Source organism: Podarcis filfolensis (genome assembly GCF_964270895.1).
Source record: "Podarcis filfolensis genome assembly, chromosome: 6".
Lineage (NCBI taxonomy): Eukaryota > Metazoa > Chordata > Lepidosauria > Squamata > Lacertidae > Podarcis > Podarcis filfolensis.
In genome coordinates, this window is record NC_139609.1 from 80,407,208 (window position 1) to 80,477,967 (window position 70,760).

Genomic DNA, 70,760 nt, shown 5'->3' on the forward strand with positions numbered 1-70,760 from the left:
TTACTTAATTCTTCCAGCAGAAAGTCAGTGCCTAACAATGAAGTGACCAATAAACACCTTCAAGCTATTTTGGAAAGAACTGCAAGGTGATCCTCACTCCTAAGGAAAGGTCCCCATCCCCGGGGGGGGGGGGGGTAAAAACCAACCCTGCAAAGGTCACAGTCCTTACAATGGATGTGCGCCCCAGCTACAAATAGGCCCCTGGTCCCTTGCACAACCTGACCTGAGAGACAGGCATGGAATGCAATCCCAGAAAGAAAGCACCACTATGCTCCTTACTTTTCGGCCACGGTTCTCCATCAGCCCAAGCCTAAGCTGCTTCCAAGGTGCAAGGCCAAAAACAGCGCTCAGAACAGAGGCACGTTTTGTGTGGCAGGGGAGGGGGGTAGATTTAAACGAACAAAACCAGCCTCTAACCCCATTATATAGAGAGAGGGGGGCTGGTTTTCGTGTGTGTGTATGTACATATAAACACACACACACACACACACACACATATATATATATATATATATATATACATATATATATATATATATACACACACATACATCCTTAAACCTATACACACGCACACACATACACATCCTTAAACCTATATATATATATATATATATATATATATATATACACACACACACACACACATCCTTCAACCTAGGAGGAAGGCCAGCGTAAAAAATGCAACTGCAGGGGGTGACCATCTGCCTAGTCCTTCCTCAACTGGGCGGGTGTGTGTGTGAGAGAGAGAAGGGTGGGCGAACAAACGAAGACCTCGGAAATCCTCACAGGCTCCCTTCGCTAAGTACGAGAAGGGACCCGGGGACCCCGGGAAGAGAACCCGCCCGAGGGGGGGAGAAGTACGGGCGAAGTAGGAAGACAACCCCCCCTCACCCGCCGCCGCCGCCTTCCCCTTCGCCCCCACAGCCGGGGGTCGCCTGAGGGCCCCCCTCCTCTCCCCAAGAGGCTTCCCAGTCCTCCTTCGGCCCCCAACCCCGCCCCCCGCCCGCTGTCGCGAAGCGGTACCCACCGACTCTTCTGCCCTCCCTTCGAAATCTCGCGAGGCGCAGCGCGAGAACCCGGCGGTGCTGGCGGCGGCAGCAACTGCCCCTTCTCCTCCTCTTCGCCTCCCACCCTGGACCACAGACCTGCAACCGCCGCGGCCACTTTCGCCAGCCAGGAAGTCGCTCGTGACCCGGACGCGCAACATCCTGTCACTCTCTCTTCCTTGCCCCGCCTCCCAACCGGAAACCGGAAGTGAGCGCGACTCCTGTCTCAAAACCTCCTCTCGCTCTCTCCGTGTGTGCGTCCCTCACACTCGCCCCCCAGAGGGTCCGCATGGGCCTTAAAAAATAAAAAAAAATTCTGTCCCGCGTTCTTTTTCTCTCCCCCCACCCCAAATAAAACCGCAAAAGAGGCTTGTGCTGCGGCGGAGCATTTGAGGAAACTCGGGCCATTTGGGGCGCTGCGGAACTCCCTGCCACTTGAGAACGACGCGGAGGGCGGCGCCTTCCGCGGTGCTCCGCTTAAAAGCGTTATTTGGTTTAAAAAGCGCTTAGGAAGCGGAGGTAATTTTAATCCGTTTTAGTTCTTTGTATGTTTGCGAAGTGAGGGTTGCGGAGTTTTCTCCTCGATTCTAGTTGGGGTGTTTTTAATCTTTTCGTCACCCGCTTTGAGCATTTTTTTGGTTTGGGGTGTGTGGTTTTTTTTAACGATCAAGAAGTGAAGTAAATAAGTGATAAAGTGGGCTGTGCTTTTGTGTGCTTGCGACGCCAGACAGCGGTGGGTTGTATAAAGGGAGGCTGAGGATCCAAACTAGCCTCTGCGTTAACATGCTGTACACGGAATGCCTCGGGGGAGAGCCACAAATTGGGCAGAAATCACATTTTAAAAAAGAAAGTAAGTTGCAACCTAAGTTTGAAATGAGCATAATCTTCTGTTTTTCCCTTTTTTCCTTTTGTTTGGAGGCAGGAAGGCAACTATGCTCGCCACCTAATCCCAGCCATGCAAAAACATACCGATTCCTTCGTTTATTTCTAATTCTAGTTTCCACAGCGTGGCTGGAGGCGTTAGGCTCTTTTGGGGTCTTTCCTCCCCAATCGATGAGTTGCTCTAACGTTTTTTCTAGTATCTATGCGCCTGGCGAGGCGAGTCTTCGAGGGCGCATGCGTCGAATTCTGTGTCTTTAGCTTTTTTATTTTTTATTTAAATAATAAATATTTAAACCCTCATTAGTAGCAGCATGGTACTTACTCACCTTCCTCGCTCCGCCTTTCGCTCTTGCCCGTTTCTTACACCTGGAACACGTCCGTCAGGTGGTGATTCTGGCAGCTGCAAAGATAAGGAAGAAGGGGAGGGGTGGGGAGGGGAGAGAAGGGCTTTTCTTAAGTCGATGGAAACGTCGGGATCAGCGGGAGATTGACGTTCCCTGCACGTGTGTGACGTCATAAACCATGTAAAGACGCGGGATCCCCTCCAAAGCCCAGCAGCTATACTGTTGCATTGCATCAATGCACTTATGAGCAAAATAACTTAAATGGATTTCTGCTAGGCAGTAGGACCTGTAACAAATTGTTGCAGCCTGCAGTAGGGTAGGCAGCTAGGGCACCCCATTCCCTTCTTACATACACAGCCCCCTCCCTACACACTCATCTAATGCAGTACCACAATGTGTTCGGTAATTGTTGGGTTCCTCTTGGGGGGAATGGAGGGCTCCTTCCCCCTCCCCCAAAAAAAGTTATTTGTGCAATTGCAAAAGTTTTTTGTACCACCTCCTACCTCTGTCATGTGTGGGTGATGTCGTTTTCAATCCATTTGATTCAATCCTGCCTTGAATCTGCTGGCTTTCAGAAATCAAAGGCCAGACATTTTAGTAGAATATGGATGGGGTGGTGTGAGGCAGGGTGTGTTAATCCAGAGAGGAATTCCAGCAAAAGATTTTCAGTTCAGAATCTGGAAGTTTCACTACCAGTTCATTGCAGTTAATCTGTAGTGGCTCAGAGCCATCAGTCCACTCCAGGGAACTAGTAGGATACATTTGTTTCACAATAATTAAAACTCAATCACATCAATGAAATTCAGCTATGTCATTAATTTTTAACTCCATGCAACATCTTGTATTGAAAGAAGACAGAGAAGAATAGTCCTATTCTTAAAAAGATCACTATTTTTTCCTCAGTAGCTTTGGACTTCAATGAAGAAGAAAACAGCATGCATTAAATTTTCCTTCTGTACAAAAAGCCTCCAAACCATAAATGACCAATAACATAATAAGTAAAATGTGCTCACATCCTCCAGCCCTGAAGCTAATCTCAGCAAACCCACTCTATCCTGCCTGCTGGCTGTATTATTACTTACTTTCTAGCAGCTTTCTCTGTTTTTAAATGTTTCCCTTGAGGGAAAAAGAAGATTTTAAACAAATGCCGTAATAAGTGCCTGCTTCAACAGTCAGGCTGAGCAAACCTCTCTTCCTTCATGCGTTGCCTGAAGATAGATTTAAAGCCCATATCAGTGCATACATTCCGCTACATGAACCATAATGTTTTCCTTTTGGCTCCCTAATACATAGCCTTAGTTCCGCAGCATCCCTTAGTATGTGCTAATTACGTTCCACGCTATGAATTATATTCAAAGTAGGCTTTTCCCACCCACACCCTTTTGCAAAACCTGAACAAGGCTAATAAATATTTCTAGTTTTCCCCTTGGATGCAGCATTAGTGTAGTGTTTTGGGGGAGAGAGTAGGCTATATGAGATATCCTACCTCCTGGTGCCTGCAAGTGTTAAAATATTATTCAGGCTGGTTTCCTGTGTTGGGGCAATGGCCTGGGTGATGGACCATTAAGAGAACCAAGGAAAGGGGGCTCTGTGTGAGACGGAAAGTGGATTGACTCTTCAACTCTCTCTGCTGCAGCAGAAGCAGAGGTGGAAAGGGGAAGGTCTAAGAGGTTAGTGGGGGGGGGGCAGTGACAGGGACCAGAGGGCGGGGGGTGACGAGGTAGGTGTGGCTGGTGAGCAAAGCAAGCAGGAGCACAGCCTGTAGTATACAGTAGTACCTCGGGTTAAGTACTTAATTTGTTCCGGAGGTCTGTACTTAACCTGAAACTGTTCTTAACCTGAAGCACCACTTTAGCTAATGTGCCTCTTGCTGCCACCACGCCGCCGGAGCCCAATTTCTGTTCTTATCCTGAAGCAAAGTTCTTAACCTGAAGCACTATTTCTGGGTTAGCGGAGTGTGTAACCTGAAGCGTATGTAACCTGAAGCGTATGTAACCCGAGGTACCACTGTACACAAGAAGAGGGGGGCGACTGAGCTGATTTAACAGGCTTGCTGGAATGTCTGTAATGCACTTGATGAAATCTACAGTTCTGCTGGTGAAAGCTCACACAGCTAGGTGAAGAATGTACTGTTAACTGCTTCAGAGACTGGGCTTCTGCCTTCAGCCTTGAGAGCTTGACTCTCGAGTTTCAGTTTCTAAGAAAAAGGATGCATTTATTTCTTTGGAGAAGTGAAACTCTGGATAAATCTTTCCCCCTTGTCAGCCTGTGCAGTTAACATACTAAGTGCTGTGTGAGCACAGTTCTATGAAAAGAACAGAAGCCTTCTGTCACCAGCGTGCAATCCACGCCTTTCCATTTTCTAATTCAGCTAGTTAAGAGATGTTGCTTGGCACATCAGAAGAAACATTTGGCTCCAGAGTTACATTGTGTTCAAACACCCCCACCCCCACCCCCCGCCCAAAAAAACTTCCTACTTTGGCAAGCCTACCACTCCTCTATTTTTCCTTTAACTAAATGCTATTTTCAAAGATTTTAAATGTAAAGATCTGCCTTCCAGAGCAGAAACTAGTACAGTGGTACCTCGGGTTAAGTACTTAATTCGTTCCGGAGGTCCGTACTTAACCTGAAACTGTTCTTAACCTGAAACACCACTTTAGCTAATGGGGCCTCCTGCTGCTGCCGCACCGCTGGAGCACGATTTCTGTTCTCATCCTGAAGCAAAGTTCTTAACCTGAAGCACTATTTCTGGTTAGCAGAGTCTGTAACCTGAAGCGTATGTAACCCGAGGTACCAACGTATTTCACATCTACGGTGCCAGCATAATCATATACTTTCCAACCTGTTCTCTCGTTCGGGGGTGGAGGATCTCAGGCCTGGGGATTGAATGCTACCTTCCATGCCTCTGTAAACTCTCTCCAGGCTTCATTGCACACCAAGAGTTTTTGCAAGGCTGGAATGCGTCTAGAGTGCACGGAAACACTGCTTACCTTTCCACTACTTGTGCTGATATGCTTTTGAACTCTTAGGTTGGCAGGACCTGGGACACAGCAATGGAAGCTCACCCTGTCGCACGGATTTGAACTGCCAACCTTACAATTGGCAAGCCCAAGAGGCTCAGTGGTTTAGACCACAGCAGCACCTGCAACCCTGGGGGGTCTCTGCACGCACGGTACATAGAGATGCATTGCACACACAGGGCGCGTCCTGTTGTTGAGCATCTCTCCTGACACAGTTGCAGGCAGATTTACACAACACTGGCCACTTAATGCCATCTAAGCTCCCTGCAAATAAATGCTCATTATGTCAAAGTGAGTGCTATCCCACACCTTTCAGTGCATTTCCCCATCACTTTCCTTTTGCCAAATTAACTATAATTGTGCAGCATACAATGTTGGCATGTGCTTGAACAGGGGTAGGCAACCTAAGGCCCATGAGCCGGCTGTGGCCCAATCGCCTTCTAGATCCAGTCCACAGATGGTCCTGGAATTAGCGTGTTTTTACATGAGTAGAATGTGTCTTTTTATTTAAAATGCATCTCTGGGTTATTTGTGGGGCCTGCCTGGTGTTTTTACATGAGTAGAATGTGTGCTTTTATTTAAAATGCATCTCTGGGTTTTTTGTGGGGCATAGGAATTCGTTCATTTCCTCCCAAAAAATATAGTCCGGCCCCCCACATGGTCTGAGGCAGTGGACCAGCCCATGACTGGAAAAGGTTGCTGACCCCTGTGCTTGAATCTCACCTGAAAATACTGACAGTCTAGAAGCAAGCACAGATTCCAGGGAACCTTGCAGTGCGAAGTCCCTCCTTTTATCACCCTCCTATTTGAATGATCTTAAGCAGTTTGGTCCTAAATTATAATCACGATAATGAAATTATACACCCCGTTTTGAAGTTCTCCCACACCTACCATATCTTATTTCAGTGATGTTTTGGAACTTCTTCGCCATGCTCCTTATATGAAAGCTGTGTTCAATAGCCTTGATGCATTTATTCCCCTTAGCCTCTTCAACACAGAACAGCCTACGCATAGCTTCTGTTCATATATGAACTGATATGCGACTGTCTTGTGTTCCTTCCCTCACACCTCAAGCAGCAACGTATGGAATCAAAGCATAAATCACCAGAAGGTGACCTGCTGCCAACAGTGACAAATATCCAGTTACTGAAGGAAAAAGAAAATCCCCCATATTGCATGGTGATTAATTCCACCTCCCACTCCAAGCTCTCAGCGTCTGTCTTTGGTACCAATCTCCTGTATGTCACCAATGTATGAAAAATTCTAGTCCAGTGAAAAATGTGTCCCCAGGCATACAGTGTTATTGCACAATTTTAAAGTTGCTGCTGGTCACACAAGGACCTTGTAAAGCAGAGCAAGTTGACCACAAAAATCTTAATAGTAACAGCCCATTTGTTCCTAAATTGCTAATCCCAAGCAAGTGGGGATCTTATGCCAAGTACATCATATGGCTGGGTTCTAGCTAAAGGGGAACCCTTTTATTAGAGTAAAAAAAATGTATTTTTTAAAATTAGTTTTCCAATAAACCCCCACTAATAGCCAAATTATAACAATAACAGTTAATTCCAAAATTATACAATTATCAAAATGCCAATTAACTTCCATTTAATACATTTTAGTTAAAGTGGTTTCCCACATGATGGTTTGGGTGCATTTTTGATCTTATATCACAGTGTTCCATAATCTTAATTGATGTCACTTACATTTCAGTTATAGTAATAATTCCTCAGTCAACATCTACATAATTAATGATTTCCATTTGTGATGCTACAATAGATAAATTTATAAAGCTTCAAATGAGGAACTCAAACTATTATCTTTATTCTGTGAAAACTTTTATATGCATGGAGATTCCTTCTTTATTAGAGTAATTATATTCTAGTGTACAATATTTGCCTGTTTTGCTGCCACCGCTCAGAATGTGATGGAGATTTATTTGTGGCATCACCAGAGAAGCAGAGATTACATTTTTAGTAGCTTGGAAGTTTAAATATCTAGTGCAATACCTAACAGTTGCTAGGCCTTCAGGTCAGGTTTGATGGATGATATCCAATGGATAGCATCACTACCCTTTAATGTACAAAAGTTCTTTAAATGGGCAGGGCTGCAGAAAGTGCAGAAAATCAACAGGTAAGGCTTTCTCCGTCACTGCATCCCTGAGGAAAAAACCCCACATGTATAATTCTTGACTGTGATGAACTGGGATGGAATTATTTTTATAAAAGCTTCCAATCTTACCATTGGAATGCAATAAACTTGCCCCCATTCTTGCCCAACATGTTGCTCCTTTGAGACGCCTGTGAAGTTATTTGGTTGCCTCAGTACATAACTTATAAGGCAGCCGCCAGTGCTCATAAGACAAGGTAGTTGCATTGTGTCTTTGGACAAGTTCTTGTCTGAATACACTTCCTCTTGCAACTGAAGAGGCCATTCCGGAATGGGAAAGACATGCTGCGCTTGTCACATCTGTAAACCACAAGGGGAGAGGTCATGGCTGATGTTTAGCTTCTTATGATCATTCTGGAGTAGTAGGAGTGATTCCCATAAAAGTTGTGCATGGCATCTCTGCAAAATGACCAGATGTTCCTATTGTTTGCCAGAGCCTTCCATCCACTGAGAAATATTTGCCTTGTGTTTGCAAATATTCAGACATCAGAGCTTTGGGTGACCTCTGGGTCTTTTACTATAGGCTCTCTCACCTTTGGTACATGTCCATTTTGAATCTACATAGGCTCAAGTCAGCAGTGCTATCCCTGCTTGAGAGCTAGCGAGATGCAAACTGCTTCTATTTAAATTATAGCATCTATCTTTATATTTGCACCTGTGCCTATAAACTGGGGGGGGGTGTTAGCGATTGCGGTTTTCTATATTTTTAGCTGTTCCTTGTTGTAAAATGCAAGCCGCCTCGAGTCCCTGTCACGCACTTTGTGGTCTGTGTCTACCGTACGGCATTGAGCTTGGTCTAGATTCTCAACCTCGTAAGGGAGACCACGCCTCCTGTGACGAAACGAAAATCGCCGCCACGGCCGCGCAGGCGCATTCGGACCCGGTGGGCGTGGCCTAGGCGGCACTGGCCCTTTTAGGCCGCCGTCGTCCCCGCCGCCTCCTCCCTCCCCTCCGCTCCCGGCTTGTTGGCTAAAGCGTCGCTGCCGTCGCGCTGCCGGCAGAGGCTCTCGGAAGTGGCCTGTGGGAGAAGATGGCGCTGGCTGAGGCGAGCTCCCGGTACGCGGAGGGGGCAACGGCCGCCGCTGAGCGGCTGGACCCGCTGTCCCGCTTCACCTGCCCGGTGTGCCTGGAGGTGTTCGAGAGCCCCGTGAGGGCGCCCTGCGGCCATGTGTGAGTGCGGAACAGGCCGCGGGGGCCGGAGCGGAGATAGGAGGCCGCAGGGGTGGGTGAGGTAACCATGGCAACGAGGGGCTGGGGGGGGCCGCTCCTGGGCGGAGGCCGGTTAGAACTGGACGAGCCGCTTTTTTCTCGCCAGGAGCGCAGCCAGGAGGAGGCCGCCGCCGCCGCGGCTCCGTTCGCTTGTTCTCTCCTCCAGCTGCACCGCCGCCGCCTTGTCTTACCAAAGCTCTGGGCTGCGGCGGAGGCCGGGTTTAAATCGCTAATGCGGTGGGAAACGGGTGTGGGGGTGTTTTTCTGGGGGGGTGTGTTTAATTCCGAGTTTCCCCTTTCATAACAGCTCCCGAGTTAACGTGTTGGGAAGCGGTCGGGTCTCCGCCGGCCTGCCGCTTTTGCAGCCGAAAGGAGCTGCTTGCAAATGAACAGGGCGTGTAGGTTCTTTCCAGAGTTAGAGGGATAGCTTTCGGTTCCATGGGTTTTCTTTGCAGTGTTTACACTTTCTGTTTCGCTTTTGCTCCTCCTCCTGCTGTTGCTGCTGCTGCACGAGCGGCTCGCCCTTCCTTTCACCAATCCCGCACCTAAGGGCAGTGCCAAGCGCACCTCGAAATCTTGCGCCATAGGTTAAAAATTGCTCGTTTCTGGTAGAGCACAGGGTTGAAATGGTGGAAACAAATGAACTAAGTGGCAATTATAAGTGACAGGTAATTAATTATAAGTGGAAGAACAGGTGCTTAATTATAAGTGAAGGAAAAAATTGTAGCCTTTCTGAGGTTTTTAGGAACCAGCATGAGAAATTGGTCGGCCTTAAGAAAATGGGAGTGCTAGCACTTAAAACTTTCAGAGAGCTTTTTCAGAGAGCATATATAATTTTTCCAGCCCTGAAAATGGCCACATGCTCCCAGCAGTGTTACCTTTTGCCATCTATTAACAGGTACATATTGCTGTTAACTTACTGGTGTTGTGTGAACTTCATTGGTCATATAAATGCATTTCTATGTAGCACAGAAGCCATAACGCTTAGACTCGGTTGCAGAAATGCTCTTGTTGGGTAGCCCTGTATACATGAAACAAATATTGTCATCCTGCAGTAGTAGCATGCATTATATCTGTTCTTCCTTGGTCAGTTCTAAAGAAATAAATGAAAGAAATCAAAACTGCACCTGTTGAGCAATTATGCTGCCTGTTTTTATTGGAAGTGTGAATGGTTGTGACAGGTGCAATCCATACTCCCTGACTACTTTTATATGTGTTTTTTATTTTGCCATAATTTGATGCTATGTATATAGCATGCTATGTATACAGCGCTTAGGAATATGATTACTATTGCTAACACTGCTGCTTAGTGAAGTTTATAGCAGCAATATTCACTTTTTATATAAGGTGTGGCTAACTATTCACCAGTGTTATACTTTTGTGACTTCTTCTTGCATGTTATCAAAAGTAAACGTCAACTGTGATTCATCCCGCTATCATTAATGTTGGTTTTACAAGGTCTTTGAGGAGCAGGTTTTATTCTCCTTATGTAGTCAATTTTAAACAAGAAGAGACATTATTAAAAGGAACAAGAAGCTGTTAACCGGTTAACTAGGTAACTTTAAGGTAAGTTATAGAAATAGTTGAGTGTAGGTTGCCTTTTAAAGATTACATTGTAATATATTAATAGGTTTCTAGGTCCTGTGCTGCTTGTGATTTCTTTTGTTGTTATAAGAAAGGGGTGCATTGGCACATTGACTGATTGTGTACAATGCAAATGTTAATATACTGTCTTTTTTTCATATTAGCTTTTGCACACCATGCATTCAGGAGTGTCTTAAGCCAAAAAAGCCAGTTTGTGGAGTTTGCCGCAGTACCCTGTCTCACGGCAGCAGAGCTTTCGACTTGGAAAAGCAAATTGAAATGACAGAGACTACTTGCAGTGGCTGCAATAAAAAAGTAGGAAAAGCTGGCCTGTGTTTACCTCTATATAACATGAATCTAGATAAAAGCAAATTTTCACATTAGATTTCTCACTTGATAACTGTCAGATTTCTGTAAAACAAAATTCTGGTAAGCCCTGCTGAATTTCATGGTGGTGGGGAAGAGGCTATTCAGGTCTTTCAAAGAACTGGCCAAGGTAACATGTGGTTTTTTTACTTTTTTCCTTGCCTCGACTAGAGTGTGGGAAATGGGTCTTTCAGTTTCCTGCAATGAGATCTGTCAGTAGTGGAAGCAATCCAGCATGTTCAGATCTTTTCACAGGAGGGGATCATGGGACATATTTTACTAACATGTCCTGTCAGTGCAAGGATTTCCACTTGCACAACAGGACTACCCCTTCTTCCATTCCATACCCTCTCCAAATCTGCTCCAGTGGGTTAGGGGAAGCCCTGGAGCAGCTTTTTTGGGGGGGGAGGGGCTAGAATGCTCCTTTGCATAAATCCTTGTGCTAACAGAATGATTGCCTTAGCACTACTTTGGATTCCACCCCATGACTGCACACCAGCATTACAGTGCAAGTGGTGAAGAGAATACATGGCACGCCCTCATGCAGCTTTTAGTATTTCTTTGTAATATAAGAAGTAGCTCTTATGAAAGCATACAATTGTTTTGTGAAATTGATGCCATAATTGCTTCAATGGACCCCATGCACTTTGTTGCTTATGATTTGTAGTGAAGGCTGCATAACCCCTTAAGGGGTTTAACAAAGTGGATTTTGGATGTACTGCTGATATCTTGAATAAAGTCTGATAGTTTGGGGATTGTTTTGAGCCAAAATTGAGTCAGGAATGGAATTGCATTTTATATCTGTTTTCCCAAAGCCCTACAGATGTTTTCAACTTCAGCTCCCATCAGACCCAAGCAACATGGCCAGTGGTCAAGGTTGATGGATGTTGTTGCCCAAAACATATGGAGGGCACCACGTTGGGGAGCGCCCCTTTATATTGCCAGTCTTCACAGTGAGAATGTAAGGGGGCGGGATTAATGAAGAGCTGTTGTATCTAACAGTATCTAAAAATACTTTGCTCTTTTGTAAGAATGGTTTTTGTCTATATCATTTGCAGTTGAAAGTAAAACTGAAGTCCTCTGTTTTTAAAATATCTGACTTTCCATGTCTCAAACTGAATGCCTCTCAAGTGTATCATATTCTGTACTGAGCTTAAATCAGCATCCTCTTATCTATAAATGCACACACATAATATATTAAATGTGCTCAGCTTGATCTATTTGCCAGCTGAGACTGTTAAAAATTCCTTACCATTCTAGAAATCGTCAGATCATAGACTACTTTAGATCTGGTAAACCAAAATTAAAATTCTTGTTCAATTGTAGTTTGGACAAGCAAGCTGAACTCATAAAATGGAAATCATAGAGTAATCCTGTAATTTGTGTTTTCAGTACAAATAAAATATCATACAATATTGTGACTATATAGAAAGAAAAGCTTTTATTGGTAAATGTTGGCAACTGTACTTTGTCAGTGTCTGGAGAAGTCCAGATGATGATACAAACTTGTTTAGAGTCTAACATTATATATGGGAAATGTCACAGCACAATAGGAAATATTAAATTCCACCCACCTCTGCTTTCTGAATCCAGAGTTTGTTTTATAATTTTGAAGGGGAGAGAAGTTGTCCCCAAGTACAATTTTAATACTATCCATATATCCTGGTGCTGTTCATGTGACCTTGTCACAATGCAGTTCTTAAAGCAAGCTACAGTAGTTTATTTCTTTCTAGCTGGTTGTATTATACAGAATTAACTAACTTGGGGCATAAGAGAAACAGTAGACTGTTTAATCTCCTGGGAATGAAAGATAAGAACAGTGTCTGGATAAACAAGGTGTCAGCTAACAGAACAGTAAGGGATAGGCTAGGTGCTGCAGTCTTGCTGCAAAGTGGTAAATCAACTTAGTACAATGTGTCCCTTGTGTAACTCTGTGTTCTTTGACCCAGAGCCTGTCACAACAACCCTTGTGTGCAGTCCTTGGAACATACTTTTATGTCACATCTGAAACACCTACACTGTTTTAAAGAAAATGTTTTATTTTCTCATTCTGTACAGATGTCCCTCTCAAAGCTGCGTAATCATGCAGCTTCTTGTTTGAAGTACCAGAATTATATAATGGAAGGTGTTAAAGCCGTGACAAAAGATCCACCACAGGATACCAGGTAACCTCTCAATTGGTTTGATTTGCTTACTTGTAATGGAGACTCATATATAAGATAGGTGTAAAAACTGAGGTTTGCTGTATCTTGACCAAATGGCCTTGGAGATCTTCTCCACTTAAGCAATAGGACCCTTGAATTTTGCCACCTGATCCCTTCCTGAAGGTTGTTCTTAGTTTAAAATGGTATCCCTGTGAGGAGATTAAATTATTTGGAGGGTACGTTTACATAGTGGAAGAGTGAGAGTCCACTGGACTCTGGACAATTGAAAGGTCTGGTGAAATAAGTATGTCATAACCATTCACCCACAGGCTACAAAGGTCAGCTGAGCTTCCCAAAGAAGGAAGCTTTATTTGGAATTTGATTAAATGAACTGTGGTGAGGTCTAAGTATATGGCACCTCACTTGCAGTCTCAACTGAGGTCCAGACAAATGTTTGTTAGCTAATGCAAAGCAGCTCTAGCAATTGTTCACATGTACATATGTGTAGTTGATGGCAAGAATTACTTCCTGTTACAGTGGTACCTCGATTTTATGAACTTAAGTCGTTCTTAAAATGAAACTGTTGTTAAACCGAGGCGTGCTTTCCTTAATGAGGCCTCCTGCCGCCGGTGCCCTTCCACTATTCGGATTCCATTCTTAGACCGAGGTATAGTTCGTAAACCAGGACACTACTTCTGGTTTTGCGGAGTTCATAAACCAAATCGTTAGTAAACAGGACTGTTTGTTAACCAATGTAGCATTGTACAGTATCTACTGTACTGTTCATCTTCGGAGCCACATGTTGAAAGGTTATCTGCAGCATGAAAAGTGTTGCTGCTTTGTGCCAAATGAGAAAGGGTTTTCCTTTCATATTTTAAAAGCCTCAAACTTTGAGGGCACTAGAGGCTTAATTATGAGCTATTTTGTGTGCTTTTCCCTTCAGAGGTTGTAGTACTGCCTAATAGCTTGCACTGCCTATCATAGTTGCTTTGTTGAATGATTCTGCTGTGCTACTCAAAGAGCCTTCTCCTACATGAAGTTAAGCTGCTCTACATAATTGGAAGTTTTTCATAGAAGTGAAGGCCTTACCCTCTGTTTCTACAGGAGTGTTCCAAATAGGTTCACATTTCCCTGCCCTTACTGCAATGAGAGAAATCTGGACCAGGAAGGGCTGGTAGAACACTGCCGAAAGTATCACAGCATGGATGCAAAGCGAGTGGTAATTGCTTTACTTTTCAAAGTGTAGTTCAGGGTGGGTTGATAGGTCATTTAATATGAAGCTTTTTTTCCTTGAAGGAACAAATAGCATTACTTTGATTATAGCTAGTATCCCAGTGCTGCATGACTTGCTAAAAATTTCCTAACAAACTTTTTGTGTGTGCCATTGCTGTATTTTAGCAACTACTAACACGGCTGGGTGTTTGTAGCGGTGTTTTTGAATACTTAAGATGGTTGCAGTTAGTAGGAGTTGCCCGACCCAAGTTTACACTAGGAAGCATCAAGATATTTGGCTTGTGGCCAAAGAATCCTCAGTAGAATTCTGTTTGCCCTACAAGGCTTTCTTTCCCTCCCACTCTTCCCACACCATTTCCTTATGCCTCTTGAAAAGCCATTCCTAGGATTTGCAGCAAGACAGTGCTGTGCTTGGGGCAGTGACTAATAAGTTTGTATGGACAGAATTGCCCTCCTGTTCTTTGGGTTTCAGACTAAGGGTTTTCCTGGGATAAGCCTTTGACAAAGAAAATAGTGGTCGGGATCTAGAATATATGCTGATCAGATGGGGGGGGAGGGAACCTCCCACCAAACTTGAAATGGAAGACATTTGGTTTGGATAAACTGTAATTTTTTCCAGGTTTGCCCGATTTGTGCATCAATGCCATGGGGTGATCCAAACTACAGAAGTGCTAACTTCATGGAACATCTTCAACGACGACACCAATTTTCTTATGATACTTTTGTGGTAAGTAGTAACTAGGAAACAGCCTCTTCGGAATTTACCAAACGCTAGTCCTTATTTTAAACTTTGTCTTTTTGGACAGCCTTATTCTAATGTAAAAAGCTAGGAAATAGTGTTTCATTTAATTGCCGTCCTTGGAGGGGGGATGACCCTTCACAGATCAGCCCATACACAGAAGTGAGTGAAGCCACAACTGGGCCCTGAGCATTCAGGGAAATCTTGGGCATAGCCCTTGGAAATTTGTGCCTATACCACTTAACATCCTGTAGTGGGAGAAATGAGAAGTGAAAGAAGGAAATTGGCTTTAACAGTTCTGATACAAGACCAAAATCTGTTTAATCACACACATTCTCCCTTGTCTCTTGTTTTTAGGATTATAATGCTGATGAAGATGACACGGTGGCCCAAGTTCTGTTACGTTCCTTGAGGGATCAGTGAATATTGCAAGGAGTAAAACTCTTCAATACTTGGCTTCCATTAGGAGAAATGTACCACAGACCCTATTTGCCTCAAGATTCTTTGGCGTCCTTAAAAGTGAAGAGCCTTTCTTAGTTTTGGTTCCTGCTGTCTCCATACTTGGCCTCTTCTAATGGTTGCTCCTTTACTGTTTGCCTGCTCAAGGGTATCTCTCTTCTTTCCAGTTAATCTTAAATACTATTCTCTGCTTTTTCTTTCACTTTTGACTTCTAAGGCCTATACATCACCAGGAACTTGGCAATAATTTCACCCTGTGAGCATCCTCTTCAGATTATTGTGCTCTCCTAGACATTGGTCAAGCATCGGAAGACTAGGTTTTCTAGATAATATAGAAGCCCTGGTTTGTTAGGTTCAGCTGTTAGAAATGGGCTTCCATTTCTTGATTTTGTAGAGAAATGGTGGATTTTATTCCAAATCCACCATTACAGAAGTTGATGCCAGCCATTCAACCGCACAAGTCCCAGTTGTGAGTAATTCTCTCACTTCACAATATGCTGTTGTGTGCGTTCAGCAACTGTACAGTTCCTGCTTCTGTGAGTTTAGAAGGAATTGTTTCTTTAATTTGTTTGTTTTTTATTTCTCCATCTTTTGACATCTTTGCAAAGTTCAGATGTGAAGTATGATGGTGTTTGTGTGGTGCTTGGGAAGACAGAAGAATTCAAACACAATGTTTTATTTCTTGCCTCTTAAACTCAAACTTGTATATTTCTACCTCTGCGCCTAGAGTTCGGAACAATTTGAGAACAAGAGGGGTGAACTTTAGCAGCTGGTTTCTTAGATGTAATATGTTGGAAATACTGCCCTTTATGTAAAACTGCACTTCTGTATCCAAAACAAATGCTATGAAGGGATGTGCGAGAATTTCCATGCTGACATGGCAGTGTTAATGTGCTTAACCTATTGTAAGCATACAGCCACATTTTGATTTCTTAGGCTGCTGTGGTTCAAAAACATTTCAGTACATAGTATACAAGATCGGATTCTCAAATTGGTTCTTGATACCTCAAAAACCCTAGCCCTGTTCTTGCCTGCAGACCACTAACTAAACAGGTGATTGACAAGTTGGGTGGTGTCTGCTGGCCTGGTGGTCCTGTGCTGAATGGGATAGGAGAACAGGGCTCTGTATACAGCTCTGCAGGCTTTATCTGCCAGGTCAGAAACCCTATTAGGAACTTATTCTACTAAATACCCAGAGATCATAGGATGCGGCCTGCAGGTGTAATTCCACTTCCCCATCACATTTAGTCAATATATAGTGAGAATAGGGCTACAGTGAAGTTATTTGCCAGAGGTTATCAGCACTTCTGAATGTACTGCCATGTAGTTAAGTCTGAAATGTTAGTCCTGAATAACCTTTTCCTTTTGCTGGATGTGTAAATATCCTCTTGTGTGGCACATTCGGATGTCAAGTTCAGTGTACAAAAAATAACAGTGCATTTAACTATCAGAAGCAAGTTTGAGAACTGGGCCAGATTCCTTAGTTCAGCTATTACTAGCCTTGGGTCCCCAGGTGGTGTTGGACTGTAACTCCCATCAGCCCCAGCTGTAGTCCAATAACGTCCGGAGACCCAAGGGCTGGGAAAGGCTGCCTTAGATTATACTTCTGTTATACAATCAGATCATTTGTTCTGTGTTTAATGACAACTTTTTGCACTAATTATTATAAGTGAAACCAATGTGAGGTTATGGCGCCAGAGCTAATAGCGATTTATGTAAATCAGTACACATAATTTAGCCTGACAGGCATGCAGTGATAAAATTTGAGTCTGAAGTATGTTTACAGCCTGCTGAAAGATAGATTCTTAGAACCTGTGGCTTTGAGCTAATAATGATTAATAATGACACACGGTACATCTGAAACTAGTTTCTATGCTGAAGTGGTCTAACTGCCAACTGCCCATGCTACTTTTTAGAAAGTGCTCTGTGTGGAGACCGCTTAGTCCTATGCTAAAATTCTATCTTGAAACCCTTGGTTGCTAGGATTTTGATTCCATATTATGAGTTTTGCACTGAACCATTAATTATATTTTTTGTGTGAGTTTGGCCAAGATACAAAGAGGGCATGTGGTGTTCTGGGGCTCATGAAGTTCACTCCTGTCACCTTAGCCTCTTGTGTGTCTTTGCATTTCAAAGCAGTGTGTGAAGTCTGGGAAACCCACCAAAACAATGTTCGGTATGGTATAGAAAGCCCATAGCACAGGGATCGGGAACCTGCGACCCTTCAGGTGCACTGCAGTTTCCATCATCTCTCCTAATTAGCCATGCTGGCTGAGGCTGATGGGAGCTGGAGTCTAACATTCCCCATGCCTGCTGTAGCCAGAAGGGAGAACTGGCCTGTCCATTATATGCACGGAAGTGCCTTCTGCATGCGTGTGGGCCTCTTTGAATCTTGGCCACTGTCTTTCAATATTCAGTCAGAACATTCTGCCATCCGCCTATGGAATTCATAGGAACCTGGGTATCCTCCATGAACACATCAAGTCTTTTTTGTTCTTGTAATTCTAAGTGCACTTCTAGTAATTTTAATAAAAATTTTAGAGTCTGTTCTGGCTTTTAAATGAAAAAAAAATGTAAATAAACGTAATGGATAAACGCTAATGTATGGAAATACTTTGTCCCTTGCTATGGGGAGCTCCAATGGCTGTCACTTGAAGAGCAGTAATGAGCAAAGCTCAGTCTCTGCTGAGTCTTACTCTTCTAGGTTTTCACCAGCTTCCTCTGTTGTTGCAGAGTGAAAATCTCAAGCAAAGAATTTTATTCTGGAACATAGTTTTATTGAACCAACTTCAGCCTGGCAACTCCTCCACACTGCTGTGGGGAGTGGGAGAGAAGCCTTGTGCAGCTCATACTGTGGACAAAAATAAATCTATCAACACTTGGGCATGCTGACATATACTGTTTCAGGATATGAAGGGAAAGGATTAAATACATATGGGGTACAGAAACTGCATTAACCTGTGCTTTTTTGAAGACACTTCATCCTGTCTGCATATGTTGGTAGGTGTCTGATCATGTTGACAAAAGCCCTATTCTAAGTGTAAAACGTTGCCTTGCTCATTTAATCTAAATGACCCTACCAAATACAGAAAGTGACAGCTGATCAACTGCTCTGTATACAAAACAAAAACCAAAAAAAATCAAGCTCACCTCATAGAAACCATTCCATATTGAATCTACAGGTATAAATGAGCACAATGGCTATGTTGTTTGTAAATTCAATCTAGTCTCTTCCTTTTATTCCCTGCACACACAGCTATGCAAGAGGTGTCATTTCTGAACCAAGCCTTGTTGGTAGTTACAACCCAATGTTCAAATACACTTTGGCCTCACTTTTAAGGAGAAGATAGCTAGATTTATGCTTTGGCCTTTACACTGAATACAGAGCGATAGCAATATTATCATTGGGGAGTAAATACATGTGCTGGATTGGTATATCTCTGGGGCTCATTGGTTGTCCCCCAGGTATTTGATGAGCCCAGTATTGGTACATGTTGGATTTTTGAACATTTGTAAGAATGGTGTCAATGTTATTTATAAACTGCTAAGAAACAAACAAAAATAATAGTGTTATAAAATGCACTCATTAAGCAATGGTGAAATTCTACAACTCAATGCAACAAATGGCCAGCATTGAATCAAATTCTCCTAATGCTTGGCAAAACAAAAACCTTTCCAGCCTTCTGCTAAGGTCAACCGCCTATTAATGGATCTGGAGTTGTCATAATGCATCTTAAGTACTGCTTAAGTGCATATTTCTCTATTAACTATGTTTTCAGTTCTGTTCACAAATGGAGCTGGCTGTATTGGAAGGCTTTGCAGTGTCCCCAATTTGGAAAGGTGGTAGCTTAGTGGTAGAACATCTGCTTTGCTTGCAGAAGGTTCCACGTTCTTTCTCTGGCATCTCCAAGAAGGATTGCTAGAGTGCCCAGTTCAAAACCCTAGAGAACCTCTGCCAGTCAGGGTAGACAATTCTGAGCTACATAGACCGTACAGTCGGGGGGAAGAAAGTACCCCCTCTATGAATTCTGTCGTTTTACATTTTTTAAAAAGGGACCCCTGACCGTTAAGGCCAGTTGTGGATTACTCTGGGGTTGTGGTGCTCGTCTCGCTTTACTGGCCAAGGGAGTTGGCGTTTGTCCAGTCATGTGGACACCATTGGGGTCATGTGGCCACCATTACTAAGCCGCTTCTGGCGAACCAGAGCAGCGCACGGACATAATAACAATCATCTGTTCCTTAGCAGGTCATAAAATTAGGTAACTACAACCTCAGATGAAAAACAACACATGACATATTACACCCTGTCATGATTTATTTAACACAAATAAAGCCAAATTCAAAGAGGGTATATGTTCTTTATCCCATGACTGTAGGCTGAATCAGTGAGACTACACAAAAAGCAATTTCATTTCTTCCACAACACTGCTGCTGCTGACCTGCAAGTCCCCATTCTCCAATATAGTAAAAAGACACCAGCATGGTACTGCAAAACTAGAATTTATCAATAACTCTATTTGTATAGAACAGGATCAGAACCAAGGTTTCCTCACCCACTTGAGGTTTTAATCAAATCATAGCTAGTGTGATGGTATGTGGGATCGGGCTTAGTGCTAACTGCATTTTGTAGCACGTTAGGCCCACTGTTAACACATATATTACTGAACTTCGTAACTACATAAGGTTCAAGCACAGCACTACAAATTAAAATCAGCTAAATCAGTTTACAGTCAGAATAATAGGTGTGTCTTAAAGAGCAAGGTAAAGAGGTGTCTTCAGCTTATGTCATAAGCCAAATGATGAACTTGGATTCACCTCTGGGGGATGAATTCCACAATTTAGGAGCTGTCACGGAGAATGTTCTCTCCTGGGCCCCCATTCCCTGATACTCTAAGGGTGCTGAAATTACCAAGAGGGCCTCTGCTGATTTTAGCACTGGAGAGTGTCTGTAGGGAAGGAGGTATTTTCTTCAGATATTTGGGGACGAAGTTGTTTAGGATTTTAAACATTAGTGCATGTATATATCAGCTGAGTAGAACACACACACACACTTCCAGTGGGCTCTAGTCCATGAAAGCTTATGCCACAATAAAACAAGACTTTTTACAATGTCTTAAGGCTCTTCCTATGTTTAGCACTGCTGCTACTCTTCTACAAAGTCTCTCATTTCTGTTACAAGGAATTTGGCATCTGGACAGCAGAGAGCAGTCTTGCAGCTCTTTTCAAGTTGCCAGGGCAGACAAGTGTGCAGAACATAAATTAAGCATTTGCTACATTTTTATTATCTTTGAGTATTTCCTCTACCAGCTGAGTACAGTAGTTGCTTGACGGGTGTACGGCAGCTTGTCTCATGTCAAATCCAGCCTACTGAATGCAGAAATCTTAAGGCTTGAATTCTAAGCGCAGTTGCACGCACGAAGGCCCCATTGAACTCATTGGAACTGACTTTGGAGTTAAATTTGATCAAGTTGGTGTTGTAATAAGGCTGCATTATCAATGGCCCTTGCATGTCCTGTTCTTGGCCTCCTTTTTGCTTTGCTCCTGGATTTGTAGCCCCTTAAACTCCTGCCATTCAGAAGCCAAAAGTGGAAAATGCAATTAATATTTCCCGCTACTAAGGACTGTCTCAAGTAAGGGAAAAATCCAGTGTACAGTACTCAGAAGGAATCATTTCCTTGTAGATTACAATGCATAAAGTCAGATAGTCTCCAAGCATTATAGTCTTATGAGTGGCAATGGCTTTCCATAAGGCAAGCTGAAGCAGCAGACTTTGGATGTCCTCAAGGGCAGGAGAGTGGAAGGCAGATTTCTCATCCATGGCTCTTACCTAGAGCACAATAGCTTCTCTCGCTGTCAGGAGCTGCTGGGGCCACAGCTGCCACATGGAGTTGAGCCACTAGGGCAGAGATGGAGACTCTGTGGCTGCCAGTCATTGCACAATTTCTGCCATCTCCAGTCAGCATAACCAGTAGCTCTGCAACAACTGGATGAAGTCCCACAAGCCCCCATGCCTGTGCTAGGGTTATAAACTGGAGTGTCTCCCTAAGTGGTAAAGGCTTTCCAAGTCACATGGCTTGCTGTAGGCTCACTGCAACAGCAGCAGCAGCAGCAACAGCAACAACAATTTTATTTATACCCCACCCATCTGGCTGGGTTTCCCCAGTCACTCTGGGCGGCTCCTAGCAGAATAGTGAAAACACGATAAAACAGCAAACATAAAAAACTTCCCTAAACAAGGCTGCCTTCAGATGCCTTCTAAAAGTCAGATAGTTGTTTATTTCCTTGACATCTGAAGGAAGGGTGTTCCACAGGGAGGGCGATACTACCGAAAAGGACTGGTTCCCTGTAACTTTGCTTCTCACAGTGAGAGAACCAGCAGAAGACTCTCAGAGGAGGAACTCAGTGTCCGGATGAGTGATGGGGGTGGGAGGTGCTCCTTCAGGTATACGCAGGAAGAGCTGTAATAATGGTTTCTGGTTCAGGCTGAGACTTTATGTATGCAATACTAGTCTTTTCTGGGCCTGGCTTGACTCTTGAGCCCCACTGCTGCCTGTTACTCAGCTCTGGCAGTTTCACAAGTGAAACCTGAAATAAAATGCTGCAGCAGGATCCTGTTTAGGATTTCAGTCAGCCCAAACCTTTTCCCCATTCCACCCTAGTTTTCCGTTTCTTTCTCCTCTAATAGCCATCATTCTGTGGCCACTGAGCATGCTCAGCCCTCATAGAGCTGTTTCTCGGAGTTCCCCCTAGGGTTTTTTTAAAAATGTAGTTCTGCAAGCCTTGGGTTTGCCTGCTGCTACCACCTTCCTATTTGTTTTCATGGCTTTGGCTACCCAAGGGTCTACAATCTGAGAAGAAGTACAGGAAAGCGCCCCCTGTTGGTTATGTTACCAAATAGCAAGAGTAAAAGGTAAAGGGACCCCTGACCATTAGGTCCAGCCATGGCCGACTCTGGGGTTGCGGCGCTCATCTCACTTTAGTGGCCGAGGAAGCTGGCGTACAGCTTCCGGGTCATGTGGCCAGCATGACTAAGCCGCTTCTGGCGAACCAGAGCAGCGCACGGAAATGCTGTTTACCTTCCCGCTGGAGCGGTACCTATTTATCTACTTGCACTTTGACGTGCTTTCGAACTGCTAGGTTGGCAGGATCAGGGACTGAGCAACGGGAGCTCACCCCGTTGCGGGGATTCGAACTGCCGACCTTCTGATTGGCAAGCCCTAGGCTCTGTGGTTTAACCCACAGACCACCCGCATCCCTTGATAGCAAGAGAGGGGACTGTTATTTAGATTTTGCACCAAAACAGCCCTCTGTGTCAGGGTCCCCTGACATAGGGACTCTGTGGCCTTCCAGGTGTTGCTGCACTACAGCTCCCATCATCCCATTGGCCATGAAAGACTGGAGTCCAACAATATCTAGAGGGACAAAGTTCCCCATCCATGACCCAAATGGTGTCGGAGGGGATGACTTTTCTCCCTTTCACCACCCCTGCTGTAAGAAACAACCAACAACAGCCATCTCAGAACCAAAAGGAATTTCAGCACCCACAACCAGGTGCCACGCTGAGCTGTCAAGATCTGCAGCGGAGGCAAACAACTTTAATTTGGGAAGCAGAACCACAGAAGAGTGTAAACGTGGGAGCCTTAATTGCCTTACCTTTTTTTCCTCGAAGCCCAGGATTGTGATGATGGGGAATAATCCTCAGGAACGGATACTGGTAACTCCCTGTGAAAGATGTGGTTTTTTTGCCACCCACCTCACGACCTCTGGCTTCTAGGCAGCTGACGCACACTTCTGAAACTTGCCTGTGTCTTTATGCAACCACAAAGTTAAAACATGTTATTTACCTTTCAGTAAAACTCTCAAGGTGACACTACAGATGATCAGGGCCTGGAAGAGGTATGGGGAATGGGGTTTTTATGGAGGAGCATTGGCATATAACCCAGTTTTTCACTGACAGTGGCAACAGCTGGAAGGAAGAGGATATGCAGGCTGTTTTGTGAGAATGGGAAATAGTTTGGATTAAAGACTGGAAGCCCACCTTTCTGGGAGTTCAAAGCATGGTCCTAGACAGCATCTTAAAAAGCAGAGACATCACCTTGCCAACAAAGGTCCGTATAGTTAAAGCTATGGTTTTCCCAGTAGTGATGTATGGAAGTGAGAGCTGGACCATAAAGAAGGCTGATCGCTGAAGAATTGATGCTTTTGAATTATGGTGCTGGAGGAGACTCTTGAGAGTCCCACGGACTGCTATAAGATCAAACCTCTCCATTCTGAAGGAAATCAGCCCTGAGTGCTCACTGGAAGGACAGATCCTGAAGCTGAGACTCCAATACTTTGGCCATCTCATGAGAAGAGAAGACTCCATGGAAAAGACCCTGATGTTGGGAAAGATGGAGGGCACAAGAAGAAGGGGACGACAGAGGACGAGATGGTTGGACAGTGTTCTCGAAGCTACCAGCATGAGTTTGACTAAACTGCGGGAGGCAGTGGAAGACAGAAGTGCCTGGTGTGCTCTGGTCCATGGGGTCATGAAGAGTCAGACACGACTAAACAACTAAACAACAACAACAAAGTGTGGTCTAAGTGTTTAACTATTTGGTATACTTTGCAACCAACCAACCCCGCTACTCTTTGAAACAGAAGTCCAAGCCGAATGCAGTTTTCCAAAAAGGTGTAAAATAGGGGCAGTGATCTACCTGGTTCTGGAGCTGGTAAATAGGGCCAAATGGTCCTGATGGTGAGATTCTACGCCTGGGAAAAAACCAATTAAAAACCATTTAAAATAATAATGTTTATTTCTCAGGGATCTGATGCTTCTCCCTAAACAAACATCCCTATTTCCATGTGGCTTCAGGGCTAAAGGGATCTCAGGCACCGCTTCCATGGAGTCTGGAGACAGATGGGACAATAGCTTTATCCAAAGGGTGTGAACTGCCACCTTTATCTGAATGCAGTGTGATAGCAACCCAAATCACTCAGCACTGGGCTGGGTCACAATTCTGTTGCTCTTCACTTGACTAAAACAGCTCCTGGAAAGGGGGAGGAAAAGGCACTCCCGTCTCCTTGTCTCACACCCATTTTAAGAGGATTTGTCAGCAGCCTCTGAACATAATCAATCGGCCTTTTCAAAAAGCTGCCATAGAATGATATTCTTATTAGGAAGACCAGCTAAAATGCTACAGAGCAGCAGATAAGCTTTTGAGAACTCTGGGACTCTTCCTTATGATGGATGAATAATCAAAACCACCACCCTTTAAAAAGAAAAAGGTTGTGGGGCAGGGAGACAACAGCTGTGCAAGATGGAAAAGCCCCAAAGCCTGCAGTTTGTTACAGTTTTAAGATGGAGTGTAGGGGGTGTTGTGCATACTTAATTAGATTAGACTCTGCTGGATGCAAAATAGTTTTCAGATTGCATCAAGGACTCCTGGGATTTATTTATTTTTTTTTAAAAAAACAATAGCTGTTCCCCCCTTTTTATTTTTAAAAATATAAAAGGCCAACAAACTAAGAAAGCTAATACAAAAAGCAATTACAGTGAAAGCAGCAAGCTATGGATTGAGGCTGTGGACCTATGCACACTTACCTGGGAGCAAGTCCAACCGAACTCAAGTGGGACTAAGTTCTGTTCTGAGTAGACAAGCATAGAAATGCACTGGTAGAAAAGGAACTGATAAATTAATTGTCAGCCGAGTGGCTATGCTAACAGTCCATAACAGCAAAACTACATCAAAAGAGGACGGTGGCAACTTATTTGTTTTACTTATTGCTAGGATTTCTTATATGCTGCTATGATGAAGGTATACAATTCCACAGTGGGTTACCACAATACAGTTGTAGAAAGAAATCAAAGTTATAATTTTGCAACATAAATTCAGCAAAAGAGGTGGGTCTCCCAAAGGAAAATATGTTAACTTTCAAAAGCCAGGAGAAAGAGGTGTGTTTACAGTATATGATGAAAGCTGTACAATGAAGGTGACAGGTGCATCTCTGTGTTCCACACTTTAGGGGCTGCCACAGAAAAGGCCACAATTCCCAGTATGCCAGAAGGATGAATAGAACCCCTTTAAAGACTAACAGATTTAATACTTCTGTGCAAGCAACGGGGACAGCCCGTCAAATTTCATTGCTGTGTTGTTATTATAAGAGTGGCATCAGTGTGCATGATGCTTTGTAACAAGCCCTTGCTGGTCCTTGCTCCATGGAGCTTATAAGGTCTGACAGTGGGGAGGAGGCATGGAAGATGCAGAAAGAACAAGAGATGTATGTGAGCAAATGCACGTACTCCACACATCTCTGTGCTGCATTAAGTCCTTTGGAAGTGAACCGAAATCTAGCAGAGGCAGAGTTTGGCAGATCACACCTTCCATCTCGAGTCACTTGTAGTGGAGACTTAAAACTGCAGGTGAGAGAGTGTGCATCCCCTATTCACAAAAGAGGATGCATCCAGCCACCTCAGTGGGAACCAGTTGGGCTTCCAATGGGGATTTGCACCCAGGTGTGCATCTATTTTCTCCAGCAACTCTCCTCTGCTGGATGTGAACAAATAAGTATTTGAAATAGTGACAGAATCATAGACTCAGAGTGGAGGGGCCCCTGTAGACCATCCATCTAGTCTAATCCAATCCCCAGCTTGATGCAGGAAATCCGCCGCTGAACATTCAGCCTCAACAGGTGGCCATGTAGCCTGTTTGAAGGCCTTGAGCAAGTGAGAATCAGACTATGGCACCAATGCTTGTGACATCATCTGAAGCAAAGTGAGAAGTTCAATTATTGATTTCCCAAAGGTGGGTGTATGTGAAATCTAAGACTAGCCTGTTTAGTCCTATAAACTGCAAGAGAACCACCTGTCATTCCTATAAGTCCCTGCAGTGTGAAATGAATGCAGTAGTAATCCATTTCTCCCCACACACCCCAATAGAAGCATCTCTTTTAAAGCAGAGCTAAGGAACCCTCTCTCTGGTTTCAGGTCTCTCCTCAGGCCACACCTCTTAGCAACCTCGATCCACACTCTCCTCGAGTGCATTTATCCATAGCAGACCTACATTTGGGGGGCTCTGAAGCTTCAGCTGTCTTGGGAGCTGCTTCACAACCAGCAACAAGGTCTGGGGAACCACTGTTATGTTCTTTGATGGGGTCATTCCATGACAGATTGAAGGAGCATATTACAATATAATTGTTCTATTATTGAAGGACATGCTTAAATGTTACATTGCAAATGGGCCCCTCGTTAGAATGTCTAGCCTGGGCAGATAGAGATAAAGAACAAGGATTTATTGTCACACCAGGATGAGGGAGGTTGCAGGAAGGAGGGAGAGAAGGCCAAGACCTTATATGGTAATATAGGAACTTATTATAAGTTTCGATTTCCCAGAAATCAGGTGACTTACAAGAAATCAGGTGACTTACAAGAGATCAGGTGGTATTCTATTTTGCAAATCTATATAAAGGGGCGCACCCTGACTACTGTGTACAGGTTGCGTACTGATCGCCCTGTGCCTTTGTTCTGCATATGCACTTCAAATAAAAAATCCTGTTAATAACCTGCAAGAGCGTTTTGCCGCTTTGTGTGAATCTGTGCTTCAGGGACCCAAATAGCAGATATGTGTGGTCCTTCAAGATCACCACACCTTCACAACATTGGTTCTAATCGGCTCTCAAACTTTGGGATTGTTGAAATATATACAGCAAAAAATAAATCAATTTGAATCGTGCCACTCAAATTGGGTCTACTAGGCCTAAAAAGTTTAAGCAATGTGGATTAAAGTTGCTTCTGGGGCCCTGAATCTTAAGCTTCAAGACTTTCATGGTAGGCCCACACCTGCACTTGGCTGACTGGAATGTGTTACTGTCTCTTCCTCACTTTGACACAGGATGGAGAAATGGTCTGGCTTTGGCATGGCTGGAATGAGGCCTACTCTACAGAGGTAACAGCTGTATCACTTGCCCTATTTACCTCAGGTAGGTTGTCTGTGAGGGAAAGTGGCCCTCAAAGTTGCACACCCGTCTCAAAGCTATATTTTACCAGGGTAGCGGAGACAGCATTCAGCCTCTTCTAACAAATAAATACCTAATAATTTGTAATATATACCATGCCCATCTGGCTGGGTTGTTCTCTGTTGGCTTGAGGAGTATCGTACAAGGACGTTGGAAGAAGGAATAATGTGTTGTTAATGGCATGTTGGTGTTGCCTTCTCTTTAAGCAGGCCAAGATGGTGCACATCTTTTAACTTCACAGGTAGAATAAAGGAAGAGGGAATGATTGACCCAAGCTGAATAGGTGTTTGAACCTGTTCTCCCAGGTTGTAATGCAACACTGAAGGGATGACCTTTAATCAGGTCCTGGATTTAGCCTATTTTTAACTTGCTGAACTTCAAGGTTCACCCCTGAGAAGTGGGTGGTGCCCATCTCTAAAGGGTTAAAGTAAGTGTGATTATCTCACCGCTGATTAAATCAATGACCTATCAATGAGGATTTGAGATTGTGAGTCTGGATCAGAGATGATGTCAATAGGCCAGGGGCACTATACAGGCACTGTAACCTTCCAACAGTTTGACTTCACCCCCAAAGGCACACCCCTCCATTGTCTCTGAAGACAGACAGATGCTAATATATGTTACAGATAGGGAGACTTTAGAGCCTCCGACTCTGGGGGATTTTTTCCAAATCAAAATAAATTGAATACAGCAATTATTAAGAGATATGCCTCATCGAAGGCAATGGGATTTACTTTGCTGCCGTTTTGCTGCAGATGATTAACACAGCTACCCATGAGTAGACATGCATAGGATTGCACTGACAATTAACCTTACAAGCAACTTTCAAACATTATGCTCCAATGCATGTCCACTCATAAATAAGTCCAACTTGAGGTCACATACACACCCTATGTTTAAAGCACTATTGTGCCACTTTAATGACCCATAGTTTCCCCCCTAAGGAATCCTGGGAAGTGTAGTTTGTTAAGGGTGCTGAGAATTGTTAGGAGATCCCCATTCCCCTCAGAAAGTTAAAAATCCCAGAATGGTTTAATAACCAATCCCTCTTCCCAGGGAACCTGGGGAATTGTAGCTGATTGTAGCTCTCAGCACCCTAAACAAACTACAGTTCCCAGGATTCTCTGGGGGAAGCCATGACTGTAAAAAGTGCTACAAGAGTACTTTAAATGCACATGGGACAGTTGTGGCCCGATTTCAGCTAGTAAGGAGGAGATACCTGATATGTTTTAATTTGCTGGGAATTGTCAGAGCAAATAACTGAAAGTCACACTTTTCACATACTCTGTGTAACAGCAGTGGGCACTTTCCTAAATCCTTGTCTCCAGCATAATCCTATTGTTGCAAGGCCCAATAAGGCATTCTGGACCAGCACACATGACCTACACTTGCTAATCCTGTCAGCCACCCATCAGCAGCTCCTTTGCAAATCCTGCTACTGATTTCATTGGGTTCCCAGAGGGAGCTCTTTGCAGTGAATGTAAAAAAAAAATATATCTCCTGACATCAGTAAAATTTGAATCGGCCCCAAAGTATAATTAACAACAGAGCTGTAACGCTGAGGGGTGGAAGGGATGTCGTAACTCCTGTTCATAACATTTGCGCAACCAAGCAACTTTGGAGGCACGGCACATGTAAATAAATGTGGATCACACTCAGTTTCCTGAAGACTTGAAGAGTTGATGAGCTTTCTTTCATGGTAAAAGTATAGCTCTGAGATTTTCAGTAAATTTGCACACGTTACAGTATATTGATCTTGTGAACAACAACCATGCTGGGAAAGATCAGTTGGTAGAGCATGAGACTCCATCTCTGGGTCATGGGTTTGAGCCCCATTTTGGGCGAAAGATTCCTGTATTGCAGAGGGTTGGACTAGGTGACCCTCGTAGTCCCTTCCAATTCTACAATTCCATGATTCTTAGAACGACAAAAAAGATGCAAGCTACAACACTCCTGTTGTTTTTGTCCATGGAGTTTTCTTGGCAGGGATGCTGGAGTGGCTTGCCGGTTCCTGCTCCAGCTGGATCACGTTTAGTCAAAACTCTCCACTATGACCCCTCTCACTCTCCAGGCTTCAGGAAGCTATCCGCAAGCCTGGAGAGCCCAGCGGGAGTTCCCGCCGGGCTCTCCAGGCTTGTGGATAGCAGCCTGCACCCCGAAGCCTGGGGCGCGCTGAGCAGCACGCCCCCGGGCTTCGGGAAGATATCCGCAAGCCTGGAGAGCCTGGCAGGAGTTCCCGCGGGGCTCCCAAGGCTTGCGGATAGCAGCCTGTTCTGGGGGCTGGGGTCAGGGGAAGCTCGGGCTTCCCTCGCCCCAGCCCCGCGCCTGGGGGGAAATATTTTTTTTTCTTTATTTCCCCCCCAAAAAACTAGATGCGCCCTATGGGCCGGTACACCCTATAGGGCGAAAAATACGGTATTCAAGCCCCTTCGCCATGACAAGGCAGTGATCCATGAAGGAGATGGTTGGACAGTGTTCTCGAAGCTACCAACATGAGTTTGACCAAACTGCGGGAGGCAGTGGAAGACAGGAGTGCTTGGCGTGCTCTGGTCCCTGGTGTCACGAAGAATCGGACATGACTAAACGACTAAACAACAACAACAACACAACACTCCACAAGCTTTTGTGAGCAACGCACTATCATATGTTGGTGTTGTTATGATTATCATTATTCTTACTTAAAACACTTACATCCCACCTTTTGTGATATAGTTCAAGATGGCTAACAAAAAAGTAGTAAAAAGGTAAAGGGACTCCTGACCATTAGGTGCAGTCATGGCTGACTCTGGAGTTGCGGCACTCTAAAATACCATAAAAAGCAACGGACCATAAAGAATAAGAAGCCAGCATTTTTTAATTAAAAAACCAGCTTAAACATAGCAATAATAAAAACATTTTAGAGCAGAATAATCGCACTTCAGTTGTGGGAAGCCTCAGCAATAAATTCTGGCCTTTAAAATGGAGGTGGAGAAACTTGCAGCCTTCCAGATGTTGTTAGACTCCAGCTCCCATAATAGAAGAGTTTGGATTTGATATCCCACTTTATCACTACCCGAAGGGTAGTGGCTAACATTCTCCTTTCCCTTCCTCCCCCACAACAAACACTCTGTGAGGTGAGTGGGGCTGAGAGTCTTCAAAGAAGTGTGACTAGCCCAAGGTCACCCAGCAGCTGCATGTGGAGAAGCGGAGATGCGAACCCGGTTCCCCAGATTACGAGACTACCACTCTTAATCACTACACCATACTGGCTCTCCTAACCTCTGGCCATGCTGGAGGGGGAATGATGGGAGACACTCCTGCTCTGGAAGCCAGGGGCCAGAGAAAGCCAACATGGTGCCCTCCATGTTGTAGAACATCTGCGCTGCATGCAGAAAGTTCAATCCCTGGCACCTTCAGAGAGACACCTGCCTGAAACCCTGGAGAGCTGTTGCCAGCGTAGACAATACTGAGCTAGATGGACCAATGATCTGATCCAGAATAAGGCAACTTCCTGTGTTCCTAACTCCAACTTCCTTTAATCCCCAAAAACATTGCCTATGGTCAGAGATGCTAAGAGTTACAGTTCAACACCTGAAGAGCATCATCTTGGCTACCTCTGTCTTGCTGCTGTAGTGCAAGGCCAGTAGGAGGAGAATGAAAGGAGCCTCCCTAAGGAGTTGCAAAGCTTGCATGTGGAGGGACACCAAAGCTCCAGCATTTCTTTCAAGAATACGGACAGGAGGACACTGTGGATGGTGTCAAGTTATAATATGCAGGCAGGCTCATATGGGAGAAGGTGGTCCGAACAGCACTTTAAATAATGCCTAGAAACAAAGAGAGAGCTCGATTGTTTGTTTATTGAAATTGCTCTTCACCCATTGATGGTCCCAGAGAAGTTTATAAAATGTTGAATAAAATTATAAAACCTACAGCAAAACAACTACAGTCGTTATAAAACAACAAATCATTATAAACAACAAGTGCAGCAGGAAATCCATAGCAACTTTGGCAGTGCTTTTTTTCCTTAAAAATGTTTAGGGGGTACTCTCATTTTCCTACTCATATTGAAATACTGCCCCTCAATGAGGCCAAACCTAGATTTACAAAATGTTTAGGGGTATGCATACCCCTGCGGCCCCCCAGAAAAAAAGGACTGAACTTCGGACAATTTAATCAAACATCACCAAAGGCCTGAAAGAACAGATATGTCTTAACTTGGCCCTGGAAGTCTAGTGATGTAGTGATCACCTGCTAATTTATATCTTCTTTTTCCTCCAAGGAGATCACAGTTGTGCAAGCTTAGCACAAGTGGACTACAGTTTTATTCCCCATTCTTTTTGTTACTGGGATTAGTCCAAGGTTGATTGGATTACAGGTGGTCAATTCACTTCAGGGCACATGATTCTGCTGAGGCTAACGTCATCACCAAACAGGTTTCTTTACAATGAAGTTATCTCCATCCCTACCCAAAATTTCCTTAATCACCTGATCAAGGTGAGCAGGTCACCTGAGCTTCTTGCTTGCACAAGATTACGTCCCACATATACATGCACACACCTGTAGGCATCCCCAAATGCTCAATTTAACCACTGAATGTCACGTTGTGTCTTATTCACATTTAAGGACTAGCTTCCAGCTTTGGTGTTACAGCGATATATCAAAAGGGTATACATCTTCCTTGCCAAGCTAAATTAGAGCCCTCCTCCAACACCCTCTCCCTCCTATAAATATCTGCACTTAGGTTTAAACAGCTCAGAGCAAGCCAACAAACTTTAGCCTTTGAGTCAACAGTTATCTCATTTTACGACCACTTGTCATTGTCCGCCCAGTGTGTACCTCCTTTAACTGCAGCTAATTGTATTCATTTCTGGGACACTTTAGCACAATAGAAGCTACCATCCCGATGACATTGCCTTCTTCTCTCTTATCAGCGGCTCCTAGCCATGACGGCTACATTCTCCCTCATGCCTCTGAATACCCGTTGCTGGGAATCGCAGGTGGGCAGAATTCTGTCACAACCACGTCTGACTTGCAGGCTTCCCAAGGGCATCTGGTCGGCCACTGTTGCTGGACTGGATGGGCAACTCCAAATTGGATTATTGCAATGCACTCTATGTGGGAGAGCTCTTGAAGTTGACTCAGAAATTCAACTGGTCCAGAACTTGGCAGCCAGATCATTGGCTGGGGCTCCCCATAGAACGTATATGATACAATCCATTTTAAAACAGCTGCACTGGTTGTCAGTTGGTTTTCATGACCAATTCAATGTGTTTCAAGCCCTAAACAACTTGGGGTCTAACTATTGGAAAGACAGTGTTAAGATCAACAGAAGGGGCCCCTCTTGGTGGTTCCACTACTTTCAGAGGTTCAGGTGTGTGTGAGAGAGAGACACCCAGTCATTATCTGTGGTAGTCCCCAGGTTGTGGAATTCCCTCCCCACAGAAATGCAGTTGGCACTTTCCTTGCAGCTCTTTCAATATATGCTGAAGATGCAGCTCTTTACCCTGGCTTTTGACCCTTGGGATACACTTGTCTGTATTTTAGGACCCTCTGTAGTTGTGATTGTAATTTGCTTTAATTTGCTTTTAATGCTGTGTTTTCTGTTGCTGTAACCTACCCAGGGACCTTCTTGTGAAGGGCAGTTAATAAATTGAAATAAATAAATCAGAAGACTGCAAGCAGGACTCAAGTGCAACAGGGCTCTCCTTACCTGTGGTTCCCAGCAAATAGTACCCAGAACAGAACACTTGATAATACAGGTGTATTTAATTGATTAGTTATTAACTAACTCAGAATTAAGTGGTTGGCTGACCTACATTTTGCGTCTCTTGAATGATTCAGAGGAACTTTTTCTAGATGGGATATAGCAGTGTAACTGGGTTTTGATAAAGCTCTCAGGACTTGTCTGCTAGAAAAATGCATTAGCGTTTTTTGTTTGTTTGTTTTGTTTACACTAACTGCTTTCTAAACCAAGCCAGTGAAACCTACGTTAGCTCCTGCAATAGAAGCATTTTAATAGGTCCATGCCTTGCTTAAACCACAAAGGGTCACCACAAACTAAGTCATACAAAGAACAGACTCACTGAAATTACTAACTGTACACTTTTCAAGCTCCAAGACAAGTCTATTTCTCAAATAACTGAACCATCTTTTTCATTCCATTGAAAACATTAAAATGCTCTGTCAGGGGCTGGGTGCCACTGAGAATGCATTGTCTGGACAAGTTACCCGAACTCTCAAAGGCACGAATTGTGATGTTGCAAACAATTTGCAGTTTCCTTTGCAGTCAGTGGGCAGTTCAGAGAAGAGGGTTTCCTGGGAAGAGGGATTCACTGTTAAACCACTCTAAGCATTGTCGCTGTGTGAGGGGAACAGGGCTGTCCTAGCAATTCTCAGCACCCTTAGCACCTTAGCACACCACAGTTCCCAGGATTCTTTGAAGCGGGGAGCCATGGCTGTTAGTGTTATCATAGTACAGTACTTTAAATGCACAGTGTCAATGTGACCATTTACTTGGGCTTTGCTGAAAGGATGCATTTCCTGAGATTCCTGGAGAGGGCACTGGTGTCCTAGTAGAATGAGGAAGAACTACGGAAAGCAACCAAAAGTTCCCTGCTTCATAAATGTCATTGGCACATCTTTTACAGTTAGTGCTGAGTTGTTTCAATAAATGAACAGTCCCTTTTGATAGGAAATAAAGGTTGTTCCCAGGTGTCCTCTGTTTATTGAGCATTTATCCTGATTTGTTTGCAGGGAGGCTGCATGCTGCTGTATCAAACAGGCAAAAACTTTTGTGCATCTCCCTGAAGGTGCTACCAGGCTATTGCTATTTTGCAGGGAAGTTTCACTGGCAAATTGCAGGTTCCAGAGCTAAGATGCACTCTGAAGTGTGGCTTAGCAATTTATTGATGCAATATAATGTAACCTCCCCGCACAGAAATCAAAATGAGTATTCAAAAGTTATCCGGTGTCTATAACACCTCCCCCCCCAAGCTTTGGGCACGTCCAAGATGTCACCATTTTCAGCTGAATTCGATCACACTGACTTGCTGTCTCAGGTTGCACAATTATAGTTGATTGGGAGGTCTTGTGCAACAAAGCCATTTCTCCCTAAATATCAAACCTTTTTAAAGAAAGAAAATGTACATTTGAAAGTGTGAACTAGCACTTGCATTGGTGTAACATCATCTAACCTCGCTGCAAAAATAAATAATTCTGAATTGAAACTCATCAAATAGCCAACTTCAAGGAACCTCCTTGAAAACTAATCAGAACAGTTGCTCAATAAGCAGGTTTTCTGGAGCCCCTTTGTGCAAACAAATCAGAAGGCATGTTCTGAAAGCAGGTTGATTAGAAGCAACCAAAGAGCCCTGAGGGCGTGTTGGGGGGGGGGGAGGCCGGTTGTTTGTTGCGCAAAAGCACTAAATAAACTTTAGGCGAACAACCTGAATTTGCCTGTATGTGAATCCCACCCTAAAATAACCAGAGGCTGTGAAGTCCAAAGTCAAACGTTCCAACCAAACCGAGACCTTCACTATTTGTCTTGATCAGAAGCTGGCAGTACAGAAGTTCCCCCTGGGAACACGGGTCTACTCAAAGCTGTGCGCAGAGATTTCATATACAGTACTGGGCAAGAAGTGATGCGTTATTTTGGAGGGCGTGGTGCCAGGAAAGGAAACAGCATTTTCTTTGTACCCCGCTTCTCTCCTGGCTTAAACTGCTGTCCTGATCTACCCACGCAGCTACACGGCTCCTGAGAGTTGTCGGTGGGAGGGAAAGGCAAGCTCTGGACCGGGGAAGAGGGGACAGGCCGAAGGAGCCAGGCCATAGCTCTCGCCTCCTCACCTCTGGCAAGAGCCTCTCTGCACAGGCTCTGGAATGCGGACGGAGCGAAGGGGAAGGCAGGTGGCAAGCGGCAGGCGCGTGCGGGCCTGCCCGGAACTGGAAGCCGGGAACACGTGGCTCCAAATCACTGCAAGGGAGTGCGCGGAGCGGGTGCAGACGCCCGTAGCCAGAAGCGGGCAGCGCTGGATGAAAAAACGGGGTGATTGGGAAAGTGGGGAGCGGAATCTACGCGCACACCCCTGGACGGATCTCCCTAAGTGAATATGGTTGCCAAGCCAGTCTGCGGACGATGCGCGTTTCTCAATTCTCCCCGTCTTCACCCGTAGCCTAGCCTCATTGCCCTTGGTTTGGATTAGGCGAAGGGGGAAAGGCAGTTGCAGCTTGCACGCCTCTCTCCGGGGACGTCACCCCTTTGCTCCTTGCAACCACCAGAGGCTGTCGGAATATTCTGAGTATTCCACTACCAGAATATAGGGCGGATTGGACTTCTGTGTCCTCTCTTATGGCAACCCCCCCGGCCCCCATCACACACTACCCAAGGGAGGAAAAACTGCAAACTGTTGACGCACAGCCCCTGGGTAGGGTTAGCACAGGCCAGTGGCGTAGCGTGGGTTGTCAGCACCCGGGGCAAGGCAAGTAATTTGCGCCCCCTAACCCGTGGATTTGCGCCCCCTAACCCATGGATTTGCCCTAACCCCAGATGTTGCGCCCGGTGCGGCCCGCCCCCCCTGCACCCCCCACGCTACGCCACTGGCACAGGCAGCGCCCTAACATCTGCTTCCGAGCCGCGCCTGCTCAGAAGTAAGTTCTCTTAAGTTCCGTGGGCCTCCGGCTGAAAGCGCCGTTAGGTTGGATGTTCTTCGGAATAAACGGGTGTAGCCAATGCTGCAAATACCAGGCACGCTTATTACTTAACTGTAGGTCTCAGTGAAATCAGTGGCGTTTATTCCTCCCCGCCCCCCCCCGCAAAAGCATCCCCGACGGCCATGAAAGCTTGCGCCACACCGGCCTATCTTGTCACCCTAACAATTCCCCGGGTGTCTCTTTTCTCGCTTTCATGAGCCAAACCCACATCTTGGCTGGATCAGCCCCCTTTTTGCCTGCTTCTCTCTGCCTCAAGCGTCCCGCTGCTGCGACGGACCCCGATCCTAGCCAGTGCGCTTCGCTCGGGGAACACCTGCTAGAAAGAGGCGAGCCTCCGGACCCCTCCCTGCCTCTGCCCATTGGCTGCCAAGTGACACCGGGGGGCGGATCCGCCTCGCCCCCTGCCGCCCGGCCCATATTTAGCCGGTGGCGCTGGCGCTTTGGCCGCTTAGCTCGCAGCACGCCGACTGGTCGCGTCGAGGTATAGTTTCTTTTGCAGTCTCCCTTTAGAAACGCACCGAGGGCATCGCCACTCCCGACCTCCACAGTGCTTGGATTGGAGCCGCCTCGGCGCCGCCAGACACCCCAGCAAGATGCCGCGCTCTTTCCTGGTGAAGAAGCATTTCTCGGCCAGCAAGAAGCCCAATTACAGCGAACTGGAAAGCCAGACTGGTAGGCGCGCTGCACCGGGTGGGGAAGGGATGGGCCAGAAGGAGGAGGGATGGCGCTGAGCGCTGAGCCGGTTTGGGGGACGGGGGGGGGGGACTGCCAGGCGCAATTTGGTGTGCCCAGGGCGGGCGGGCGCACGTGGACGCTCGGAGAGGGCGTGAGCCTCGGGTCATCCGTGCGCTCGGTGGGTTCCCGGGTTGCTTCAGGGTTAAGCATGGATGGGTCGATCGCTAAAACTTAAGCGGTATATCCTGTTGGGGGCAGATGAGCGCCCGCGACGCAGAGCTGAATCCGCTGCTATGGCAGGGAGATGTTAACTGGTCTTTCGGCTCTTTCACGTCTCCAAGGTTTGGCGGTAACTTTCTGCAGTTGGCTGGGAGTCAGTCCCGTTGGACACGGTGTGGAGACTTGTTTAGAACAGCGCGGTTAAGTTCTAGACCGGGGAGGGAGGACCTGCTGGACTACAGCTCCCATCGCCCCTGAGTATAAAGTTATGGTGGCTGGGGTTGATGGGAGATGGGAGTCTCAACAACCACTGTAGGCCACAGCTGCCCTAGCCCTGGTGCAAACCTAGTGATGCTGGTGCTTCTTAGGCGACTTGAGAGTTTATTGCTTGCTTCTGATTCATGCTGTGTGAGTAACCTAGTTGTGACGCTGTCATATACCTTGAAGAAAGTTGGTTTTGTTTTCCAAGCACTGGAAAACAGGTGGAGCTGGGAGAGCTAAGCCATCAAATAGCTCAGTTGGCTAGAGTGTGGTGCTCATGGCGGCAAGGTTACAGGTTCGATCCTGGTGTGGGACAGCTGCATATTCCTGCATTGCCAGGACTAGTAGACTATCCTCAGGGTCCCTTCCAACTCTACAGTTCTGATTCATGGAGGGTGGGGAATGTTGTGGATGAGGAAGGATCCAGTACCTGCCTAAGTTGTCTCCAGTGCTGCATGCTCACTTTATAACCATTGGCTTAAAAAAAAATCTCTTTGCAGTGATCGTCTCCCCGTGTTTTTATGAGAAGTACCCCATCTCAGTCATCCCCCAGCCTGATCTGCTGAGTGCTGGTTCCTACTACCCTCCACTTGTATGGGACACAGGGCTGCTCTCCAATTTCTTCACCTCTGAGCCGGAGTACAAGAAAAGTGCCACTTCTCCGCCCAGCCCTGGCTCCAAACCTCTGGACCTGACCTCCAGCGAAGAGGAGGATGGCAAGACGACCTCTGACCCGCCCAGCCCAGCTTCTTCTGCCACCGAAGCGGAGAAATTCCACTGCAGCCAATGCAACAAGTCCTACTCCACCTTTGCAGGCCTTTCCAAGCACAGACAATTGCACTGCGACTCCCAAGCCAGGAAATCTTTCAGCTGCAAAAACTGTGAGAAGGAGTACGTGAGCCTGGGAGCTCTCAAGATGCACATCCGAAGCCATACCCTGCCCTGCGTGTGTAAAATTTGCGGCAAAGCCTTCTCCAGGCCTTGGCTCCTGCAGGGCCACATCAGAACGCACACTGGTAAAGCCATTCTTCTGTTTGTTTCTGGTCACTCTTATCTCTTCTCTCACCCCAGACCCCTCCTCCTCCTCTCCCCATTGCTTCCAACCTGATTCAAGTCAACACTGCATGCAGCTTATCTAGGAGATAAGGGATTCTCTCTCTCTGAAAAAAAATTACTTGCTAACCAACATTTCTGAGCAAAATCCACCTGCAATCCCTCCCAAATTCAGTTCCCTATTTGCAAACAATGCATGAGAGCAGATTTGCACATTGGGGGCTCCTGTTTGTGGCAGATTGTTGGTTGCTTTTATTCCAACTCCACACAGTGAAGCAATTATCTGATTAGTCCAGCATGTACCCCAATCCCTCCTCCCTTTCCTTCTCTTTCCATGTGGCTCATCCTGGCACAGTGCAGTGTGCACTGTGCTCTGGGCCCGTGGCAGTGAGGAAGTGATCCATATCACGCTACTGCGCCCGCAAACTTGGCATGCACACCCACTCTGTCGGCTCAGCAGGCTGCTCAGTCATGTGCACTATCCTTGAGTCACTCTTGCACAAAGGGGCACTCTGACTGGAAAGGGCTTTGCACCAGAGAGCCTCTGCAGTCCAACGCTGCAGGCATGTGTAATGTCAACACAGAGGCTGGGGATGGGCTCTAATGAAATACTCTCCTTGGGGGTTTAAGCAGGAGGCATTTCCTTCCTTACCCCCACCTTCTCTATAGCTCCCTGTATTCCAAGGATGAGCGAGGTGTTGCTCAGGGGGGTTGTGGAGGGGAGAATAGTGCTTTTAATTGCTTCATTTGAACACAGCTCTCATCCCAGAGGGCTTCCCTCTGGCACACAAATCCTCCTGTTCAAGGAGAAATAAACTTGCCTCCCTGCACAAAAGGTGCTGTTGGGATGCATCATTCCAGGCCTTGTTGATTTGCATTGTTCCACTAATGGGTAACTGCTGGAGGAGGCGGGAAGTACCTTGGAAAGGAGGGGGGAGGGGAGAGAGAGAGAGGTGACTGGTCAGCCCAGGCAGGTGCTTTTAATGTAGCCATGCTGCTTTCCCCCCTGGTGCACCTGTTACTGTATCGCCCCAGGCTGAACACCAGACTCCACAGCTGCCAGGCTGTGGAAGCTCTTTTAGCTTTTAATCCAAGGAGTATCACATTCACAATGCATCTCCCTCCAAGCCGGCCATTGTGCCTGTTGCCGGGATGGTTTAATTGTTACTTGGTGCTGATTTCACACCCTCTTAGAGGTTCTAAAGATGTTGCCTGAAGGAAGCCAGAAAGACTTAATTGTGCTTTTTTCCCAAATTGAGCACGCCTGTTTGTTAGTTCCAAAAGAACTTCTCTGACAGGAATTCATCCTGTTTAGTCTTTTCAGCATGGAAGAGTTTGAAGCGGATGGTGCAGGGCCTGGGGGGGGGGGCGGGTGGAGGGAAGGAAGGAGTGGAGAGGCAGGGAAGCCGCTCTGGGAAGGATATAGCTATACTTGGATCTGTGAAGCTTCCAGGGCGGCCAGACTGATGCAATTAGTGCTTTGGGTTTGCACAGCTCACAGTGAGCCAACAGATGAGATAATTTGCATGTTGCACGATGCAGAATTATTTATTATTTTTAGTCTGTCAAACGAGACTTCTGAATGACTTACCTGCTGGAGCAAATGCCCACTGCTCTGCATGTTTACTCAAAGTTAAGTCTTGCTATGGTTTATAGAGCTTACTTCCTGGATCAATTTGTAAATTTACTGAAACTGAAGTCCCATCCATGGTCAAAATCTAGCCAATGGGAGAGAGAAGTATTTGTCCCCTGGGGCTGTCAGGGGCTGAGAAGTGTTTAGCTTCCAATGACGCTCTCCTCCTAACACCTGATCTTGAAGCCATTTAAATTGAAATAAATTCCAACGAAATTGGTAGGAACTAATTTCCATCTGCTTCAACCTGCTTACAAATGGGTTGACTCTTTCTTACCTGTTTGATCCTGCATACCTCATTTAAATATACATTAGCTTGGCTTCTTGTTACCTGTTTCTTCAAACCATTAAACTTGCAGGTGCATGGGCCAGTCTTGGAGCTTCGGGTTTAACGTTCCCTTCTACTTTTGTCTCCATAGGCGAGAAACCGTTTTCCTGCACACACTGCAACAGGGCCTTTGCTGACCGCTCCAACCTCCGCGCCCACCTGCAGACTCACTCGGATGTCAAGAAGTACCAGTGCAAAACCTGCTCCCGGACTTTCTCCAGAATGTCACTTCTCCACAAACATGAAGAAACTGGCTGCACTGGGGCGCGCTGAGAGATCTTCCCTCTTGCATCTTGGGAAAAGAAGAAGAAGAAAAATGCTACAGACTCTCCTCCATGCCAATGCATATATTGTAACTAGCGCCTCTAGGAATATAGTTTTTCCCATTTGAGTTCAGCTGCCAGGGCAAAACTTGTCTTCTACCTGCTTCAGGCCTCGCAGTGACATTCAGAATATTTCTCCCTCTTTCCTTTGGTTTTAAAAGTCTGGTTCCGCACTCCCTGGCCATGGCAGAATGCTTCTTGGTTTAGGCAGAGTGAAGCTGGTTTGCAAAAACAACAAGCATTCTGATGTTTTATTAGTGTAAGGACTGTTCAGAAAGTGCTCAGCATCTCCCAGTATTGAGCCTTACACCTAGCTGGCCTGAAGGACCACAGTATTTTTTCATTTTTATTTCTGGGGGTGTTGGGGGAAGAAAAAATAATCTGCTGTTAACTGTTGACCCTGAATTGATATGCCTCTCAGGGAGGACAAAAGCAAAGTGTTCCCAACAACCCCCACTCAATTCTCTCTTGCTCTAAGCGTTGTATATACCCCCCCCCCAACACACCCTCCCAAGAAGGTGTAACTATGCAGTAATACAGTATTGCATTAGCTCTGAGGCAGCTGCTTCCCCCACCAGCACAATGATAATTTGCAATGCCTCAAAGATTAACAATGTCTATAGAAGGCACTGGGTAGCCATTTCAAACAAGACTCCTGTTTACAGAGCAGCTATGCACTCAAGCACCTGTTAATATGACTTCTTTTAACAACTGCTTTTCAAAAGAACTGTGACTAATAGCAGGCACTTGTCAGGCGATACAATAGCAGCCTGTGTAGAGAGGCTGCCCATTGACAGGTGTGTGCCAAAAGAACTATTTATGGTTATTGACAGGTGCCTCCTGAATGCATCTTTCTTTTGTACATTGTTTCCACATCATAAACAACAGGAAGAAAAAAAAAGAGAAAAGGGTATGTTTACATTTCAAAGGTACACTGGTATTTATATATTTTTGTGCCACGATTTTATACTGATTCAAAACTTTTTTATATATAATTATATACAATTTATTGATATTCAATAAAATGGTTAATTTATAATCTGGTCTTGTGCTGTTACTCTGCTTTCTGGTGACTTGTATTCCAGTGTAAAATCGCATGCTTTAAGGCTGCAGAAGTTAGCTGTGGTTAAATCCCTACAAGTTAGTCTTGACTAACCCAAGTCTCTGCTAACTTGTTCTGTTATAAAAACAGGGTGAACAATCCACAGCTAGGAAGTAATGACTGAAAAAACTCCTATGCGTTTCTTACTCATTTCAGTAAGGCTGGAACAAGAGAACTTGCCAAATACATTGAGCGCCACGTTAGTAAACAACTTATTCAGGAAAGCCTACCCATTGTGCGCTGTTCCTTGATAGTCATTTTGAGGTATTGTACTGATGTAAGCTAACATTTGAATAGACAAGAGCCATCAAAGGTGGCATTGCATGTCCAGCTCAGGAAAGTGACCATTCCCGGTCTTTGGTTAAATGTCCATCTTATGAAACTCCTCTTCACTGAAACATAGGGAGGACAGACAGTGGGTGACCTTGCCTTCCCTATATGAAGTCTCAGCTATAGGGTCGTCTTCCAAAGATCCTGATACCCCTGCCCTTTATTAATTGTAGCAATTGTATCCCACCTTTCTTCCAAAGAGTGTAAGGTGCTGTACAAAGTTATTCTCTCCATTTTTTCCTCATAACCCTGAGGGGTAGGTGAAGCTGAAAAACACTGAATGGCCCAAGGTCACCCAATCAAGGATTTAGCCTTGCTACCTTGCTTTTCTCCCTTTGGAGCCAGCTTGCCCCTGGCCTGAAGACAAAAGCTGCCATGCCTTATATTTTTTTCCTCCTATAACTTACATTATGCAATCCCTTCCCCCGATGAGCGTTTTTTGCCGGATATTAGTGCTTTGTCTAGACACTCTGACAACGGGACCTCTGCCATTTCCCTTGGAAAATAATTCACAGCTTTTAGTAGGTTGCACAAGTGGAAGGATTTCCATGATATCCTGGTGAAATTTATGCATTTTGGAATTGCGCTAGTGGGAAGGGTGCTTTGGGAAGTGGGGTATGCAGGTGTGTTGCTTGCTAACAACTCTTGGCATAGAATTGTAGAGTTGGAAGGGATCCCTGAGGGTGATCTAGTCCAACCCCCTGCAATGCAGGAATCTTAACTATAAAACCTGAGGCCTGAAGCTTGAATCCACTGGTCTGGATCCTACTCTCCAGAGCAGAAGTTTTCTGGAGCGTCAGGCCTCGATTTTTATAGCAAGCAGGCCACATAAGCATTCTGAGTTACACCAGCATTACTTCTGCTTAGTGCAGTAAAAGGAAGTGTTAATTTTGGGCTGGATATCCTTCCCTGCAGGAAAAAAAAAAGAAATTAGTACTTTTGAGGATTGCTTAGCCAGTTCATCAAACGCCAGCTCAGTTGGGAAAAAATACATAACTTGGATTGCATCCTGGAGTTACTTTGGTGAACTTCCATGAGGGCCTCTGTAATTGTGGAGCAGCTACTCAAAACACACCTCTGCCGAGCCTTGTAATTTAATGCAATGAGCTGGACTTCCACTGGCCACTTGCCCACTGACTTAGAAAAAGAAGCTCTGCTTCCTGGATCATTCCCAAGGTCTGTCTTGTCCAGCATAGTATTTCCACCATAGTCTTTCCCTGGGAAGCCTGCAAGCGAAGCAATGATGGAGAAATACATGCCCTGTTTGTCTACACCAGGGGTGTCCTACTTCCAAGATCAACTCCCACTATAAATAACCTGGCAGTGATCTACCCATTGGATTGACCAGAGTTGTTGAGCTTTTTTAGACCAGGATCGACCAGTGACAGCCAGCAGTTGACCGGTAAATCGCGATCGACCGGTTGAACATGCCTGGTCTACACCATCTGGCAATCAAAAGAGGTACACTGTCTCTAAAGCTGGGATGAAGAACCTGTGGCCCTCCAGATGTTGTCTGATTCCAGTTCCCATCAGCCCCTTGGCTGGGCCAATGGTCAAGGATGATGGGAGTAGTTGTCCCATAACATCAGGAGAGCCGCAACTTCCGCACTCTAGTTATTAAAGGCAGATGTTCTATTTTTGACTCTCGTGACTTATAGCCGTTGATAGACTTCTCATCAAAGAGTTGCCATAGCAGAGCAAGTCCAGCACAGACTGAACTGGCCACACAATTCAAGGCACAATGTTGGTCGGAAATGTCCCTGCTGTACCCATTGCCCTTCCAGCCCAGCCCCCAAAGCTCTGGTGCTAATATGCTGATTGAGGATAAAGTTTTGTATGGAGGAAGCTAAAGGATGATAGGAAAGGAAGCTGGTCTCTCAGAGCCATGGCACTGAGGGCAGAGATGGGAACGCTGTGTCCTTCTAGATGTTGATGGGCTTCGTCACATCCCATCAGTCCAGTGTTAGAAACTGAGTTATGAAAGCTAGGAGCTAAATGGCACCTTAAATCTAGGTTATGGGTGCAACAACGGAATGTCTAGGTGCGCTTTTTTATAACAAGAATACAAAGCTGAAAATGAATGAACTGCAGCTAAAATATTATGTTCATTTTTCACGTGCTCTAGTCCTTCCCCTGCCCACCCCCTAATATTCTTAAGAGGGTCTCTTCTCCAGTCTTCAGAAAGTGGCTGGAAGTGGGGAGGCAGGAAAAGGTCCTCATTTCCTTCTACTCTGCAGTTTTAATCTGAAATATTAGGCGCAGTACTGCACCCACAGCTCAGAAACTGCTCGTGCTAATGAAATCCCCTATCGCAAAATGCGCCTAGACCAGTAGGAGTTTCAGATGCTGCATCATACCCAACCAGCTTGGCCAATGGTAGCCAACCAAATCCCTGCAGGAAGAATTTAAGCAGGATGTGTTGGTGTGTTAGCTACCCGCCGCCGCTTGCTCTCAGCACCAGGTACTGTCTCTGAACATGCAGGTTACATTAAACTGTCAAGCACAAATGATGAATATGACAGTTTAATGCAGCCTGCATGTTCAGAGACAGTGCCATTACATCAAGCTACTACTTGAATCAGAATATCACAAGTCGGGGATAGAGAACCTATGGTCCTCCAGATGTTGTTGAACCACAATTCATCACCATCATAACAACAACAACAATTAATAAAAATATTTTCTAGAACTTCCTTAAATATTTAAAAACGTGAAGCTGTACAGAAATTGGAACTGGCCAAGCAATGTATGCTAAAGTGAAGAAAAGGTTTATGAAATGGATTAGTTCTACTGAAGCTTTCCCAGTCTGAAGGCCACTTTTGCTTCTGGACTACCTTCCTGGGCCACATGCCGAGGGTGGGCAGGGCACTGAACGCAAATGTGTTCCTTTGCACAGTGTGCTGGGTTCTGCAAACACTCTCATGCTCCTCTCTATTCTCGCTCCAAACAAGCAAGAGGCACTATCAGATTCCAGCCAGCCATAAGCAGTTGGGTTGCAAATTGGACCAGTGAGGGGTGTGGTCTGGGGAGGGTCCTGCACAGATCTAGGGTGTCATCAAATCATCAAATCAAAAAACTGTGGAGTGGGAAGGGATCCTCAAGGTCATCTAGCCCAACCCCCTGCGATGCAGGAGTCTCAGCTAAAGATGGTCATTCAACCTTTGCTTACAAACCTCCAAGGGAGGAGAGTCCACCAGCTCCCAAGGGAGACCGTTCCACTGTCGAACAGCTCTTAGCGTCAGAAAGTTCTTCCTGATGTTTAGTCGGAATCTCCATTCCTGTAATCTGAATCCATTGGTTTGAGTCCTACTCTCCAGAGCAGGAGAAAAAAGGTTTGCTGCTCCACACTCCTTATGTCAACCCTTAAGATATTTGAAGATAGCTACCATATCTCCAAGGGACGCGGGTGCGCTGTGGGTTAAACCACAGAGCCTAGGGCTTGCCGATCAGAAGGTCGGCGGTTCGAATCCCTGCGACAGGGTGAGCTCCCGTTGTTCGGTCCCTGCTCCTGCCAACCTAGCAGTTCGAAAGCACGTCAAAGTGCAAGTAGATAAATAGGTACCGCTCCAGCAGGAAGGTAAACGGTGTTTCCGTGTGCTGCTCTGGTTCACCAGAAGCGGCTTAGTCATGCTGGCCACATGACCCGGAAGCTGTACGCTGGCTCCCTCGGCCAATAAAGCGAGATGAGCACCGCAACCCCAGAGTCGGCCACAACTGGACCTAATGGTCAGGGGTCCCTTTACCTTTACCTATCTCCTTTCAGTCTCCTCTTTCCAGGTTAAACATACTTAATTCCCTCAACTGTTCCTGATAAGGCTTGGTTTCCAGACCCTTGGTCGCCTTCCTCTGCACATATTCCGGCTTGTCAATATCCTTCTTAAATTGTGATGCCCAGAACTGGACACAGTATTCCAGGTGTGGTCTGACCAAAGCAGAATAGAGTGGTCCTATTACTTCCCAAGATGTTCAGTTTTTATGCTTGACACATCCCAGGATGAATAAGCACAATATAACGAAATTTTAAAATGGATATGTTATCTGTTTTGGGGACATACACCAATGAATGCTGGCAGTCACATTTCGGTGACAATATTCACCAGGACAATATTCCCCACACAGATATACAATTTTCAGTCACTCTTCACAGGGAACTCTGGGAACTGTAGTTCTGTGAAGGGAACAGAGGCCTCCTAACAACTCCCAGCACCCTGAACAAACTACAGCTCCCAGGACTCTTCAGGGAGAAGCCATGAGTGTTTATAGTGTGGTTTCATAGTGCTTTAAATGCATGGTGTGAATATGGCCATCATTAGATCTCAAGTTAGACAGGCAAGCAATCAGGCTTGCCATAACACAGCATTTTATGCTCCTATGTTAATAGGACATATGTTTGGAAATCCATAGTTCTGAAAAAACAGAATAATTAGCAAAAGGTTTCTTTTCTTCTTCTTCTTTGTATATTAGAATAAGGTGGGGATTTTTTGTTCTTGAGGGTGAGAAAAAAATCCTTCTTGTTGTGCTCAGGAACAAAAGAAATAACGAGAAAGGAAAGCTTGCTGTTTTTTCCCTGCGAAGGAGTTTAATTAGAGATTTGCTGAGCAGCATTTCTCTTCCCTTTTAGGACCGCAGAACTTCCTGTTTTATAAAACCAGCTCCTGGAACCAAAAGGAAACTCCAGATTAAGCGTAAGAATCTGAGACTTCGCTGATGGTATTTGCTCAGTCTATTCCCCTTGCTTGATGAGGTGGAGCAGAAACCAAGACTGACTTCTGGGAAGTAAACATCTTCCTTCAGGTTTCCAAAAAAGTCATAACAATCCTCCAGAGAGAAACAAAAACAAAGAGGGAAACACATATTTTGCTTGTAGGAAGGTTGGAGTGGGAAAGATTGGGGGGAGGGGCAGGTATGAGAGGTGAAGCTGTGGGTGCTTCAGAGGAGTAACAGAGATTGTATTCTTTAGGCACCCAGAATTCTTCCTCGCATTCAGTGGGGATATTGGAACCATAAAGGGACCCCTGACCAGTAGGTCCCGTTGTGGCCGACTCTGGGGTTGTGGCGCTCATCTCGCTTTAATGGCCAAGGGAGCCGGTGTACAGCTTCCAGGTCATGTGGCCAGCATGACTAAGCCACTTCTGGTGAACCAGAGCAGCGCACGGAAACGCCGTTTACCTTCCTGCCAGAGCAGTACCTATTTATCTACTTGCATTTTGATGTGCTTTCAAACTGCTAGGTTGGCAGGAGCAGGGACCGAGCAACGGGAGCTCACCCCGTTGCGGGGATTCAAACCACCGACCTTCTGATCGGCAAGTCCTAGGCTCTGTGGTTTAACCCACAGCACCACCCGTGTCCATAGCTGTCAACTTTACCCTTTTCTTGTGAGGAATCCTATTCGGAATAAGGGAATTTCCCTTAAAAAAAGGGAAACGTTGACAGCTATGATTGGAACATTCAGAACATTCAGGTAGGCCATGATGGCAACACGACTCAGCTGCACGCATGGTACAGCCCCCCACAGAGGATAGACCACCAACTCAAGGAGCACCCTCACTTCACAGAATGCTCACACCACAGTGAAATTTTTCACTGATAAGAAATGGGTTGGAAGACAAAAAAAAAACAGGGGTCTTGGTGGACCACAAGCTTGACATGAATCCGCAGTGTGATGCAGCACCAAAAAAATATGGTTCCGGAATTGAAATATTAATAGAGAATGTGTAAAACGTGCAGGGGTAAGCAAGAAAATAATAATAGAATCAATTGAATAATTATTAAATTATAACAACACAACAAGATGGAAGAAGTAAAATATTGAGATCACACATGGGTGAAGGGGAGTGGGGGGGTATATGGGAACCTATAATATCATTTATAATATAATTTGTTAATTGCGTTGTATTTACATATAGCAAAGGGAAGCCTAGAGCAATTAGATATATTTTAATTTAGGTAATCTGTGTAATAGGCTTATGTTAGAAAATGAATAGGGATTTTTTGGTTTTGAAAAAAAAAAGGGTGAATGCATCAACAGATATATAGTGTCCAGATTAAGGGAAGTAATAGTACCAGTATATTCTGCCTTGCTTGTTTTCTCCTGCTCTGGAGGCTAGGACTCGAACCAATGGCTTCAAGTTGCAAGAAAGGAGATTCCGACCAAGCATTCAGAAAAACTTTCTGACAGTAAGAGCTGTTTGGCAGTGGAACAGACTTCCATAAGAGGTGGTGGACTCTCTTTCCTTGGAGGTTGTTAAGCAGAGGATGGGTGGCCTTGAGTCCCTTCTATCTTGAAGATTCTATCATTCTATATTAAATCAGGCCTGGAGTCCACAGCAGTGCAGCTGGGGGCATGTCTTTCTCAAACTGCACTTCTCCCTTTCCCTTAACATGTGAGAAATTGATCTGAAAGCGAGAGGACTTTCAAGGACAGCTTGTGAGATGCCTTGAAGTCTGCTGTTCAAAGGAGAAGAAGAAACCCAATGGGCCATTAGGACGGTCACTTATGCATCATTTCCTCCCAAAGAGAACAACAGTCTGCATATGCTCATTTATAAGCCTACAAACCAGCACAGGCAAATTAGAAAGAATTAATATCATTTTAAGAGAAATGTAGCTTACCACAGTCAGGAAGACTTGCTAGCTCATTCTGCTATCTAACTCTTGATGGGCAACTTCTAAGCCCCTGCCACTCTCATTCTTTAGGGTTTCATAGAACCGTAGAATTGGAAGGGGCCCAAGGATCATCTAGTCCAACCCTGAATTGGACCTGACAACTCACAAAACAGAAGGTTGTCCTCTGTAAAGTAGGACATACAGTCATCCCAAAGGTCATGTCCAGTTTTTGGAGACAGCTAAAGTACTTTCCTGGTACTTAGGAGGGACTAGATGTCAGAAGCAAAGCACCTGGTTTTGCAAGGTCTGTGGCACAGAGGTAAAGCACATTCCTTGCATGCCAGAGGACACAGATTCAATTCCTGGCATCTCCAGGTAGGGCTGGAAGAGACCTCTGTCAGTGTAGCTGCTGCCAGTCAGTGTAGACAGTACTGAGCAAGATGGAGAAAGGGTCTGACCTTGTATGAGGTGACTTGCGGTGTTCCTGCGCCTTCTTAAAGTTCAGATGGTTGATTAGATAGCAGGTATCAGGAAACGCCTCTGCCTGAGACCCTGAGAGATGCTGCCAGTCAGAGGAAACAATACTGGGGTGCTGTAGGGTTCTGTCCTGGGCAACATCTTTATAAAAGAAGGAACTGGGGAGAAGCTTATCAAATTTGCAGAGGGCACCAAACTGGGAGAGGTAGCTAGTGCCCCAGAAGTCAGAATTGGGACTCCAGATAACCTTAAAAGATTGGAGAACTGGGTTGTAAGCTTCTATACTTAGGCAGGAATAACCAGCTGCACCAATATAAGATGGGGGGCACCTGGCCTGCCAGTAGTATATGTGAAAAGGAAACAGGGGTCTTAGTGGACCACAAGCTTAGCGTGAGTCGACAGTGGGATGCAGCAGCAAAAAAAGCTGGAATACTGTGTCTGGTTCTGGGTGATATAATTTAGGAAGGATATTGACAAGTTGGAATGTGTGCATAGGAGGGTGACCAAGATGATCAAGGTTCTGGAAACCAAGCCTTATGAGGAACGGTAAGAATCACAGATTTGGAAGGGATCACAAGGGTTATCTAGTCCACTTGACATTTTTCTAGGCATACACTGCAACACTTTGGGGTGCGCCTTAAAAAAAAAAAAGCTACGTGTGAAGTGTCCTTGTCCTCTTGTTAACAAAACTCTCTAAGGCCACAACACTTCTCAGTTGGCTGTCACTGAGTTGGCAAATGTTCTTTCGTAAGCAACTGATGCAATATGGCCGTCCCTCTTCCCAAACAGAGCTTGTAAAACAGACTTGATGACTAAGGCCGAGAGAGGGTCATGCACGAAAAGGAGGAGGAATAGAAGCTGCTTCTTTTCCTTTTTCCTTTGTTTGTTCTTTCTAAAAAATAATGTCAGGAAATCTCAACACCCTGTAAAGTGTTTTCCGCAGGTAACTTGGAACTGCGGGGGCTTGGGGCCACGCATGGAATGGGCTGGACCACAGCAGGAGCAGCTGGGGAGGGAGAAGGACCTGTGATGAACAGGAGGGAGCCATTTGGCGACCCCCTTGCAAGATCATCTGCAAAAGATTATACCTTCAGTGCTAATAAAGCTGGGATTCAATCAACTTAACTCCAGGTACCACAAGCCCCCCTCCCACTCCCTCCAGGAAGGCCACAGGGGGTTGCGATTTTTGAAGGTTGTGAACCTTGGGGCACCGAGGCTTCTCGGTTCTCTGTTGACATTCTTTTTAGCTGTTTAATGCTGATAGGGGGCTTGTGTGCTTCTCCCCCAGCTTCGCACTGGATGCCCCCTAATATGCCCCAAGCCTTCATTTCTGAGCCCAGCAGGACATTCCAAACAAGCTCTCGGCTTTCAGAGTTACAAGTAAAACAGGCACCAAAAGGTGCACTCTTCTCTGTTAGGGTCTTTCCGACCTGCCCCCCGCTCAATTCAGCTGTGGGATTCAAAGGCCCATTCAAAATCAGGTCTAGCTTATGTTTTTCTCTCCAGGCAACTGCACCGCACTTGCAGGCAGAGAACAAGAGAGGCTACATGCCAGCATTGCACCTGTGTTTCCTGCAGCACATGTTAATGTAGTTTTTAAATAGCCACACGCACAAGCAGGGTGACCACTTAGGCATCACCAAGAAAAAGGGCAACATTTTGCACAAAATTGGTGCATGCTGATTATATGCATGTCTAGATGCAACTTGAGAAAGAACGTCTATAATTTAAATAGAAACGCAATGCATCTCGCCATGGGCTGAGCAGGTGACCTGGCTGCCTTGCTCACTCTGCTGCCAGGGGTCAACTGTTGATGGGCAACTTCAAGGCCCCTGCTGCTCTCCTTTCTTAGAGTCCTTTATATTCAAACCAGACTTGGACCAGTGTGGTGCCTTCCAGATGTTTTAAACCTCCCTTGAAATGCATCTGTTTAAGCTTCCCCTTCTGCTTGTAGTATCTTGTTTAACGGAAAGGGCGAACTCATATAAGAATTAAGATTGACAGCCAAACAAAATAGAAGCCAAACAGTTAAGCAGGCTTGGACTTCTTAAGTTTATGACCTTGCTGTTTAAACCCACTTGAACTGGAGACTGTTGAAAAGGGCAGGTTTCTATTTGGAGGGTTGTCGGGTCCAAGTCCAGCAGAAAGATAAAGACCCAGAAAGAAGAGGAGGGGTCTTTGCCCATCAACATGATGTCACTCCTGTACAAAGGGTTGAGCAGAAAGACAGACAGACCACCATGGTAAGATAATATTTGTTTTCTATTTCACATCTAGTACAGCAATGACCAATTTACTTGTGTTCAATATGTGCACGGCCGTGCATGTGTACATTGCATGCAGTACATTCCAGAACAGTGGGCAGAATTGGGGTTTAACAGGGCATAATGGGCTCCTCCTCCATTATTATTATTATTATTATTATTATTATTATTATTATTATTATTTATTGAATTTATATATCACCCTATACCCAGAGGTCTCAGGGCGGTTCACAGAAAAGATCACAATATATAAAATCAAAATAAGAACAATAACCCAATAACCCCCCCCCCCCAAAAGAGCCACATTCTAAAAGGGCATAGGATGTTCACCAAAGGCCTGGTTAAAAAGGAGCGTTTTTGCCTGGCGCCTAAAGGTGTATAATGAAGGTGCCAGGCAAACTTCCCTGAGGACAGATGGGGAGCCACTGCAGAGAAGGCCCCGTTCTCATGTTGCCACCCTCTGGACCTCTCGAGGAGGCGGCACATGAAGGAGGGCCTCAGAAGATGATCTCAGGGTCCAGGTAGGTTCATATGGGAAGAGGCAGTCTTGAGGTATCACAGTCCTGATACGTTTATGTGCTTATGTACACTCCACTGCTGCACATGATGACCTGGAATACAACCCCCATGCCAACTGAGGGTTGCCTGTAACTATTCTTAAATTTCCATCTATATGTACAAATTAGCACCTGCCTATTTTCTGGACTTCTGTGTCTTCCTTTGCCCCCCAACCCTTTTAGTCATGTATTTCCTCATCTCTAGGGAGGGGCTCCCCTACCTGAACGGGCACCCTATAACACTCCCCCTCCTGCCTGTTCTTTATAGCATACAGGTCTTCTTTCTGCTGCAGTTGCTCAGGAGAGGAATCTATGTGAAAAGGGCTCCCTAGGGGAGGAAATATTCGAGCCCCTTGCTTTTGATTCCTGCTTCTCACAGCTTGGTGTGAAAAACGAGGCTCAAGGAGCAGATTGTGGAGCCGTATGGCAGAGGCCTTTTGGTGTCTCGGTGCCAGCGACTGCAAAAAGCTGTAAAGGTGACATGATGCGTTGAGAACACCAAATCAAAACCACACTCACCCACCAACCCATCACATCAATAGTGGGAGGGTCAGAAGTGGGTGGGTGTATGTCTTTGTGTTGCAGCCGGGGAGGAAAGAGAAATCAAAAATCACTGGAATTTATCTGAACCCAAATGAGACAGGAAGCATGACAAGGAAAGCCTGTCATGCATTTCTAAGCTTCAGGGTTCCTTGTGGAGTTCATCATCCGTGTCCAGAGCCAGGGTTGCATTTGGATTACAGGTCATTAGAATTTACAGCCCATTAGAAAAAGTTTATGAATGTCGTTTCTGCCGCAGTTTTGAAACCCAGCACATTTCCACTCCAAGTGCATAGAGACTAATGGGGAGAGGGAATAGCAGAGGCCTGGTTTGGGAGTTAAGACTTTCAGATGTTGGGTCAGGAACTTGGAGGTGGTGGAAAGCAACAGAATGCCTGAAAGGGACTTGGTTGCCTAAACCACACTGGCAAAATGAGGGTTTTTTCTGGGAGGTGGGGAATTGAGATTGTGGATTTTTGCCCCCAGTACTATGATTTAGGCTTCTTTGGAATGTTTTTGGAGAAGGGGAGAATCACTTACCATAAAAAAAATCACTTGCAGCAATCACTGTGCTTTCGCCAGCAGAAAAACAGTGAGAAATTTAGCATGCAGTGGCAGTGTGGATGGGGAACATGCGATCCCTGCCAGAAAATAGCAGCAAAGCTTGACCCTAAAGGAGTTGTGATGAGCTAAACATTGTGATATCTTAGTAAGTGCATAAGGTCTCTGCAGGTGCTCATAGACATGGCTAAACCAGGGACCGTGTTCCTTGCTCCAGAAGATTCCAAACCCACAACCTCTGTAATACCATGGAATAATTTGATGTTCCATTATGGTGACAACCTGTGCAGGAGGACAAAGCCCTTTCAAAGAGTTCATGAGGGAATTTTGGCACAGGCAACTTTTCTCTCATCTGCACAACAGGAGCATCCCATTACTACGGAAACAAATTATTACGGAAGGGAAGGGCTGACTGTATTATGGGTAGAGCACATGTTTGCATGCAAAAGGTCCCAGGTTCAATCCAGGACATCACCAGGTTAGGCTGGGAAAGACTAAACCCCTGGGGAACAGAACAAAGCTGAACTAGCTAGATAAGTGGCAGTCCCCTAAGTGGGCTCTACCGCCCCCGGGGATTACCTAGGGGGCGCTAACAGGCAAGGGGGCAGCAAAGAGGCGCTGGAGGCGTAAATGACTATCAGACTCTGTAAAGCTGGTATCACCAAATCAAATTCATCAGTTTGGCCAAATTAACTAAATGTAATAGTTTTAATTTGATTTTGAATAAATGTGCAGTTAATTGTTGTTATCTTCACTGTGTTGTTATCTACCTCAGAGCATTGTGCAAACTGCTATTCTGAGAGGGGGTGGAAGCTTTTTACAGAGAAGCGTAGAAGGCACTGGGGATGAATTTATGGGACCAAGGAGGTAGTATCCCAAAAAAAGAATGGGAACCACTGATTCCCAAAATCTAATTATAAATGAGCCTTGTACATATGTACCTAGTATGTATCCAAACTCAATAAGAGGTGTGAGCTTGCTTTTGCTGGGTAGGTTAATTTATTTCTAATTTGAGACAAACAGACTCTTATTTCCTCGTTAGCACAAAGAATCCTTCCTTTTTTCTGATCATTCAGCTTTGTCAGAGTTGAAAATCCTTGTTCACAAGACACAACAATATGTAACCTGAAGCATCTGTAACCTGAGGTACCACTGTACTGTACTGTACTATACTATACTATACTATACTATACTATACTATACTATACTATACTATACTATACTGTGGTATTTGAATGTTTCTTTGATTGTCCTTGAATCTTCTTGCCACACTTGCCTTCCTCTCCTGCCACACCCTTTGAGAACCACTGGCCATGGTCAGTGGCAGTGGTCAGGGCCGGCCTGAATATGAGGCAGGCTGAGGCAGCTGCCTCAGGCACTGAAGCCCAAGAGGCAGCGCCCCTGTGGGTGCCCTGCAGAAGATCCCATGGTTCTTGTGCCTTTCACAGTTGTGCTGAAGGGAGAATTTCTGAAGAGGCGGCTTCTCTTCCTCCGCCAGAACACGCTGCATATACCAACTTTCCCTCTTCTGCAAACCTGTTAAAAGGCACAGGAGTGCCGTCCTCTGATCCAGGTCACCCACCTCTGGCCTTCCAAAGAAGAGCCCACGTGGCCTGCCTCTTATTGATTTAACCTAAAAATTACAAAGTGCACTTTCCCGGTCCTCCTATTGGTTGCCCCTCTCTATCCTGAAACACACACACACACCATCAGAACACACATCCAGAACAAACAGAAAAAATGGCAAGAGCTAGAAAAAGAACCTACAATAAAGCAAAATACTGGAGCAATACTTTTCTTTTTTTAAAAAATGGGAAATCGTCTTTCTTTTGTTTCCCCAAGGAACTGAAACCATGAGTCACAGAGAAAATTTCCTCTTCTTATGGAGCTGGTGACAGGGGGATTTGAAAAAAAGTTTTTTTGCATTTATTCCCAGCTCTTTTGAGTTGGGGAGCAGGTGCAAGAGCAGGCTTCAACTTTCCGTGCAATGAGCATACATTTGTGGCTGGGGAGGGGCAGCTCAGGAAAGGCTCCATCCATTAACAGTTGGCCATAAGAAGACAAGTCCACAAACAAATTGCAGGTGTAGCTGTCATTTGGCTGCCTCTGAGCTAGGGAAATGAACGATAATCCCCAAATTAATCTTTAATCAGGCAATAACTGAGTACAGCCAGATCCGATAGGGACAATACTTTCCATCGCAACAAAGAACTTAGCAAATATGTGCAGAGCAAAGGATGGAGAATGAAGGAGCCAGGAGAAAGACAGGCCCAAACCCATCATGATGGATTTATTAAGTGGGGGCATTTGTTTTCACAGTGCAAAGAGGAAAGTATCCCAATATATTTCTCTAGGTGTTGCTTCCCGCATTGGGTGATTAGAAGACAGGGCTTCTATACCTTTCAGGTAGGGCAGATTGCTGTTGGACTCTAGACTTCCATCAGCCACATGGCCAACGCTCAGGAGTGATGGGAGTTGTAGTCCAACAAGATAAGGATGATCATATCCGCCACCCCCCGCCAGTCCTTAATGGGTGTATACGAATGGGAATATTAACAGGTACAGTGGTACCTCTGGTTAAGAACTTAATTCGTTCTGGAGGTCCGTTCTTAACCTGAAACTGTTCTTAACCTGAGGTACCACTTTAGCTAATAGGCCTCCCACTGTCACCACACCGCAGCGGCGCTATTTCTGTTCTCATCCTGAAGCAAAGTTCTTATCCTGAGGTACTATTTCTGGGTTAGCGGAGTCTGTAACCTGAAGCGTCTGTAACCTGAAGCATCTCTAACCCAACGTACCACTGTACAGTGTTTTGCACATCTGCAAGTCTAGGATATCACCACAAGCTACACTTACTGAGCTAAAATATAACTCTTAAGAGATACAGAAGGCTTGTCTCCTGCTGAAGAGGGGATGTGCCAGTTTTTGAGTCAGGCTGCATAGCCGTCTCCTTAGCCAAAATTTTATCATCCACAACTGATCCTTAGCACTGTGCCTTATACCAACGTCTGAGGCCAATGAATCACATGTGCGTGCCTCCTTCTCAGAACGATTCCAGGGTTCTAGCAATATAACTGAGGGAGAAAAGCATTTCTCTTTTTTGCTTTCTCATCTACGCCATCCGTAATTTTATAACTGTCAGTCATGCTGCCTCCACAGCTACCTTATTCACCTGTTTTCCTATGCTAAAAAGCCTCAAGCATCATAACGTTTTGTTTATATCCACGTTCCCTGGTAGATTCCTCTGCAAATAGGGTGCACAGGACTCTATCACCCATATTATTTGTGTAGAAGAGAGGATTTTATGCCACACCTGCAGCTCCTCCTCCTGTTAAATATGAAGGAGCATTGCCTCCTTTTGCACAGGGCCCACATGAAATCAAGGTGTGACACCTTATTTATTTTACAGAATAAACACCCCCTCCTTTAAAATGCAAATAATTTTAGATTTATCCTCTATACAAATTGCAGGACCAGCAAGTATTGACTACATTTTTGGATTCTGGAATTTAAGGAGGAAAGGAAGAAGTCTATGATGTTACCTGGACTCAATTTCAATTGGGTCACTTCCATATTACCTGTTGGTTGAAGATGTTTTCTGATTTCTTTTCAGGAAGGTTATACGATGTTTTATCAAGCAAGAGTTATCCCACACGATCCAGTATGCCCCCCCCATCACTTTCCTTATCTTGAACAGCCCAACTTTGGGACAGAAATGAATTTGTTGTGCAAGAGTGCCAAATCAGCTTGAATTGTGCACCCTGGACTCAGCTATATAGCTGCAAATAAAACATTTTAAGTGTGTTTTAAGTGCAATATACAATGTTACAATAAATGGCGATGGTGAGCCTTATGGAAAATTCAATGCATTTTTAAAAACGCTTTTTTTAAAAAAAGCATTTTCAGAACAGTTTTTATATGTGTGTAGATTCCACCCCTGTCTTTGCCAGTATGTGGACCCACTCAAAAAAGGAATGGTCTGGAAACACTCTTGGACTCTTAGCAAATGATCCTGTTTCATCTTCCACCGCTCTCCACTCTGCTTCTGACCGCTGCTCATTTTGTCCTCCTCTGTGGCTGCAATTTGCATTCAGTACATTAGCAAGCCATTCTCTAACTGGCCTGTGAGCCTTCGGGGAATGCACAGCAGACCACAAACAGATGTGCGTTTTGACTGAAATGCTCAGTACCTGCCATTACGGCTCAGCATCCAAAGCAGCCCTCCAAGGAGCCCAGCTCTGTTTGCTTTGAAGTATTCTCAGTGGGAGCAGGTTACTTCCAGAATATTTTGGGTACCGCTGGGATTTTGGTGCTATTAGGACATTCTTGCCGTCATGTTCCAGGAAGTACTCATGATCTGCTTTGCTGGAGGAGAACCAAAGAACTACAAGCAGCTTAGCAACACAGCACTGCCCTCTCAGTCTCCTGCCTCCTTTCCCCTCCTGCAACATCCGGTCTGGTCTGATTTACCTTGTGCCTTCCTGACACCCATATGCATTGCTTGACGCTGCCCCATCAGTGGCAGCTGCTGTTGTGGAGGAGGACCGGGGAGCATAAGAACACAAGGAGAGGCTGCTGGATCAGACCCATGGCCCATCTAGTCCAGGATCTTGCTCTTAGATACTGGTAGGAAACCTGCAAACAGGATGTGAGCATGCTTCCTTCCTGTGGCTTCCAGAAATAATAATAATAATAATAATAATAATAATAATAATAATAATAATAATAATAATAAATTTATTTATACCCTGTCCACTCTGGGAGGCAACCAACAGAATATTAAAAACACGCTAAAACATCAAACATTACAAACTTCCCTAAACAGAGCTGCCTTCAGATGTCTTCTAAAAGTCTGGTAGTTGTTTTTCTCTTTGACATCTGATGGGAGGGCATTCCACAGGGTGGGTGCCACTACCGAGAAGGCCCCTTGCCTGGTTCCCTGTAACTTGGCTTCTCACAGCAAGGGAACCGCCAGAAGGCCCTCGGCAGTGGACCTCCGTGTCCGGGCAGAACAATGGGGGTGGAGATGCTCCTTCAGGTATACTGGACCGAGGCTGTTTAGGGCTTTAAAGGTCAGCACCAACACTTTGAATTGTGCTCAGAAATGTACTGGGTCTCAGATATCATTGCACATCTCTCCTAAACAGATTTCTTCTAAGACCCAGATAGCTGATTATTTCCTTGACATCTGATGGGACATTCCACAGGGCGGGCGCCGCTACCAGAAAGGCCCTCTGCCTGGTTCCCTCTAACCTCATTTCTCGCAGTGAGGGAACCACCAGAAGGCCCTTGGAGCTGGACCTCAGTGTCCGGGCTGAACAATAGGGTTGGAGACACTCCTTCAGGTATACTGGGCCGAGGCTGTTTAGGGCTTTAAGGTCAGCACCAACAAAGAGGTTTGCAGAAGCATACTGCCTCTGACTGTGGAGCAGAGCAGAGCCATCATTGTCTGTAGCCACTCTGACAGCATGTATCCTCCATGGATTTGCCCAGTTCTCATTGAAAGTCATCCAGGTTGGTGGCCATTCCTGCTGCAGCTCAGCAGCAGAGTCCATGTTTTGTCCCAGGTTCAATCCCAGGAATCTCCAGGTAGGGCTGGGAAACTCCTGAAATTCTGGGAGAGCTCTTGGCAGTCAAGGGCTGACAATGCTGAGCCAATGGTCCGGCTTGGCCAAAGGCAGATTTCAATAATGTGATGGCATGAATGTAAAAAGCTGCTTCTACCGAGCCAGGACATTGGGCCACCTATTTTGTCTGCACAGACTGGCAGCAGATTTCCAGGGTTTCCGACAGGGGAGCCTTTTGTAGCCATAGCTGGAGAGGCAGGGATTGAACCTAGGGCCTTATTATTATTATTATTATTATTATTATTATTACCCAGCTGTCCTCGGCCAGAGCCAGGCTCAGGGTGGCTAACACCAATAAAATCACAGTAAAAACACAATAGGGGAAAAAGAAAAAGAAACCAATTTAAAATACAGGTTAAAATGCAATTTAAAATTCAGCCTCGTATTCAAAGTACCTGATAAATCAAGACCATAAGGGGAGGGAAACATAAGGGTCAGACTGAGTCCAAACCAAAGGCCAGGCGGTATGACTCTGTCTTGCAGGCCCTGTGGAAAGATGTCAAGCCCCGCAGGGCCCTAGTCTCTTGTGACAGAGCGTTCCACCAAGTCGGGGCCAGTACTGAAAAGGCCCTGGCCCTAGTTGAGACCAATCTAACCACCTTGTCACCTGGGACCTCCAAAATGTTGGCATTTGTGGACCTTAAGGTCCTCCACAGGGCACACCAGGAGAGGTGGTCCCCTTCTGCATGCAGGTGGTCTGACACTGAGCTATAGCTCCACCCCATATGGCAGATTGAACTAAACTTGTGGGAAGGAGGGGGTACATGTGAAAGACAGCAGCTTGGGCGAGGGAATTTCAAGAGGTGTGGCTTTCTAGAAATGGCCAGGCAGGCTCAGGTGGGTCTTGATTGGGTTCTTATTCTGTGTCAGCATTTGAGAAGAGAGTCCAGCCCCGCATGCTCTAGGAAGTCTAGCTTCCGTAGCCTGGGGATATTTCCAGATGACCTATTTATTGAGCACTCATCCTGTTTCCTTCACACACTGAAGTTGGCTAATGAATGCGCTTTCATTCTGATTTGTTTGTGGGGAGGTTAGATGGTGCTTGGTCAAAGCAAGGGCTAACCCAGTACATTTCCAGTGCATTCCCCTCTCTCTTTCCTTCCTGTAAGAAGGTCAATCTTTCAGGGAAGTGGGTTTGTTGGGCGAGAGCTCCGGTTCAACTCACTGTGCAACCTGAATTTGCCAGTGCTGTAGGCGATTTGAATCTCACCTGAAAATAGGAACAGCTTGGAAGCACCCTGGGTCTCTGCTCATCTTCAGTTAATGATGACCAACTGGAAAGTTTGCGTGTTGCTTTTGTCCCACTCTGGACCCATTCAAAATTCTGGACAGGAGAGAGTGAGACAAAGTGGTAGAAAATGTTGAAGGAAATGACAAGGTTGTTTGTTTGTTTATTACATTTATGTACCACTTTTTCCTCCCAGGCGCTCAAGGGAGCATTTGTGGTTCTCTCTTTCCCCACTGTATCCTCACAACAACCTTGTGAGGTAGTTTAATCCGAGAGATGGTGACTGGCCCAAGGCCACCCAGGGAGCTTCATGGCTAAGCAGGGATTCAAACCCTGGCCTCCCAGGTCATAGTCCAACACTCCAACCATTACACCACGCTAGCTCACCACACAGATTGTGCTGGATGGGGAAGGGAATGGTAAGGCAGCAGAAGGACAGTGGTTGCTTCCAGACTTTCGCCATTTCTGGGTGGATTTCAGCCACTGGCAAATTCAGGTTGGGCAATCAAACGAATTTGGGGCTCTTGCCAATAAACCCACTTCCCAAAGCAGACTTTCTGCAATAAGGAGAGTGCTGGTGAAAATGCGCTAGAAAGTGTGGGATAATGCTTGGATGCAGCAGCATCTAACCGCCTTGCAAAGAAATCAGAATTAATAGCCAAGGTGAGTTGCATCCAGACTACCTATGAGCATTCATTAGCAAATCCAAATATTACTTTTTTGTGATAAGGAGACTGGGAATGGCAGTGTGGCCAATGCTTGCCTGGTGCAACCTTGTCTAATCTCCCCACAACCAAATCAGGGAGATTAGACGAAGTTGCACCAAGCAGGTGGTATTCCCACATGATCCGCTGAATTTTTTTGGTCTTTTGGGGGTTGTTCCGCAAGATCTCCAAATTATATTTAATTGTGCAGACCCAAACTGTCAGGATGTGATTAAATCCCACCTGGAAGTGCCCATCATCTAATCATCCTGCAAACAAATCGAGACAAATGCTCAAGAAGCGAATGGTCTGGAAGTGACCAGCGAATGTGCATCCTCTGGCACTTGCTCTGCTCAAGAGCAATCTAGGTTTGAGTCAACATGCCCTAGGAAGAAGCAGCGAGTTCACCAGCTAGAGGGGTGATGCCGTCCTTGTGGCCAGCGATTGCAGAATCCTGTTGCTACTTGCGTGCCAAGGGCTTCACTGAGCCAAGTAGATGGGAACGCTCTGAAAATAAAACCCCTTCCCTTGCGAAAGGACGAAAGGGCAAAGCAAAAAGTATTCCCACCACCCATGCAACAATAACAGCCCCAACTTTTCACCCCAGCAGGAGCCGGCGTGGCTTGACAATAGCTGCGCTGTGCTGTAACGAGTTGGAGGCCTGCCTAGAAAATCATCAGAAAGTATTTTAAACCCAGCATAACATACATATTTATGGATCACCTTCTGTTTTACTGGGGCTCAACCCAGAGCTATGCAAGGCCTGTTTTAATGTGCCCCCCTCAATAAAAAGGCTCACGTTTCACATGTGAGAAGATTGGCGTCTCGCGAGCTAATTAATATGGGTTCTCCTCCACCTCCGGATTTTCCACGCAGGGTTATGCTGGCGACACTTTGTCTGTTCCTCCCATAAAGACCACGGTGTTGAGCCGTTAGTCTCACTTGCTGACAATGTGCTAGAGGCACAATGGGGTGAAGGCAAGGGGAAGGGGTGATGGGAAGCAGGGGCTGGTTGGAGGCCCCACTACAAAGAACCTCTTCCAGGGCCTGGGTTATGTCACTGCCCAATTAGGCTGTTGGCAGCCGCACTTCATTAAGGAGACAGCTTCCATCCAGGGCTGCAACCCACTTACTCACAAACGGATCTGCGGTTATAGGACACTTTCCACCACTTCATTGAAGATGAGAGGGTGTTTATTTTAATTATTATTATTTTTAAAAGCATTTTGGGGGAAAGGTCTACACATTTTAGAGAAGGGTGAAGACATAGGGCTGCTCCAGACAATCTGCTTATTCAGCATTCAGAAGCTTAACTTGGTGCATCTGGTCTTTGCTGGGCATTTGTCCTGATTTGTTTACGGGGCAGTTATATGGCAATCGGCATTCATTCTGCATTCACCCCGATTTGCTTGCAGGGCGTTTGCACGTCTTCCCATCCATCATTACCGTATTTTCTGCTCTATAAGACACAACAGCCCATAAGACACACCTAGTTTTTGGAAGAGGAAAACAAGGGGGGGGGATTCTGAATCCCAGAAGCCAGGACAGCAAGCAGGATCACTGCACAGCAATCCCACTTGCTGTCCTGGCTTATGGGCACAGCCTCTTCCGGGCAAGGGGAGCCTTCATCCCCTGCTTGGGAGAGGCTGCGCGTGGCTAAGGTTCCCCCAAAAGCCGCGCTCCCGTTAAAGAGCATGCGGAGTGTGTGTGTGGCTCTTGGGGGCTTTTCCCCAAGGAGAATGCATGCTCCACGTGGCTAGTGAGAGGGAGCACTGAGCAGAGCCTCCCGCCTGCATTCGCTCCATAAGACGCACACATATTTCCCCTTACTTTTTAGGAGGGGAAAAGTGCGTCTTATAGAGCAAAAAATACGGTAATTCATCCCACATTTTTTCAGTGCGTTTTCCCCTATCACTTTCCTAAAAAGTCCTCTCTCTCGCTCTCTCTTTTAAAAAGTGGATTTGTTCCATCAAGATGGCAGGACATTCTAATCACATTTAATCATGCAAACCTAAATTTCTGGTATGTGCTTAGATTCCTCCCGCAAAGTACCGAGAGTCTAGAGGCATTTGGAAACACGAGTTCATTTCAGTTGGCATGCTGAAGTTCAGCACGTATAGAATCACAGAATTGTAGAATTCGCAGGGACCATGAGGGTCATCTAGTCCAACCCCCTGCAATGAAGGAATCCATTGCCCAACGTGGTGCTCAAACCCATGACCTTGATGAGGGCATTTTTTAACTGACCTTGGGCTCATCCCCATTTCTGCTTGTACTGTGATTTGTAGGAACTGGCCTGTGATTTGTAAGCGCAGGTTCCACCATTTCTTTTCTTTTTCGCCCTGCCTCTTTCCCCAGGAAACCCCACTGAATCAGAACAAACTTCAGTTGGATTTTTCGTGGATTGAAGTTTGTTCCGATTCAGTGGCATGCAGCGGGTTTTCCTGGGGGAAGTGCCGGGGCAAAGAAAAAAGAAAAAAAAACAGCCTACAAATGCCTAGAAATGGTACCACAAGCGGAGGCATGGATGCGCCCCAAACCTGCTCCCAGGAAACAGGACATTTCAGAGCTTACATGGTGTCAATCCTGTACATGCCTTCTCAAAAGGATGCCCCATAGAATTCAACGGGGCACCTCCTGGATAAGTGGGTATAGAACTGCAGACTTAGGCGCTTAAGAAGAGTCATGCTGACTTAGATGGAGCCTGAAAGTCTAAGCATATTTACCTGAAGTAAGTCCCATGCAACTAGGGTGTCCATGTGTCCTACTTTACCCCCCCCCTGTTTATTTAATTAAAAATGCAGTGAAATGGCTACATACAAATTCAGTTTCTGTTTGAAGGAGCCCTCTGTCTGAAGGGCTATCCAGTCCAAGTATGGTTTAAAGACAAAGAACCATAAGAAAGAAGAAGCCTTGAAATTGCTCATCAACAGGTACATATATATCAACAGTGGACTGAGCAGGTCACCCACTGAGTCACAACCTCCCTCCCTATGGTGAGGTGGATTTATATGCCTATGAGTTTCCGGGTGTCATAGTTTGTGGGTGCCAGACCGTTTAACCAGCCAAATGTTAAAGTACAAGCCACATTAAAATCTAATTCATGCTGGCTTCTTGATGAAGTAATCGCTTGGGGACATTAAAAGAAGACCAGAGCAAGGATGATGACCCTTTAAGAAAGCCATTACGAAGGCAAAGACCCTGTGCCAGACAAAAAATGGAAGGGTCCCCTCCTCCAGCTCTGAGTCAGGTAGAAGACAAAAAGAGACTTTTTGAAGCAGAGTGGACAGTTTGGGATTTTTTATTTTATTTTTGCAGCGATGACACAGGCTGTAAAATGCAGCAAGCTGAAGGGAGGGTCAGAGCCACATTTCAGAGCACATTTGATTTCTCTTTGAATCCAAGGCTGCAGCTATATGAGAAGCCAGGCCATCTTGGAGTGTAATGCTGGCAGCCCCTACGTCGCAGGCTCAGGTTGTATATATGTGTAAATAAAGCATATATCATAAAGACACCACAGTCTCTGCAGTTCTCATTTCCAAAGGGAAACACAGAAGCCTGGAACCCCTGGAATCTTGCACCGCTTGGAGATTGTGGTGGCGTGCAACATGTAACTTATAAAGAATTAAAAAATGCATATGTACACATAAATTAGCACATGCACATTTTATGCAAATCTATGTCCTCTTTTTCTGGGACGCGGGTGGCACTGTGGGTTAAACCACAGAGCCTAGGGCTTGCCAATCAGAAGGTTGGCGGTTCGAATTCCTGCAATGGGGTGAGCTCCCATTGCTTGGTCCCTGTTCCTGCCAACCTAGCAGTTCGAAAGCACACAGTGCAAGTAGATAAATAGGTACCGCTCTGGTGGGAAGGTAAACAGTGTTTCCGTGCGCTGCTCTGGTTCGTCAGAAGTGGCTTAGTCATGCTGGCCACATGACCCGGAAGCTGTAAGCTGGCTCCCTCGGCCAATAAAGCGAGATGAGCGTCGCAACCCCAGAGTCGTCCACGACTGGACCTAACGGTCAGGGGTCCCTTTAACTTTACCTTTATGTCCTCTTTTGCCCTTTTAATTGGTGGTGCATTTCCTCCTGTTTGGCATATGCAAGAGGCCGCCCTGCATTCAAATCAAGGCAGTTTATTTCCAAGGAAATTTAGCATTGAGGATAAAAGGCTGAGTCTAGCCCTCAACTCTGTCTCTGAAAGCAGCCAACTAGGTGCCCTAAGGAAGCTCAGAACAGGCTAAAAAGTGATGCCCACAATTGTTTATCCTCAGCATATGATATAGATAGATGATTGATAGATAGATAGATATAGATAGATAGATAGAGATATAGATAGATAGATAGATAGATAGATAGATAGATAGATAGATAGATATAGATAGATAGATAGATAGATGATAGATAGATAGATAGATGATAGATAGATGATAGATAGATAGATAGATAGACAGAAGAAGAAGAAGAGTTTGGATTTGATATCCCGCTTTATCACTACCCGAAGGCATCTCAAAGCGTCTAACATTCTCCTTTCCCTTTCTCCCCCACAACAAACACTCTGTGAGGTGAGTGGGGCTGAGAGACTTCAGAGAAGTGTGACTAGAGCAAGGTCACCCACCAGCTGCATGTGGAGGAGCGGGGAAGCGAACCTGGTTCACCAGATTACAAGTCCACCGCTCCTTACCTCTACACCACACTGGCTCTCAGTCACTACTGGCCAAGATGGTTATCTACACCTTCACTATAATAAAAGAGATTTGATTTGATTTGTATATTTCCACTGTCAGAGGCAGTATGTCTCTGAAAGCCAGTTTCTGGAAACTGAAGTGCTCTTGTGCTTGGGTCTGGCTTGTGGGTTTCAAACAGGTATCTGGTTGGCCACTGTGAGAACAGGATGTGAGGCTAGATGAGGCACTGGCCTGACCTAGCAGACTCTTATTGTGCTAAGAAGTAAATCCTATATTATTCAGTGGGTGCGCTTATCAAGTAGCGGCTATATCGGTGGCTGGATTCTGCAAGGAATTTAGAAAACCTGAGCTTTTGCTCGCTCTCCTTTCGGTATCATTCCAGGCACCTGCCAAACCAGAGACCCACGTGAGGAAAAACAACAACCACCACAACAGCAACAACACAGCCCAGGTCTGTTCCCTTCTTGTAGTTTAAAAGGGAGATGGGGAAGGAGCAGGCGGAACTGACCCAGTTTTTTATTCGGATGAATGGCTGCGCTTTCCACAATACTGGCTACCTCTCTGCGAAAGGAAATAGCTGTCTCATAAATATAAAAGGTGGAGACAATGTGGGAAGATAGGAGGGCAAGGGCTCCAAGGGAGAGTGCTGGGCTCTGAGCTCTCCAAAAGCAACAGCTTGCTGTCCAAAGAGCAGCAGGGGAAGGGAGATGGAGGAGGAACTGAGACAAACCTCTGTGTATCCCCAGTGCAGGATGAAGAGCATCTGCACCACATCATGCCAGAGATTATCTACCAGGGATGAGGAACACATTGCTCTCCAGCTGCTGCTAGATTGCAGCTTCCTGTATCCTTGATCACTGGTCTTGCAGGCAAAGACAGATGAGAGATGGACTTCAGCCATGTCTGGGGGGGGGGTCACTGGTTCTCCACCCCTCTGTGTGGGGGAAGGAAAACTGCATCAAGATGCCTCATGGGAAGAAATTGATGATGATGATGATGATGATGATGATAAGTACACCAGGCACCCCAAAATGTAGGATCTGAACAGGGTTGGATTTAGGTCTGATGAGGCCCTAAGCTACTGAAGGTAATGGGGGCATTTATATGTCCAGCTGTCCTTTGTCAACAACAAATTGTCACTGTTTTTTGTGTTGAATATATGCTATATGGCAGGCATGACCAATTCCCAAGAGACTGCAATCTACTCCCACTATAAAAAAAACTGTCAGTGATCTACTCATTGGAGCCTTCACCAAAGTTGTTGGTTTTTTGGGGGGGGAGGAAGACCCAAAGTTGTTGAGCTTTTATTAATTTTTTTAGTTTTTTGGTGGGAAACAGATTGACCAGGGTCACGTGTTTGACCAGTAGATTGCGATCGGCCGTTTGGACATGCCTGGATCTAATCTAAAGGCATTTGCACATAACATAATAAGTATTTTTTGAAATGTGCATTCAGTTTTCCCCCCTTTAAGTTTCTTGGGGGCCACAAAAAGAGTGGGGCCCTTAGCTACAGCTTGTTTAGCTTATATGTACACCTGGCACTGGATCTGAAGCTTTCCCTGGCTTGCATGGAGATCTATAGAACAGAAGCCTTGCTCGTTTAATTTCTGTGTGACGGGAAATTTAGTTTATTAACTAAATTTACATACCACCCTTCATCGAAAGATCTCAGGGTGGTTCACGGAATAAAATACAAAACGCAGCAAATAATTAAATCAAAACAACAAAACAGCAACCCTTCCTTCCCACAGATGCATTTAAAAGGCTGTAGGATAGTAATCAGCCCAAGGGCTGGTTGAACAGGAATGTTTTCGCCTGGTGCCCCAAAACTATATAATGAAGGCGCCAGGCAAACCTCACTGGGGAGAGCATTCCACAAACGGGGAGCTACTGCAGAAAAGGCTTGTTCTCGTGTTGCCACCCTCCGAACCTCACGTGGAGGAAGCACATGAAGAAGGGCCTCAGAGGATGAGCACAGAGTCTGGGACAATTTATATCATGGGTAGGCAAACTAAGGCCCAGGGGCCAAATCTGGCCCAACTGCCTTCTAAATCCGGCCCCTGGACAATTTGGGAATCAGCGTGTTTTTACACGAGTAGAATGTGTGCTTTTATTTAAAATGCATCTCTGGGTTATTTGTGAGGCATAGGAATTTGTTCTTTTTTAAAATATATATATATAGTCCGGCCCCCCACAAGGTCAGAGGGACAGTGGACTGGCCCCCTGCTGAAAAAGTTTGCTGACCCCTGGTTTATATGGAGAAAGACAGTCCTTAAGGTATTGTGGTCCTGAGCCGTTAATAGCTTTGAAGACTCAGGAGCAAGACACACCCAGTAAAAGTGTTCACCTCCCAAAAGTGAACGCAGAAAGCAGACTTCCACGCAGCTGGATCGTTGTTCCATCTATCTCAGTACAGTGGTACCTCGGGTTACATACACTTCAAGTTACAGACTCCACTAACCAAGAAATAGTACCTCAGGTTAAGAACTTTGCTTCAGGATGAGAACAGAAATCGTGCTCCGGCGGCACGGCAGCAGCAGGAGGCCCCATTAGCTAAAGTGGTGCTTCAGGTTAAGAACAGTTTCAGGTTAAGAACGGACCTCTGGAACGAATTAATTACTTAACCCGAGGTACCACTGTACTGTCTAATCTGACTGACAGCAGCTCTCCAGGGTCTCAGGCAGCGGATATTCCCAGCTCTACCTGACAACTGTTCCTGGGTGGTTCTGGGGCAACGCAGGTGCTCTGTGTCTGAGCCACGGTTTCTTCTCTAGTTCACACTTATTTAGTGGCAGCCCCCGTCCCATGCAGGGGCACCACTGAACATTTGGGTAAGGGGGAAGGAGCAATATTGCCGCTGCAGCTGTTGTTAAGGGAACGTGCCAAGTTTGTGCAAAAGTTAGACCTAACACAACTCCTGCCTGTGGGCTTGCAGCTTAAAGAAAGAAATGATACAACAGAGAGGTAGGAGAAGAGAGGAAGGGGCAAGACAATTATTTGAGAGGAAGGCCTCCATAAATCACAGAGTCTTTAAATTAGAGCGGCACAATGCTGATGGAGTCTGAGAGGGGCCGGCCAGCAGGCAGACTGATGGCATATCACTGCTTAATGCTAGCCCAACAATGCCAGGCCATTTTGAGACAGGAGAAGGCAGCGACTGTTGATGCAGCGAAGAGCCCCTGGCTCAAATCTCACCTCAAGCGGCCTATGCTCAGGGTCAGCATGGTTGGAGTGCTAGAACAGGTGAGATCTGGAGAGTTCTGGGTTCGAAATAGCACTCAGCCATAAAGCTCAATGGGTGAGCTTGGGCCAGCTACCTCCTGCCAGCCCATTCCAAGAGTTGCTTTGAGGGGAGAAATAATCATGAGAGCCAACCAAAGCTCCACGGAGAAAGGCAGGGGAGTTCAAATGTCTTAAACATAAGCTGCTCTCTTTAATACGGCAATATTAATGTTGGCCCACCTCACAGGGTTCTTGTTAAGGCACTGGATAGCTCACAACCCACCAAGCTGAATCCAGGCTGCCAGTCTTGCACAGTGGGACTTGATAAACGCCTTGTTTTTCATCCTGTTTAGGAGTGGAGGATTATTTATGGAGCACCAGTCAACAGGCCGCAGTTCAGCTAGGAGTGCCACAAACGTCGCTGGCATGTTGTCAAGATTAGCTGCGCTGAAGACTAGAGTGCCATACAAATGCAGCTCAGTGACAGAGCATGTGCTTGGCATGCAGAAGGCCGCAGTTTCAATCTCAGATCCCTTTCATGTGCTTATGCAATGCGATGATTCTGGGCGGGATGCTTTCATCCCTGTGAGGAACGAACAGGCCTCTGACCAGACAGCATTACCTCCACCACGAAAGCTTTCCTCTCAGACACTGCCAGCCTGGCCTCATGAGTCACTGCTGAGCCCACTCTAACCCCCAAGAATGCGTCTGAGATACAGCCAGCAAATCAGCGCATGAGGCAGCTGGAAATGTTCACTTGAGGTCAAGTTCACTCGGGCCTTCGGCTCTGGCAGTCTCCAGCTGAGAGACAAACCTTGGAGCCTTCTGTGCTGATGCTGTCTAATAAGTCAGCCCCAGACATCTCAGGATTCTTTCCCACCGGTTGCTGGGCTGTGGTTTAGAGAGTGAACACGAAGATGCTCAGCAACATCTGGACCTTATATGGTCAGTCTGCAGTCGTATGGACCCAGGGGGGAAGGGAACCTTCCCTGCAAGATGGTGTTGCAGTCTCTGGAGTGCTCCTGTCCAGTGGTCCTGTCGTGCCCATCTAAGATACTCTATTCCATGCCATCACCACCACCCAACAGTCAACCAGCAGTCCATAGCCATTGAGCATGCTTGCTGCTCACTGGGGTATTTTGGGATTCCCCACACAGTTGTTGTGTCTTTTTTAGGGGTACTCCTGCAAACCTTGGGTTCCCTCAAGTCCCTCAAATGTAAACCAAGGATGTTGCAAGGGTCTAGAATTAGGGGCATCTCCCATAGAAATAGGTGCAATATATCTCCAATGACTGCACACATGGGGCAAGTATTTGGAGTGGTATTGACCATCACACCTTGTTGTAGGTTCTTGGAGCAGCTGGTTGGCTATGTGTGGGTTATCACTTTTGAGAGAATTGGAAGGAAGAGCTCAGAGCTGCCATGGTACAGAGGTTTCTTTTCTCTGCCAGATGATTGTCACTTGTCACATTTATATTGCAGGCTGTTTCTTTATACTGTAAACAACTACAGGCAGGAATTTGAATTTTTGCTTGTGTGCTTGTGCTACCCTTTCATATGCCATGTATATTCACAACGCTGTCCACCTGATTAATCCTACCTATCTAACTGCAGCATCTGATGAAAAGCCTACCTTGGTGCCTACAACCTTGCATGGTGAAGTTGTTTGGGAACCTGTGGCTCTGCAGAATTTGCTGAAGCACAGCTCCCCTCATCCGGGGTCACCGGCCATGTTTGATGGGGCTGATGGGAGTTCCGTAGTTTCCTTTTGGTGCCTGCCAAAGACATTCTTATTTAATCAAGCCCACCCAGATATTTAGAAAGTTTGTATGAGTTCTAATTTGTTTTAGACTATTCTATTGTGGTTTTAACTTTCTGTATGTTTTAAATTCTGTATGTTGTAGTTTTTTTGTGTGTAGTGATAATTTTATTCTTTTGTAAACCGCTTTGAGGTTTTGTCAAGTGGTATATAAATTTTATGAAACAAACAAACAGTTCAGCAGCATCTGGCAAATCAGAGGTTCCCCACACCTATTTGATGAGGTCAGAGCTCTTTCCCCACTGCCTTGCCCTTTTCATTGGAGATGTCAGAGATGGAACTTAAGACCTTCTGCAAGCCAAGCATGCATGAGCCACTGGGTTACAATCCTTGCCCACCCAGTCACTGGCAGCACGTGGTGAACTTTAAAGTAGGTACCTCATGGCTCACAGATCATCTGAACCCAACCTACGTTATCCAAGATGTTAGGTCAGACTTTAAGGCAGTGATGGGGAACCAGTAGTCCTTCAGAAGTTGTTGAGCTTTCATCAGCCCCAGCTGGTGTGACCAATGGCCAGGGATGATGGGAGATGTCGTTCAGCAACACCTGGTAAGGACTCAGTGGGCAGCACTGTGTAACATCTTACCCCAGATCAGAGCCCTGTGACAGTTTAGACAACCTTGACGTTATACGCGACAACAGAACCTCAGAGAACCATTGCATGGA

The 70,760-nt window shown here is 45.6% G+C and overlaps 3 protein-coding genes and 1 long non-coding RNA gene across 15 annotated transcripts in view; 2 read left to right on the plus strand and 2 right to left on the minus strand.

The window, feature by feature from the left end:
- Window positions 1-2,408, minus strand: part of SPATA2 (spermatogenesis associated 2) — an 11,014-nt gene extending 8,606 nt beyond the window's left edge. For 2 of the 9 annotated variants that reach the window (XM_083618809.1, XM_083618808.1), the window contains exons 1-2: window positions 2,258-2,380; window positions 1,149-1,344 (exon numbers count right to left, since the gene is read on the minus strand). The gene's annotated coding sequence lies outside the window, so the exon portion shown is untranslated. Of the gene's footprint in view, window positions 224-279; window positions 427-1,030; window positions 1,345-2,253 lie in introns of those variants that run through there. The other 7 variants (XM_083618806.1, XM_083618811.1, XM_083618810.1 and 4 more) reach the window with 7 other exon arrangements.
- A 5,928-nt stretch (window positions 2,409-8,336) lies between these two features.
- RNF114 (ring finger protein 114) lies at window positions 8,337-17,739 on the plus strand. 4 transcript variants are annotated; one of them, XM_083619196.1, is made up of 6 exons: window positions 8,337-8,631; window positions 10,419-10,569; window positions 12,679-12,785; window positions 13,869-13,983; window positions 14,617-14,724; window positions 15,094-17,739. In XM_083619196.1, the coding sequence occupies exons 1-6, from the start codon at window positions 8,492-8,494 to the stop codon at window positions 15,157-15,159; spliced, it is 687 nt and encodes a 228-aa protein (XP_083475322.1). In that variant the 5' UTR covers window positions 8,337-8,491; the 3' UTR covers window positions 15,160-17,739. The 4 variants fall into 4 exon arrangements, with proteins under 4 accessions (XP_083475322.1, XP_083475325.1, XP_083475323.1 ...); XM_083619199.1 differs by having other exon boundaries at window positions 8,337-8,517; XM_083619197.1 differs by having other exon boundaries at window positions 8,364-8,692.
- A 2,954-nt stretch (window positions 17,740-20,693) lies between these two features.
- Window positions 20,694-23,952, minus strand: LOC310764955. Its single transcript, XR_014549382.1, has 3 exons — window positions 23,892-23,952; window positions 22,849-23,003; window positions 20,694-20,760 (listed from the first exon to the last, which is right to left on the minus strand). It is a non-coding gene; the product is annotated as an uncharacterized lncRNA (long non-coding RNA).
- Window positions 23,953-35,781: 11,829 nt separating this feature from the next.
- On the plus strand, window positions 35,782-41,408 carry SNAI1 (snail family transcriptional repressor 1). Its single transcript, XM_083621082.1, has 3 exons — window positions 35,782-36,549; window positions 37,533-38,048; window positions 40,138-41,408. The coding sequence occupies exons 1-3, from the start codon at window positions 36,471-36,473 to the stop codon at window positions 40,317-40,319; spliced, it is 777 nt and encodes a 258-aa protein (XP_083477208.1). The 5' UTR covers window positions 35,782-36,470; the 3' UTR covers window positions 40,320-41,408.
- Window positions 41,409-70,760: the final 29,352 nt, after the last annotated feature.

Bases quoted from the DNA above. Each gene is read 5' to 3' on its own strand.
- SNAI1 (XM_083621082.1), top strand. From the start codon at position 36,471: ATGCCGCGCTCTTTCCTGGTGAAGAAGCATTTCTCGGCCAGCAAGAAG. The intron at 36,550-37,532 runs GTAGGCGCGCTG...ATCTCTTTGCAG, and splicing joins CGAACTGGAAAGCCAGACTG to TGATCGTCTCCCCGTGTTTT. The intron at 38,049-40,137 runs GTAAAGCCATTC...TTGTCTCCATAG, and splicing joins CCACATCAGAACGCACACTG to GCGAGAAACCGTTTTCCTGC.
- RNF114 (XM_083619196.1), top strand. From the start codon at position 8,492: ATGGCGCTGGCTGAGGCGAGCTCCCGGTACGCGGAGGGGGCAACGGCC. The intron at 8,632-10,418 runs GTGAGTGCGGAA...TTTTCATATTAG, and splicing joins AGGGCGCCCTGCGGCCATGT to CTTTTGCACACCATGCATTC. The intron at 14,725-15,093 runs GTAAGTAGTAAC...TCTTGTTTTTAG, and splicing joins TTTCTTATGATACTTTTGTG to GATTATAATGCTGATGAAGA.